This window comes from Muscardinus avellanarius (genome assembly GCF_963383645.1).
Source record: "Muscardinus avellanarius genome assembly, chromosome: X".
NCBI classification, from domain to species: domain Eukaryota; kingdom Metazoa; phylum Chordata; class Mammalia; order Rodentia; family Gliridae; genus Muscardinus; species Muscardinus avellanarius.
Genome location: NC_137792.1, coordinates 9,536,534 through 9,608,622, shown reverse-complemented (window position 1 = coordinate 9,608,622; position 72,089 = coordinate 9,536,534). Strand labels below are relative to the sequence as shown.

Below are 72,089 nucleotides of genomic sequence, written 5' to 3'. Positions count from 1 at the left end.
GCTGCTTCTGCCCAGCTCTCGCTCTGCTCAGCATCCTCTGAGGATCACTGATGAATCAAGAGATCTCTGAGGAGACAAGGATGCAAACAGCATGTCTTCTGCTTTGTGAGGCTATTGGGTACAGCTAAATTTTGGTTTCTTTTGCTATCAGAGAAAACATACTCCTTTAATTGCGTCTGTGGGCATCTTTCCACTGATCACATCACTGTCCTGCTGAGACAGCTGTACAATAAGATGTCCCAAGATGCTGCCAATAAATCCCTTTTTAACTTAACATCCTTTTTCCTTGCTTTGTCATCTGCTTTGAGAAATTCTAACTAATAGAGCGACCAGTGCTCAGAAATGTAATCATCATCCAGCTTATCGAAAGATAATGCGTTCATTATACTTTGGTGCAAAATATAACTGTGTATAATCATATCCACTTGGAAAATTCAAATTACAGGACACAGGGGGAAAAAACCAACTCAAACAGAATTGGATCACATAACTGATAAATTGGTAGTGGGGACCCTACCTCCATTTATTCGTGGCTCTTGCCTCTCTCTACCTTCCTAAATAATATGGTTACCCTTTTAGAATTATTGTTCTTTCCAATTTATATTTATTGCATATATTTAAGGTGCACAGCCTGATGTTTACACATATATGTATATATTTGTGCATACATTTGTATATATATGAAAACAACTTTATTTATACCTAACTTTATTTACATATTTATAAAAATAAAATGGTTACTTCTCTTTTTTCTTTCCTCCTTTATTGTTGTTGTTGTTATTATTATTATTATATTATGTTATTGTTGGTGGCAAGAATACCTAAAGTCTGCTCTCTTGGCAAATTTTCAGTATGTAATACAATATTATATCATTAACTAGAGTCATTATATCATTAACTAGAGACTAGAGTCTCTGGATTTAGTCATACTACATAAATACAAACATTGTATCATTTAACCTACATTTTTCAATTTACCTTGCCCCTGATAACCACCCTTCTATTCTCTCTTTGTACTTATTTATTTACTTTAGTACTGGATTTGAACCCAAGAACATTCTACCTCTGAGCTACACTCCCAGCCCTTTATTTATTTATTTATTTATTTATTTATTTATTTATTTTGAAACAGGGTCTCACTAAATTGTTGAGGGTCTCATTAAATTACTGAGGTTGGCCTCGAACCTGCAATCTTAGCCTCACAAATGCTGAGATTACACATGTGCACCACCACACCTGTCTTTCTGTTGTCTTCTCTATAAAAGCCACCCTAATGGGAATACTAGCATTCTTTATGAAAGCAAAACAGGTGTTGAATTCTGTCTCTCCTAACATTAGACACTAATTGGACAAACTCGGCATTCATGAAACAAAGAGAAAGGGATTAAAATGGCCACTTGTTGGCAGAGACCTCAAGGTATACCACAATGACCCAGTCTGTTTTGGCTTCTTTCATTTGATAATTGCTGGACCTTCTGTGTACCAGATATTGCTGATGAATGAACACAGTCCTGCCCAAAGGAAACCCACAGTCCTCCAGTCAATACCTAAATAGTTCCTGTGAACATATTGAATGCTATTCAAAAGGTGACCTGTGAAGCTGAAAGAAGGGTATTTAGCCTAACCTGCTGTGTTGTAAAGGCTACCTGATAAACCTTTGACGTGTATTTGAAGGTATTTATTTCCAACTGGGACTAAACTCCACATAAGTTCTCCACAAGGGTAAGGCCTGACCCTGCAGGTTCCATTTATCCTTGGCAAGGACTTGCTCATGTGCTATTCTAAATCCATTCCAGAAGAAGCCTTTATTTACATGCTTGTATTTTATCCAGTTAATGCTTTTTTGTTTCCATTTTTGGCCCTTTGTTGATTCTCTTGTTATATATTTTTCCATGAACTTATGACAGTATAACAATCCTATCCTGTCCTCCCCCGTTTGTTCTTGCAGCCCCGCCCTCTTCGCCCACACAGGAAAATTTAATGTTCGTTTTTCAGTGTATGGAGACACAGTAAGTAGCACTTTTCAGAGTAAGTTGGCCAGTGTTGGGAAGGTGAGAATTGACAATTATTAGGCTCCAACTATGTGTCTGGTGTGAAAGTAGACTTTTTTGGCATCCATTTAATTCTCAGAGAAGTCTGTGATATAGATATGGCATCCCTGTTTTAGCAATAAGGAAACTGAGTACCAGAGCCATGCTATATATAGAAAATTACACAGCTGTTCCAGGCATGGTGATGCATGCTTATAATCAGTCTTAGAAGTCTGAAGCAGGAATATTGAAGGTTCAAGGACAGCCTCAACAATTTAGTGACACTTGTGTCAAAATAAAATAGGGCTGGAGATATAGCTCAAAGGTAGAATGACTCTGGGTTCAATCCATAGTAGCAAGAGAAAGAATGAGAGAAAGAGAGAGAAAGAAAAGTATTTTAGTCAGTATTCTCACTGCTGTGACAAAAATACCTGACAACATAATTAGAGGAAGGAAGGCTTATTTGCTCACAGTTTTGAAGATTTCAAAGGTTTAGTTCATGTTAGGACAGGTTATATCAGTGAAGCTCAGGCCATGGAGACAGAGAAAGGGAGAGAGTAAGTCCTGTGTTCTCACATCATGGAGGCATGAAGCAAAGAAAAGAAGCAAGGGTATTCAAGGACAAAAGCACAGTCTCCAAAGTTATACCCCAGAGACCCACCTCCTCCAGACACACCCCACCTGCCTAGGTTGCCACCCAATAAATCCATTACAATGGATTTATCTATTGATGAGATTACAACCCTTGCGATTTAATTATATCAACTTGAAACATCAATACATGAGCTCTTTCAGGGGACATTCTATATTAAACCATAATGGAAAGTTGCATAGCTCCTTGGTGTAGTCACAGAAATCAATAGCCAAGGTCACCTGGCTTGAAAGTTTTTCTGAAGCTATATACTCTTCATTAACTAGTGATTTCAATTTTGCTATACATAAGAATCAACTGAATTCTCTCTCTCTCTCTCTCTCTCTCTCTCTCTCTCTCTCTCTCTCTCTCCAATTTCACTTGAATCCTAGAGATCCTTGGTTCCTTCCTCATGTACTACAGATTGAACCCAGAGCCTTGCTCATGCTAGGCAAATACTCAACCACTACGCTATATCCCCAGCCCTTTTATCTTTAGGCAGTGTCTCAATAAATTTCCTAGGCTGGCCTCAAATTCATGATCCTTCTGCCTCAGCCTCCCAAGTAGATGGTATTACTGGCATGTACCACACCCTTCAATCTAAAGATCTTATTTAAATAAGTGGGACCCAGAAATCAGTATTTTCCTTCAAAATATTCCAGAGTCAGCCATAGTGGTATATGCCTATAATTCTAGTACTTGGAAGGCTGAGGAAGAAGGACTGAAGGTTCAAGGCCAGCCTCAGCAACTTAGCAAGACCATTAGCAATTTAGTAAGACTATGTTTCAAATAAAAAAAATTAAAAAGTGCTGGGATGTGGTTCAGAGGTAGAATGCTTCTAGGTTCAATCCCAAGTACCATCCCCCAAAACAAAAAAACTAACAAAAAAACTCTTTCAGATGTTTCTAATGAAAACCCAGAGAACAAATTATGCAAGAATGTGCTGCCTCTTAAACCATTGAAATAAATTTTATAAAATAGCAGAGGCCGGACAGTATTTCAATCTTGACATCTAAAAATAGCTAATAGAGGCACCAATGCACAGTATTAAAGGAAACTCAGGGTAATTTCTCCTAGGATGCTTCATGCATACAAAGTGTTTATGATAGGCTTGGGCTAAGACAGCACAAATCAGATCCCAGAAGCCTGCTTTTGGCTTTGTTGACGAGCCTGTAGGTGACTGTTGACTTCCTAGCACACACCACAAATGCTGTGCCCCATATGCCCTTGATTCACCACTGGGGTCATTGTAGAAAAGACAATTCTGCACCTGCTGACATCACCCCACCTCCAGCCTCTCGCTGCATCTCTGCCAAGAACTTTCTCTAGCATCTTCATAGCTGTCTCAGCCTATGCATAAGCTGTCCAGGAAGTACCTAAGATTTATTACCTCCTGGGGCAGTGCTTAACCAATGAGAGATGGAAGTCAGTGGCTAAATGCCTCAGCTTCCTTGTCCTCAGTGGGACAATTTGGAAGCTGCTGAGTTGCCCCATGCTTCATTTGCCCAGGTTCATATTTACTCAGTAACTCATCCTTCTTGGTGAGTTCCTCTCTCCCTCATTTAATGTTCTCTACTCCCTCCCTTAGACTTTCTGGAATCACTTACCCAGTTAACTCTCTGTATCCAAATCCTAGTTTCAGGATCTACGTTGGAGCAATCAAGCTAGAACAACCCAGGTGACTCATTTTGACCTCACATATAAATAAGCATTAGGCTAACAATGACACTAATTTCTATATGAATAGCACATTATGGCTTACAAAGAGCTTGCACAGATACTATCATTTTGATCACCAAAGGAGAGTGACATTTTCTAACACCATCACAAGAGGGTTTTAGAATGGGTGCAATGGGCTTGAATTTCTTGAGGGAAATATATACTGTCATCATAACAAAGAGAGGCATAAATTAATTTTCCCTGTATGTGTGTACTCTGCCGACTGTGTCAGTGGATTCTTCACAAGAAAAATGGTCTATTCAAGGAAATATTAAAAATAATTCTATTGTTTATCCAGAGGATGCTCAAGCAATTAATGTAACAATATCAGGTGTTTTTTTTCAAGTTTTCTCATGAATAGCCATTCATGCTTTATTATGTAAAATTATATGTTAAAAATGTGTGTCATGGAAACATTTTTCACTGAGGAAAAAACAATTTAGCATGGGTCACAGACTAAGGATGACAGAGAAATTCAATTTTTTTTCTGTCCTGCTATAATTTAAATAAGAATGAAATAGACGGGGGGAGATCATTGGGGTTGCATCATAAAAAGTAATATACTTTGCCATTTCTTTGCAACATACAAAAGACTCTGCTGGGTATTATAGCTTATAGCAGTCTTAGCTAAAGAGAACCTTAAATAAAATTGGCTCAAAGAAAGGATATTATTATTTTGAGAATACGAATGAGCAAAAAATGCACAGTTCTCTCTGAGTTCAAATCCCTAATGAAATGGATAATCCGGCAGTAGAAGAATTTGATTTAAGCTATTATTCTCCCATCTGTGCCAAATCAGGGCCAGTCACTTGCATAGTTCTTCAAACAAAGTAGAGCTCCTTCTTAATAGAAATGCAATCTTTTCTCCACAATTTGGTCCTTTTGCTACTAGTTGGATTTCTAGTATTTGGGTTTTGAAGAATGTCCTTAAAAACAAGATAAAGTTTATAAGTTTATATCAGGGATACCATATTGACCATGTTGCTAAGGTTCTTTTAGTTTCATATTTACATTTACCTTTATATTTCTATTTAGTTTCCAACAAAATATAGATGAATTGTGTGTGTATGTGTGTGTGTGTGTGTGTGTGTGTGTGTGTGTGTGTGTGTCTGTGTGTATGACTGGACTGAACCCAGAGGCATTTTACCTCTGAGCTACATCACAAGCCCTATTTTTTTTTTTTTTTGAACAGGGTCTCACAAAGTTGCTGAAGGCCTCACTAAGTTGCGGGGGCTGTCCTCAAATCTTTCATCCTTCTGTCATAGCTCCCAAGTACTGGGATTATAGGCATGTGCCATTATGCTGGCTTAAATGATTTCTGAAAATGGCTGAAAAATAACATTTGCAAATGAAGTCTTGGTATCTCAGAATTCATTTTCTCATTTATTCTTTCTCTTTCTCTCTCCCTCCCTCTAATGTTCTTTGGTGCTGGGAATTTAACCCAGAGACAACCTACCTCCAAGCTATACTCCAGTCCTATTTTATTTTTTATTTTGAAACAGAGGGAACTTATGGTGACTGACGGTAGCAGCGCATACTAGTTCTGCTGACACTCGATCTCCATTGCCTTAAAAACAGCATTCTAAAAAGCCAAAAAATACTACCAGTAAAGAAATAGCATGATAGGTACAAGATGGCAGGGGAAAAAAGGTTAGAAGACCAATCAGAGAGCAAAAAAGAAACCCACACACCTAGCAGTGGCGGGTGCCACAGGGATACCATCTTGCCTCACTACACCCAACTCCAGAGACAAACAGAAAAACAACCAAGTACTTGAAGTGAGCAGCTGCAGATCATCAGAGTTGTAAGCCGTCAGTTCTTCCTGCACAAACACCAGCTACAACTACCAGCAGTGGTGGCCGAGCTCACCAAACCCTACAGGGATTGAGAGCAGCGCTCAACAACACCAGAAAAGAAACCTCCTCGCCTCATGGTCTCGGGCATCACAGCAACACCATCTTGCCTCACTGCACCTGACTCAAGAGTCAAACAGGAAAACAACCAAGGACCTAAAGTAAGCAATGGCAGATAATTGAAATTGTAAGTCATCTGTTCCTCCTGCGCAAACACTGGCTATAACTTGCAGCAGTGGCATCCAAGCCCACCACGCCCTCCAGAGATCCAGACCAGCACTCAACAATACCATAAGTGAACAATCTCCATGGGAGAATGCCCAGAGTTTCACTCCCCAAAACTTGCACAGCTGCAATAAATGCCCTGGGTCTGAGACATTGTGGTTCAACCCAGCAAAGGTGGGGATAGAGTCTAAAATTTGCAGCAGTGGTGGCTGAGCTCACCACACCTGCCAGAGATCCAGACCTGTGCACAGCAACACCGTAAGTGAGGCCGCCATCACCGTGAGAGAATGCCCAGCGTGGTGTCCCAAGGGATTCACGCAGCTGCAATAAACTCCCTGGGTCTGAGACTGCAGTTCAATATGGAGAAGGTGGGGTTGGAGTCTGCTGTTGGACATAGCAGAGGCTCAGACAGACTCAGGTTCTGCATTAGTGGAAAGTTTGGGGGTATACCTATGCTTGACACTTGACCCAACTAGTAGGATCTCCAGGATCCTCACACCACCCAAATTGTGGTGAATAGGGAAAAGTCAGACCAGACCAGCCCTAGCTGTGCAGAACAGAGACTCTTACTTTGAGTTTGGTCTCAGAGGCATCCGCCATCTATGGAGGCAGGAAGAGACCGAGATACCACATCAGTGAAAAGCATGGAGGGTGGCCTGAGCTTAACACTAGATCCAGCCCCATTGATACCAGCCATCTGCATAGACTGAGAAAGACTCAGAGAACAAGGTTTGCAGCAGGACAGGTGCTGATGGCACTCGGTGGCTGCACAGAGAGAGACTGCAGAGGTTCAGTCTGCTGAATATTGTATTTCTAGAGTAGTATTCATTTGTTGTTGGTATTGTTTTGGTTTTTTGTTTCCTTTTCTTGTGTGAGTGCATATGCCTGTTTGTGTACCCTCCTCCCAAACCCAAGCTTCTTCCCTTGTACATACCTACTCTCTTCTCTCCCTTTTCTTTCTTTTTTCTTTTTTCTCTCTTCTTCTCTCTTCCTTGTCTTGTATTAAATTCACTTTATATCGAGCCGAGTGAGTTGATGCATGCTTGTAATGCCTGCACTTGGGAGGCTGAGACAGGAGGATCACACAGGTTCGAAGCCAGCCTCAGCTACTTACTGAGGCTCTCAGCAACTTAGTGAGACCCTGTTCCCAAATAAAGTATAAACTAGGTCTGGGAGTATAGCCCAAAGGTAAAAAGCCCCTGGGTTCTACCCCCAATACCATAAAAACAATTCACTTGATATCACTATGTCAGAAACTCTACATTCATTACTAGAATACTACTACATATTCACTATCTCTAATCTCTAAATTATACTACCTTACCAAACTCATACTCTCATTCTATTCAATCCTATCTGCGGCTTTACCCTATTCTTGCATTTACGACTTTGCTTACTTCCTCACTCAAGCTTCACTGTTGAACACAATATAACTTGCCCTTGGATATACTAGCAAACACCTACAAACTGATAGATATCTACCAAAAGCAACAGGTACTAACTTCTGAAATCATGAGAAAGAGGAATAACAAGGAAGCAAAGAGCTCTCACAACACCACAGTAACAGAACCTGACAACACAGAATTGCAGAGATCTCCAGAAGGTCAAATCAGGAATGTAACTGTAGAGACAATACAGGACTTCGAGAAAGAATTTAGAGATAGTCTGAAGAAAATAAAGGATACATTCATCGAAGTGAAGGCATCAATTCAAACTATAAACAATCAATTAGACCACATAGAGAATGGAATCTTGCTCCTAGAAGATGATTACTCCAAAAACGAACGCATAGGATATAACTTAGAAAAAACAATTTAACAGCATGAATTGGACATTGAAGAAATATAGGCCCATTTTAAAAGATCTAACCTAAGAATAATTGGCATAGAAGAGGGAAAAGAAAGTGAAAACAAAGGATCGACAATATTTTCAAAAAAGTATTATCAGAAAATTTTCCAAACATAGAGCAAGAGGTCAATACACAGGTACAGGAAACTTATAGAACCCACTTTAGACAAGATGAGAGAAAAGTTCACCACACCACATAATAGTCAAACTGACCAATGTAGAAGCCAAGGAGAGAATCTTAAAAGCAACAAAAACAAAAGACCAAGTGACATTCAGAGGCAAACCAATTAGAATCACTCCAGACTTCCCAAACCAAGTCATGAGAGCCAGAAGGGCCTGGAGTACCATATTCCAGACACTGAAAGAAAACAACTTAGCCAGGCGTGGTGGTGCACGCTTGTAATCCCAGCATTCAGGAGGCTGAGACAGGAGGATCGCAGTTCGTGGACAGCACTCAGCTACTTAGTGAGGCCCTCTGCAAGTCAGTGAGACCCAGTTTCAATATAAAGAATAAAAAATAGGGCAGGGGGTGTAGCTCAGAGGTCAAATGCCCCTGGGTTTCATCCCCAGACCCGCCAAAAAAAAAAAAAAAAAACTTGCAGCCCCAAATTTCCTACCAAAACTATCTCTTGAATTACATGGGAAAATAAAAATTTTCCACAACAAACAGAAGCTGAAGGAATTTCTGTGTTCCAAACCAGCACTAGAGAAAATACTCAAAGAGATTAACTGCAAAGAAAAAATAAGTAATACACGCCGGAACCAGAGAAGCAAAAATTTCCATCAAGCAAACAACTAATCAAAGAAGGACAAACACTACCTCATACAGAAGTTAAATATCAATATGTTAGGAATTAAAAATCATCTCTCAATAATCACACTGACCATAAACAGCCACAACTCCACAAAAGACATAAAGTGGCAAAATGGATTAAAATTCAGAATCCATCTATCTGCTGCCTGCAAGAAACACACCTTATAAATAAAGGTAATAACAAATTTAAGGTAAAGGGCTGGAGCAAGGTATTCCATGCCAACAGAACTCGAAGACAAGCAGGAGTAACAACTATGATACTAGACAAGCCTCAAGCCCAAGCTTATTAGAAGGGACAAAGCAGGAGGACATTTTTTACTGGTAAAAGAAATAATATAGCAAAAGGAAATAAAGATAGTCAACATTTGTGCCCCAAACATATGTGCAGCTACTTTCATAAAACAAACTCTCTGTGACATTGTCACACATAAATCCCAATACAATAATACTGGGAGACTTCAACACCTCTCTCACATAATTAGACTGGTCTTCTAGACAAAAAATCAGTAAAAATTCCTCAGACCTAAAGAACACCATCAACCAAATGGACCTATTATACACATACACATATAGAATATTGCACCCAACTACAGCAGAGTTCACATTTTTCTCAGCTGCTCAGGGAACCTTCTCCAAAATAGATCACATCCTGGGCCACAAAGTGAGCACTATCAAATTCAAAAAAATGTGACATATTTTGAAATAGGGTTTTGCTAAGTTTCAGAGGCTGGCTTCAAACCTCTGATCCTCCTGTCTCAGGGTCCCACATACTGGGATTACATATTTTTCTCTTAATTGGCCCTGAATTTAATTTAAATACAGTTTCAGCCATCTCTTGGAGTCAGGATGGGTCACAGTAGTCTTGACAAAAGGGGATGCATAAGTGTTTTCTGATCAAGTATGCCAGTGAAAGGGGGCAAATTGTTTCTGAAGGGGAAAAAAATCTCAAAACAAAACAGGAAAAGTGCTGATACTAATGCATGACTGAGGAAGAAATTGGGTCAGATAAGTAAGCAACATCTGGAACATTTCTTATGACTACCCTTTCTACTCTAACTTAACAGAAGAACATGCAAACTGCAGAGATAGGCATTTGGAGACACTTAGAAAAATCTGAAGAGTAGGAAGCAGGTATATAGTAAAAAAGGCACTGAGAACCAGTGGCAGTCCCAGAGAGATACTGGCTTTGCTGGTGACAGAGTATAGATCTCTTCAGTTAGTTATCACTTCTAAAATAACACTAACAGTTCTTGTTTTAGCCATTAGTCCACTTAAACTGGAACATTTTACATAGAGATAGGGAGATCAGACAGTTGGGCTTGGTCTGTAGTCTAACATTTTCATTCCTGATGATAATAACAATTATATGGAGATGCTCACATATTAATTAAAAGTAGCAGTGTTCCAGAGTGTGATGCTAATTACTACTGCAGGCTTAAGGATAGATTGCAAAAGGGTAGAATGTAAATATAGATATACACACAAATGCATATTCATCTGTTTTCTGGTGCTAAATTCATGTGACATTTTATTAGTGAATCAGAAAGATAATGATCTTTCCCATATTTTTCTTTTGGTCTTTTCATCTTTGCTGTGTGTTTTTGGATTGTGGATGAAAATCAGTTTCATGGGGAAGCTTGAAATGAACTCATAGCTTCTTGGAACCAGATTTGTAACTAAAAAAGGTGGTAGTCATTCAGCACAACGAAAGTGTTAATTAAGATTATTGCCCTCATCTGTGCTTATATTCTTTCCAACTTAACAAATACCAACATTCTGTTCTACAAGCAACTTCAAGAGAAAAAATAAGATTTAAAGTGGGCAGTACTGAGATTAATAGGGCAATTTTGTTGTTTCCTACATTAGAAACCCTTGCTCTTTGAGACTCATGTTTGTTTGTTTGGGTACTGGGGATTAATCCCAGGGGCATGCTACCTCTAAGCCACATTCCCAGCCCTATTTTTTTATTTTTTCAGCAGGGTCTTGTTAAGTTGCTGAAGGTATCGCTAAGTTGCTGAGGCTGTCTTCAAACTCATGACCCTCCAGTCTCAGCCTTCCAAGCACTGGGATTACAGGTATGTGCCACCATGCCTGGCTTGTTTAATTATTTTATAATCACTGCAAAGCTCCATATTGACTTAATGTTTTTACGCTGCTCATGAAGATCTTTCTCCAGGAAGATCACTTAAATTTTACTCTGAAATTTTTGCAAGACTCCAGTTTTCCTATTTGTTGAAACATAAACATGGATTTGAAATATGATTTTGTGTTTTTTAAAAGTTTTAAATAATCAGCCAGGCGTGGTGGTGCAAGCTTGTAATCTCAGCACTTGGGAGGCTGAGACAGGAGGATCGCAGGTTCACAGCCAGCTTCAGCTACTTAATGAGGCCCTTTGCAACTTAGTGAGACCCTGTTTCAAAATAAAGAGTAAAACATAGAGCTGGGAGTGTAGTTTGGAGGTAGAATGTCTCTGGGTTAAATCCCCAGTAACACAAAAAATTTTTAAATAATCATTTAAGTTCAATCACTTCTATATTACACAGAATACTTGTGTTTGCTTTCTTTTCTTTTCTTTTCTTTTTTTTGTACTAATATTGAACCCAGAGGCATTCCACCTCTGAGCTTTACCCCTTTTTTATTTTTTCCTTTTGAAACAGGATTTCACTAAGTTGCCGAGGCTAGCCTTGAGTGTGTAATGCTCCTGTCTCAGCCTCCCACTTTTTGGGATTACATGTGTGCACCACCACATTCAGCTTGTTTTTGTTTTCAAACAGTAACAATTGCATGCTTTAAATCATGCCTGCTATAGTATTTAGATGAGTTTTCTTCCAACACTTGGGAAATACAATTGTCTTGTGTATTTACCAACTCCCTTTATTCTACTATTATTTGCATGTTGAAGGAACAGTATAAGTAAAAAAATAAGTTAAAGTATATGTCCATAGCATAATGGTAGATATCATAATTGGACAATGTAAGCAGGGTATAATGGTGCATACCTATAATCCCAGTGACTTGGGAGGCTGAGGCAGGAGGATCACAAGCTTGAGGACAGTCTGAGCAACATAATGAGACCCTATCTCAAAATATAAAGGACTGGGGATGTAGCTAAGTGGTAAACGGCCCCTCAGTTTAATCTCCAGTACAGAAAAAAAAATTGGACAGACTGTACAGATAGTCCTAGGTTGCTTCAAACACATTTTTCTCTTTGTCTAAAAGTCAGATTACTGGATTTCTGCTAACATTGTCAAAATTAAAGTCAGTTGTGAAAATGTAATCCTTAGGAGGCATTCTTTATCTGAAAGTCTGTATGTGTGATGCTAACAATCCAAGCCCCAAGGAAAAACTGTAGTGAACCAGACTTTGCAAAAGCAGATTCCCAGTTGGAAACAAATCACTTTTATTACCTTTTTCATATTTTTCATTTGCAATTTGCAAACTCATAAATATCATACATAGTTAAAAGTTGAATAGAATTCTATGATTTACTTTTTCATAAATTTTTAAGAGAGTAATTGGCTTGCTCTCTGGTACTCTCGTGATATTGAAGATGAAAAATATTGTATAAGCACTTTGATGGATTTTGAAGTTTTAAAAAATTTGTGGTGTGGAAGTTGACTCTGGAATAATATGGTTTCTGACTTGGTGGCTAAATTGTACTTTTTCTGCCCGCATTTCTGCTCATACACTCCATTCATTAATTGAATGACACGTGGCACTGAAGTGGGAGAGTGCTGAGCGAAGCCTGCTCCAAAGAGTGGAGAGGATCAAGTACTATACTGAGCTAAATGTGTGATAACTAATGGCTTTGGAGTTTGCTGATTTAGAAGACACACTGCTGAGATTTTAGCTTTCAAGGCGAGGATGGTGGTACATCTGGGTAATCCCAGTACTTGTGAAGCCAAGACAGGAGCAACTCAGGTTCAAGGATAGCCTCAGCAACTTAGTGAAACACTCAGCAACTTAGCGAGACCCCTTTCCAAACCAAAATTAAAAAGGGCTGGGGTGTAGTTCGGAGGTAGAATGCTCCTGGATTCAAGCTCCAATGTTCCTACACATACACACAAATAGCATTCATCTGTTATGGAAGGTTGTAGAAAAAAATCTAAGTACCTTTAGTGCATTCATTGTTCTTTTACTGCTTGGGTAGACTCTAGGCTCTTAAGATTACCAGTAGCAAGGGCTCAGTGTAGCTCACTGGTGGAACACTTGCCTAACATTCAGAAGGCCCTGGTCCCTTAGCACCACAAAAAGGGACCAGTATTTTTTTTCACATTGATTTTTTTCTTAAGTAAGCATTTATTCCTCATAGATCTTTATTACTCTTTGAAGGAAAAACTAAGTCCTCAAAATTAATCCCTGATTAATGCATATATTAATATATTAACTGGCCTAGAAAATGTTTCACAAGTTACTCATCTCATGCACTTACTACCAAATATCCAGAATTAGTGGCTGTTGGAAACTGGAGGGAAGGGGGAAATGGAATGGGAAGTGACTGCTAACAGGGTGATGTACAGTTCTGGAACTAGATAATGGTAATAGTTGCACACCACTGTGAATGTACTTACTACCACCGAGTTGTACACTGTAATTTTAATATATATTTTTTTGCGGTACAGGGGATTGAACCCAAGCCTTCAAGCATATTTGTGTGAGGCAAGTGTTCTACCTGTGAACTACATTACTAGTTTTGTTTTTGTTTTTGTTGTTGTTGTTGTTTGTGTGTGTGTGTGTGTGTGTGTGTGTGTGTGTGTGTGTGTACTGGGAATTGAACCCAGGGGCATCCTACCTCTGACCTATATCCCCAACCCTTTTATTTATATCTTGAAAAAGGGTCTTGCTAAGTTGCTGAGGGTCTCACAAAGTTGCCGAGGCTAGCCTCAAACCTTCAATCCTCCTGTTTCAGCTTTCCAAGAAACGGGATTACAGGGTGTGCCACCATGCTTGGCCTCCTCCTGTGTCTTCTTTTGAGGTGTCTATTTGTCTGCCCCGTATATATTAGTATTCCTCATTTTTATCCTGGGAATCTATATAAATAATCTATTAAATAATCAACAGAAACAGCCATTTAAAATAATGTCCTCCTGTCTCTTCCTCTCAAGTACTGGGATTACAGGCATGCACCACCACACCTAGCTCATTTCTAGTCCTTGAATTATACACATTCAAATTATTAAAATGGCAAATTCTGTGTTGTGTGTTTGATGTATATGACCACAATAAAATGAATGGGGAAAAAACAAAGTCATCTTTATGCAGAGCATATTTGTCTGTCCTCTCCCTGAGGATACCAAGACCTTGCTGAATGCTTGGCAGGAATCTCTGAATACAATTTGTACTACTTTGATTAACCAGCCTAAAACCATTAGTGAAGAACAAGTAAAAGAAAACCTAATGAGATGACTCAATGTTCTCTGTGACCCTACTGTCCCACCCCTACAGCTCACTCATTTCCTGAGGGGGTATTTACTAAATCATTCCCTGAAGACCAGAATCTACTACCTGGGATCATCCACATATATTAGACTATTTTGGGTACTGTCTACTTTTCTGGAACTAAAACTCCCCTCTTTCCTTCCCATAGCATTTCTCCCACTCCCATCCATAGACATTTGGGATCTCCTTGTAAGTTTTCACTGATGCCTGCCATACTTACCTGGGCCCAAATCCACACTAATAGCCAATAGGTGCTGTGTCTTTTGTCTTCCTCCTCCTCCTCTCCCTCCTTCTCCTTCTTCATTTCTGATCTCACCTCCCACCACTCTTCTTTTAGCTCACTCTAATATAGCCACACTACCTTCCTTCCAATTCCATATTTCAAAAATGGCGTGCTATACTGGGCATGGTGGCTCACGCCTATACTCACAATACTAGGGAGGCTGAGACAGGAAGATCGCAGGTTCAAGGCCAGTCTTGGTAACTTAGTGAGGCCCTTCCAAACTTAGACCCTGATTCAAAATAAATAATAAAACAGGGCTGGAAGTGTAGCTCACAGATAGAACATCTCTGGGTAAGTAATATGAGTAACGATGATGATGATGATGATGATATGATGATGATGATGCTTCCTCCCTCCAAGCTCTAGAACTTAGTACTCTGTGTCCCTATGTCCAAAATATTATGGCTCTTACTTTAGTCCTCAGTGTTTGTGGGTCTCTGATCGTCACAAATATCACATTGCCAGGGGAGCCTTCCCTGACCACTCTCTTCAAAATAGCAACACTCATGGTCCCTTTGTGACACTGTTCTACCTGGCCACCTATTACCTCCTGACCTATTTGTTTACAGAGATTTGTTTATATCTATGTTGTATGTCTCCCATTGTCAGCACCCTCCTCTCACCTCTTGGCACTTCTCACTACCTGACATATATTTATGTTTTTTATTTTTTGATCGTCTGGCTCCTCTGAGTAGTCTGTGTTTATTTTTGTAGTAAATCAAGGTTGGGCTTCAACTCTCTAACCCTTACCCATTCAGTCAATCAATCAAGTATTATTGAGCAGTCTTTATCTTCTAGGCACTGTGTTAGGTCTCTGAGGTTAAGGAAATAAGAAGACATCGTCTCTGCTTGGAAAGATTCTTTCAACTATTAGGAGTGGATAGATAACAATTTGCCCCTGGTGTGGTGGCGCATACCTATAATCCCAGTACTTGGGAGGCGAAGGCAGGAGGATTTCAAACTGGAGAAAAGCCTGGGAAACTAAAACCTGTATGTATATTTTTCCTCTTTCTGTCTCTCTCTCTCTTTGTCTCTCTCACACTTTATCTCTCTCTCTCTCTCTCTCTCTCTCTCTCTCTCTCTCTCTCATACACATGCACACACACACACACACACACACACACACACACACACCACAAAGGACCATGATCCATGCATGATATGGGGACTATCAAAGAGACTTCACTGACTTTTTGAAAAGGGCTGAGATTTTTCTGAAGGCCAAGGAAGGTTTCTAACAAGGTTTTCAAACTCACCGAGGTGTGAGAGAATGTAGCACATTCTGAGAGCCCCAATATTATTTTTGTGTGTGTGTGGTACTGGGGGTGGAACCCAGAGGCTTTCTACTTCCGGGCTATACTCCCAGACCGCTTTTATATTTTATTTGGAAACAGGGTCTCACTGAGTTGCTGAGAGCCTCACTAAGTAGCTGAGGCTGGCTTCGAACCTGCGCGATCCTCCTGTCTCAACCTCCCAAGCGCGGGGATTACAAGCGTGCGCCACCATGCCTGGCAGAGCCCCAATATTCTAAGACCGAAACTCTGGATGCCCAGGGGAACAGGGTAGCATTTACCATCACCTGAGTATCTGTTTATCTTTTTATCTGTCCCCCACTCTCTTTCCTTTCACCTTCTGAGTTTATCACCTGGGCAAGGCCCAGGAGCCTGATCCTGTAGGGCCACTCCTTGGAGTTTGACACCTGTGAGAGATGGGGCAAATGATAAAAAAAAAAAACAGAGGGGGGAAATGAAGGCAGGAAGCCCAGCAGCTAAGCTATTTGAACAAAGCCCCATTATTCCTGCTTGCAGATGGCTCTGTACTTAAGAAAGCTGCCAAGTCAGATTAAAATCAATCAAGAATGTAGAATATGGGTCTTCGGTTCAACAGACAGAACTACTGATGAGGGAGTAGTTGCCGTACAAAAGCCTCCCTGTTTCCGCGTAGGTTGGAGTGGGGCAATGTTCAGGGAAAGGCTGGCTAACCAACCCAGCATGTAATTGAGTCTGTTCTTTTCTCTGTTCTACTAATGATTCATTAAGCAGAGTGTACCACTCACTGTGATCCAGACTCGCGACTTCAAATCAAACAGAGGGGGCCAATTTCTGCAAAGTGTAGGAAGGAAACAGTCAGTGCCTTCGGCTTGGTTAGGACAGGCTACAGAGAAAGGAACCCTGCCATTGCTTTCCTCCAGGCAAAGTATTTTTTGAAAACTATAGCTTCAGTCCTAGAGAGAGGACAGGGAGTAAAAAATAGGCTACTGATAAAAACATGTTTTAGACTTGGCTACCATCATGACAATTTTTCTCTTTAAAAAAATTTTAAAACTTTCTTATTGGTATGTTACAAATATACATAATAGATTCACTATTACATATGCCAACATATAAACCTACAAGTAATTATGACATTAAGATTTTTTTAGCTATAGTTACATGGTTAGGTTAGAGAAATAAATGGATGCTGGGCATGGTGGTGCATGCCTGTATTCCCAATATTTGAGAGGCTGAAACAGGAGGATTGTGGGTTTGAGGAGAGCCTCAGAAATGTAGTGAAACTCTCACCAATCTAGTAAGACCCTGTTTCAAAACAACCAAAAGAGTGTTAGGGGTTAGCTCAGGAGTAGGATGCCCGTGGGTTCAAACCACATTCCAGAGAGGAGAGAGACTGAGAGAGAGAGAGAGAGAGAGAGAGAGAGAGAGATGATAGGCATCAAAAATTAAATATAAATACTATAGTGTTAAGAAATTAAATGTGAACTATAACCCTACTTTAAGGACAGTTGAGAATTGTTCCAAAGTTACAGTGTAGGAAATTAATAATAGGAGTCACATTCTACCATATGCCAACTACACACTAAGCATTATAATATCCCCACAGCATAATTTTATTTCATCTACAAAATAACTTTCTGAGCTCGGCGCAGTGGTGCACACCTATAATCCAATATTTAGGAGGCTGAGACAGGAGGATCACAGGTTCAAGGACAGCCTCAGCAACTTAGCCAGATTCTGTTTCAAAATAAAAAGGTCTGGGGGTCTAACTCAGAGGTAGCATGTCTCTGGGTTCAATTCTCAGTACAAAATAAAAGGAAAGGAAGAAAGGAAGGAAGGGAGGGAGAGAGGAAGGAAGGAAGGAAGAAAACAAAACAAAATAACTTTCTGAAATATATATTAACCTAATTTAACAGACAAGTAAATTGAGATCCTAAGAAGTTAAGCAAGCTGAGGAAGGTATATGGAAAAGCCAAGAAGCCAAGATTTTAAAGCCCAGGTCTTGATTTGGATGGTGCACCATTTTGAACAATGTCCCCCAAAAACTCATTCAAGCTTTTGTGACAAACACCAACTACCTTTGCGAACATAAACCTGGACTGAGGATGTAGCTCAGTGGTAGAGTGTATGCCTTGCACATACGAGGCCCTTTACCACCAAAGTTCTGCCAGAGAAAAAATGAATGAGGGAAATATTTTTACTTGCCTCAAATTTTCAGTGATGGAAATTGGAGTAAGAAGTTATAGCTTCATTAGTACTTCTAAAAAAATTATTTTCTACTTTTCTGTGCTGAAAATTGGGCCCAGGGGCATTCTACCTCTGAGTTACGCCTCCAGCCCTTTTTATTTTTATTTTTAAAATTTTGAACCAGGGTTTTATTAAGTTGCTGGAGCTGTCCTCAAACCTGTGATCTTTCTGTCTCAGCTTCCCATGATTCTCTACTCTTAAATCAGGAGCTCCCCAAACACTGAGAAAGCCATTGAAAGAGGAGTTTTATTTTAAGAGAAAGAAAACCATTTCAATCTGAGGTTAAATCATCAATATAAATGAGGTAAAAAACAAGGAGACATTTTTCATCTTCAAAGTAACTTCCTGAAGCCTCAGGAAAGAGAGTCCCTTCTCTGAAAATGTGTATGTTAGGAGTTATAGGGGGCAGTCCTAAGGCGATGCTAAGCCTAAGCCTCCTAGCCCATTGTTTCTATTTCTAGTCTTCTGACATTTAAATCATGAAACACTTAATTTCTGTTTAGCAGCACACACACACACACACACACACACACACACACACACTTGAAGTGGCCCCTAAAGATTTAACTGGTGAGCCCTTCCTTGAACATGTCTGTCAAATGAGAGCCTGCCTACTATGAATCCAGACTCCTAATTATCACACAGTGCTTGTTTATATTTTATTGGAAATATTCCATCCTATGACTTTTATCCATAGATCATTGTTTTCTTTTTGGAATTAGACAAAATCCTAACTTCTGTCCTATTTTATTTTGTTTATCTTTTATGGTACTGGGAATTGAATCTAGGGGCATTTTACCTCTGAGCTTCACCTCCAACCCTTTTTATTTTTTATTTTGAAACAGAGCCTCTCCAAGTTGTTCAGGGTCTTGCTCAGTTTCTGAGGCTGGTCTCAAACCTGCAATTCTCCTGTCTCAGCCTCCCAAGTAGCGGGATTACTGGCATTACTCCACCAGGCCTGGCTCTATCCTATGTCTTTAAGTGTGTAAAAGCATCAGCCTTTTGCCCCAAAATATTGCATTTCCTGAGCAAATTATCCTCACTCATTTTGGCTGTCGCTTGGATGTTATGATTTATAAGACTTTATGAAATCACTCTTATGAAGTAGTTGAAGTTGGTCTATGTCCTCATGAAATATGTTACCCAGAATTGAACATAATAAATCAAAGTATGGTAAAATTCATTATCAAACCACGGAACAGTCAGACTACTATATTTCTATTGAAATAGCCTAGGAATCCTGTGGGTTTGCTTTTATTCCCCTTTTGTCTTACAACATCATCATGTTCTTGGTTGTCACTGAATTCAGGCCACTAATGTCCCTCAAATTGTTTTGCCCACTTGCTGACAGTTAGCAAGCTCTCCCTACATCTTTAACTTTGGTTCCAAGGAGATAATGCTATATAATTTGTTCTATTTGAAAATCATCTAATAGACACAGCCATGTATGCATTTATCCTCCCTTATTCCAAAAAAATACTTAAGTGGCCAGTATATCACCTCTGGGCCAATGCCAGTTTGGGTCCTGCCTTGTTAATTAATTCATTCATACTGTCTCCCAGCTTCTTCTCCATAGTTAGCCAGGTCCACTCAGTCAGGTTACACGAGGAGGTGCTGAAAAAGATCATGCTAAGAGAACAGCCCTGTTTCATAGAGATTGTTGACAGTATTTGCCACATTTGATGACACCCATTAATCAGAATTCTAAGGATAGAGTGGTTATTCTGCTGAATTATCTTATCATCCACTTTCTCTGCCTTTTCCATAAGGATGTTATAAAATATTTTGAAAAATTCCTCGTGAAAAATACGGAAACTCTATGACAGTGGTATCCCTTTGGTGTACTAGCATAATAAACATATCACAAAAGAGACCAAGACCTATTTGTCATGCTGTCTTTTCTTAGTAAATTCATGCTGGTTTTTGTTTTGTTTTGTTTTGTTTTTTTAAGGATCACTTCTCCCTCTGGAAGTTCACATACTTCTTAATATTCTTTTTTTTTTTTTTTTGGTACTGGGGATGAAACCCAGGGACATTCTACCTCCGAGCTACACCCCCAGCCCTATATTTTATTCTTTATTTTGAAACAGGGTCTCACTAAGTTGCAAAAGACCTCACTAGTAGCTGAGGCTGGCTGCGAACCTAGATCCTTTTGTTTCAGCCTCCCAGGTGCTGGAATTACAAGCGTGCACCCCATGCCCAGCTCCTTTTAATATTCTTAATAGTCTTTTTTGAGGGGAGGTGCTGAGGATTGAACCCAGGGGCCTTTTACCTCTAAGCTACCCAGCTACATCCAGCCTTTTATTTTTTATTGTGAAACAGGGTCTTTCTAAGTTGCTGAGGGTTTTATTAATTTTGCTGCAGCTGGCTTTGAACCTGTGATCCTCCTGTCTCAGTCTCCCAAATACTGGAATTACAGGCCTGAGCCACCACACCCGGCTCCATTTGATATTCTTTACAGAGAATTAACATTGAAATTCCTGCCTAGCATTTACATCATCTCCTTCTCCCTCTTTCTTCTTTGTGGTATTGGGACACTCTACCGCTATATCTCCAGCCCTATTTGAATCTTTTATTTTGAAACAGGGTCTCTCTAAGTTACTACATACTGTCCGCAAACCGTAAGCCTCCTGTCTCCACCTCATAAATATTGGGATTACAGGCATGTCCCATAGTGCCCAATTTACCTTCTTCCCATTTTTAAAAACCAAAACATTTACCCATTTCCTGTCTTCAGGAAACGCTTCTATTTCCCATAGATTGCAGATGTTATTGTATGGATCTCCTTTGCTTTTGTTTCATTTTGCAGTGCTGGGCCTTGAACCTAGGCAAGCACACATCCACTGAGCTACACCCCGAGCCCATGGTTGTAGTTTTCATCATTGAAATGGGAGTAATGGTGGTAGGAAGAAGGCAGTTTGTACAAAGAATAAGAGTACTGTTTTCAAAAGAAGGAAGGGATACTGGGTAAACAAAGCAGATTCCATCCCAGCAGTGAACCTGCAAATCCAAATACCCTTCATGAAGACTGAGTTCTTTCCAGCTAGTCTTTTTTGCACTACCATGATAGATATGATGATTCTTGTTGCTTGAATCTTTTATTGCTATCTCCCTGTTCCCAGGCTCTTGTATCTTGTACAATCTGAGCTACTTAGCCTCAGCCTCGCTCACCAGCAAAGTTGGTCTCTTGCATAACTTTCTCCATGCTATGGACTTAATGTTCGTGTCCACTCAAAATTCATATATTGAAACCTTAATTCTCAATGTGATATTTAGATATGGGGCCTTTGGGATGTAATTAGGTTCTTGCAGTGGATGAAATTAATGTCTTAAAAGAGAATACTCAAGGGATTCTCATATTCTCTCTCTCTCTCTCTCTCTCTCTCCCTCCCTCCCTCCTTCCCTCCCTCCCCTCCCTTCCCTTCCTCTTCTCCCTCCTCTCTTTCCTCTCCCTCCTCTCCCTCTCTCGTTTTTGGTGCTAGAAATTGAACTCAGGGGCATTCTACCTCCAAGTTATCCCCTCAGCCCTTTTTATTTTAAATTTGAAACAGGGTCTCACTAACTTCCTAAGAATCTTGCTAAGTTGCCAAAGCTGGTCTCAAACTTGCAACACTCCTGTCTCAGCCTCTCAAGTACTGGGATTCCAGACATGCACACCTGCACATGGCTTGCTTCCCATTGGCTTGCTTCCCATTTCCTTCTCTCTTGACTTTGTGAGGATACAGTGACAAAATGGCTGTCTACAAAACAAAAAGAGAGTTCTCACTGGACAATGGATCTACTAACACCTTGATCTTGAAGTTCCCAGCCCCCAGAATTGTGAGAAACAAATATTTGTTTCATTTGCTATGATTTGGGGAAGTTGTATGGTGCTGAGGAAGTGAACCTAGGGCTTTCTTCATGCTGAGCACACACTCTGTCACTGAGGTACACCCCAGCCTGATGTTTGTTTAAACCATCCAATCTGTTGTGTTCTGTAATATCTACCCAAACTAAAATACTCTACTATTACTAAGTGGCTCTAGTCCCTCAAACAGACAAGTCCCTTATGATTGCTTGTAATAGATTTTTCCTGAAAGGAATAATATTCATTCTGTTTATTGCTTTTTGTATGTGCCAATCCTATTTCCACGGTTTCTCTTTCCAACATAGTTGCATATGTTGAAAATTAGCCAGAAACTGGGAAGACGAAGCCATTGTGAGGGCTTCTAGGGTCAATAGACTAGGAAAGAAATTATTCCATTTATCAGGATGGAAACTGAAGCTTCACATTAACCTTTCTAATTGCTTGCTTACCTTGTTTTTATACTTTCTAACTGAATGGGAACAAAGCCACTTGCTGCTGTTCTCATTAACACTAATGATCAATAAGTAGAAAAAAATTTTCGCTGATTCTTAGATTTTGTTCGACATTATGTATGCTTAATTTAGAGCTTATTAGGACATTGCCACTTTTGCTCATTATCTCCTCCACAAGATGAATGCGTTTCTTAGGCAAGTAGTTTACATGAAGCAACAATGACTGACTCGGGTTTAGAAATCAAGCAAGGCATTCAGTTACATTTACTACTGGGAGTGGGGAGGGAAGAAGCAAGCATTAGCAGTTAAAATTGATGGAGTTTTAGGTACTCCCAAGAGAATGAGGTACTTATAACAATTTAGCTAAATATTAATGACCACAGCTGAGTTGGGGTCCAAGAGAAGTGTTTGGCCTTGCTTCCTCCCCTAAGCTCCTTTGAGGTTCTGTCCATCCATTAAAATCATGCTCTGCAATGAAATAGGGGTGTAGCCTACCACATGGATGGACTTTGAAAGCATTGTTTTTATTAGATAAGAAGTCAAAGAAACCAATCACAAAGGACCACATGTGGTTTGATTGCATTTATATGGAATCACCAGAAGAGACAAATCTATAGACAGGAAGCAGATTAGAGGTTTCCAGGGATTGGGGAGATGGGGAGATTGCAGAACCATAGCTAATGGATATGGGGTTTCTTTGGGAAGTGAAAGAAATGTTCTGCCATTTATTGTGCTGATGTATATGCATAACTCTGTTAATATCCTAAAAGTCACTGAATGGTACACAATAAATAGGTAAATTGTGTGGTAAGTTAATTCTATCTCAATAAATCTACTTTAAAAATATCATACTCTAGCTGGAGGTGGTGGCACAGGCTTGTAATCCCAGTACTTGAGAGGCTGAGACAGGAGGATCGAGGTTCTAAGACAGCCTCAGCTACTTACCAATGCCTTTTGCAACTCAGTGAGACTTTGTTTCAAAAAATAAAAATAAATAAATAGGGTTAGGGGTATAGCTCAGAGGCACAATGCCTCTGGCTTCCATCCTCAGTACCACAAAAAGAAAAGAAAAGAAAAGAAAAGAAAAGAAAGGAAAAGAAAAGAATAGGGCTGGGGGTATCGTTCGAAGGTAGAATGCTCCTCCTCCAGTACTGCAAAAAAAAAAAAAATCACACTCTAGCCAGGCATGGCAGCACATGCCTACATGCCTGTAATTCCAGTACTTGGGAGGCTGAGACAGGAGGATCTAAAGCTGAAGATTAGCCTGAGCAAGTAAGACCCTCAACAACTTAGTGGAACCCTATTCCAAAAATAAAAATAATAAAATAGGACTGGAGGTGTAGCTCAGAGGCAGAATACTACTGAATTCAATCCCTAGTGTTGGGGGAATGGGACACGGAGTACACGGCTCGACAGCAGGAACAGATTTTATTCTTGGATAAAACCTGGGAGGAAGCAACTGATGGGAAGAGAGAGTCCATAAGAGTCAGGAGCCTCTTCCTTACAGAGGAGAGGCCTTTTCTGGGGCAGTAGGAGAGAGGGAGAGCAAAGGAATCGTGTATCCCTCCTATTGGTTGGCTTGACAGCTGGCTAGATCAGGTGAATTTATGGCACTAGGGGCAGGGAAATGGTTAGAGGCTCCTTTGCTGCCGTTTCAGAAGTTTTGTTCATAACTTCCTCTGGCCAGACCTCATGATGCTCACACCCAGTACCACACAAAAAAATATTACATTCCCCTCTTCCTGTCGCCATTATACCACTCCCTCTCTTTCCTTGGAATCTTTAGCAACTAGATCATTGTCACCTTTTTTCTCACGTCCTGCCACCACCTATAGATGATTCTGATGTGGCCTTGGATAACCACTATTCAGTGTGCCACCGGGGCCCTTCCATGCCCTTCCCTCCTTCAGTGACCTTCACTGCTTTCCACAGCCACCAGCCACCCACTCTCCCCTTGGTTGGTGCTCACATGCCTCACCTGACCCTCTCTCCCTCCCTCCCTCTGAAACATTACATTCACACCTCTCACAATACAAATGGATACACCCAGATGTCTCTCTCCCAAGGTTACTTTACTTATGACCTAGACTTCAAAGGCATGGGGTCTTCCCCTTTCTTGACCCCCGTGAATCTTTCTGCTCTGTTAGCATCCACACCCTTGCTCCCTGCCCCTGCAGCTCCTTGATTGCATTTGTATTCCCTCGTTCCCTTCCTCCCTACCTTTCTCTTGGTACTTGGGATTGAACCCATGGGATTCTACCTCCAAACTACACCAAAGTCATTTTTTGTTGTTGTTGTTTTGAAACAGGGTCTCACTAGGTTGCTGAGTGTTGAGCTATTTGCTGAGGCTAGTCTCAAACCTGCGATCCTCCTGTTTCAGCCTCCCAAGTACTGGAATTATAGGTGTGTGCTCCATGCACTGCTTCCTTTGTCTTGCTTCAATCTTGTGCTTCATCCTTTCGGTCTCTCCTCCTTCCCTTTTGATCATTTTGCCCATCTCAACTCTTCAGCAATGCAACCAATTATACAGTGACCCTTTAGAGACCTCATCTCAACTGTACGCTTGGTGCCTTCAGTTGGTTCGCTTCCCTATTGCTCCAGAAGCCCCTCTCCAGTTCTCCAAGGTCTCTGGTAGAAACCCGCTTCACACCTCTCAACCTCTCTCCCTCTTCTCACCCAGCAGGTAATCTCACATGCTCCTCTATGTCCTTTCCTACCACCAAACCCTATGAGTAGCCCACGACCTTCCTTTCTTCCTCCATTGTTCCGGGCAAAACAGAAGCAATGTCCTTTCTCTTACTCAGCATTTGGTTTGCATCATCTGCTCACCACTCAGTGTCTTGGTGGTGTTGAGCTGTTGTTCTTTTTCCCCCAAGTCTTGAACTCTCCTTTGCCTAAGGACTCCTTCCCTTCAGCTTATCTCTCTTTTCCTTAGGCAACAATGGCACCTCGAACTTCATGTCACATTCCCCTCTCTAGCTCCCTCTGTTTGTTTTTTTTTTTTTTTCCTCCTCTGTAAATCTAAAAGAGCTGTCTCCACTTCTCCCTTTCCACTTTTTCCTCCATATGCTGCAGTGGGGATTTTACACATCACTTCACGCAAATGGCTTTTTAAAAATCCAGTGAGCCTTTTCTTTTCCTACTTGAATTCTCAGCATTATTTGGCACATTTGACAACTTTCTCTTGCTTATTAAGATCTCCTTCTTTAGCTTTCTGGCTCCATAGACTTTTGGATCTTCTTCTGTGTTTATCTTTAGGTTTTATTGGTACTGGAGATTGAACTCAGGGGTATTCTACTTCGGGGCTACACCCCCAGCCTTTTTAATTTTGAAACAGGATCTGGTTAAGTTGCCGAGGCTGGCCTTGAACCCATGATCATCATACAGGCATGCATCAGCACATCTAACCTCCTCCTGTGTCTTCTTTTGAGGTGCCTCTCTGTCTGCCTCCTTTAAATTGGTATTCCCAATTTATAACCCAGGCATCTGTACAAGTGATCTATGCATGTGTAACAAATCAACCAAACACAGCCATTTAAAATAATGTCAAGAAAAAAAATAAAAATAAAAATAACATCAATTGAAGATCTCTATTCTCCTGGAGTGAGCACATCCTCCTACTCAGCTTTACTTACCACCTCTATCCTGATGACTCACAACTCTCTAGCTCCAGCTCCACCTCACTCTGGAGCCTTTCACCCTGTATCAACAATTTCCACCGTCCACTTGGAGGCCCACACAGGCCCAATTTGGAGGCTGCAAGATGACTTCATCATCATACCACCAGTCTGCCTTCTTCCCAGGTTCCCGCCCTCAGGAAATCATCCCCCAGTATCACCCTGCTGCCATATCAAAGCAACATACACCAATCAACCCTACCTAAACGCTCCAATCTACAGCCTTCTCTTTATTTCCTGTTTAAGCTACCTTCACCTCTCATGTGACTTCTTCAACAACCTTACAATGGCTCTCTGGGCCACTCATCCTGATCTCTGCAGTGGACATCCTAGATCTCCATTCCAACCTCCTTGTACTGCTCCTTTCTTTTGCAGTACTAGGGGGTGGAACCCAGGGGTACTCTACCTCCGAGCTACATCCCCAGCCCTATTTTTTTATTCCTTATTTTGAAACAGGGTCCCGCTGAGTTGCAAAGGACCTCACTAAGTAGCTGAGGCTGTCCATGAACCGCATTCCTCCTGTCTCAGCCTCCCAAATGCTGGGATTGTAAGTGTGTGCCACCACGCCCAGCTTCTTTTCAAGAAACTAAAATCCACATTCCTTGGTTCGTCCTGGTTGTTTGGTAAATTTCAGTAATCAGGAGTAGCCATGCAAGAATTGGAAGGTAAGGTACTACACCATGAAGAGGGGAGCCTTGCTTCTGCTATTTCTGTTGGCAAGCAGAGTTATGGAGGCATTTGGCTTTCAGTGGCAGTTTTAGAGGGAGTCCAGTGTCCAGTGTCCAGCTACAGGAGTGCAAGGAACAGCCACTTTGCTGGCAGAAGTTCCTTGCTTTCTAGATCACAGCAGAGGACTAACCCTGGAGCCAGCAGTTACACAGAAACAGAATCTTAATATTCCAGCTCACTGATCACAGCAGAGGCAACAGCTCTTTGGCAGTCAAGTTCTGCAGTGTTATTCTGGAAGGTTTTCCTGGAAGTTCAGTCTAGATTTTGTTCCTCCAGCAATTCTCATTTTTATACTGTTTCTGTTTGTATCAGAATGGTGTATTTTATCTGTGACTAAATTCTGACTACACTGTATTTGGCAATTAATGGAAACTCAAAACTGATAATGGCACTGTGCTTGCTTCAAGTCTTTTGATGGCCCAATATTCTTATATCAAGTCCAAACATTTTAATCTTGTTTGAAAGGCCTCACACAATCTGGTCTCCCTTGTCCTCTGGACACTCAGCTTTACCCACATACCCTCAAGCTATGTTAACTTTTCATTCTGGTCCCTAAAGCAGTCATGCACCTATCCACTTGTCCTGACATATGCTAGACTCCCTACTTGGAACTCACTTGCTCTGTAGTCTCTTGGCTAACTCCCATTTGTTTCAATCTTGGCCTGAAGGCTGTGTCTCCAAAGAAATCTTCTCTGATCTCACCACCCACCATTACCAGTTCTGGGTTAGGAACTCTGTGTGTTCCCACAGCACTGGGGTGTTCCCATTTTGAAATGCTCCGCTGAAATGGCCTGAAAATTGCAGACTGTTCCCTCCCCCATACCACATAAGCCTGCTGGAAGGTTCCATGTTTGAGTTGCTATCTATTTTATCCCTGGCACTCAGCAAGTGCCGGGTGTGGACTTGAGTATATAAATTGAATGAAATAATAAAGAAACAAGCATTTTAAACAGAGAGTTTACTCTACACTGGATTCATGTTTTAGAAAAACACTCATGTGGCCATGTGCAGAAGGAACTGTAATGGGATCAAGTAGAGGAAAGGAGCTGACATAGAAAGCTCAATTTGTTCATCTGACAGAGTACAATATCAATAGTGATAGAATATTTCAGAAAAATAGGCAACACTCAAAAAGTAATATGACAGGACATTATTATGCTTTCTTTTGGCATTTCAAGTCAATTTAATTAATACTTTTTAGTACCTACACCATACAAAGATATACCAATTATTAAGATATCCCAATTTTATAGATTACAAGGGTGTCGGGTGGCTAGTAGAGATACAAATACTTTCAAACCGGGCAGAGAGGTTTGAAATTCTGCAGGAGGCAGAATTGAAGAGTTAATGTTTTGAGGGTAAGTGTGGTTTCTTGGCTTTTGTTTTTACTTAAAGATAAAGGGCTAGCATATTGTAGTGGAAGGAACATTGCCTAGAAGGATTTTAGTTTCTTGCCTGCCACTAACTGGTAATATGATCTTGACCAATTTTCCTAACTGGGGTTTAATTTTCTCATTTGTAAAATGAAGGTTTTTTAATGAAATGACTCTCAAAATACAATTTTATGTACTTGTTATATTTAAAATATGTGCAGTGTTTCTAAAACTTTTCAGTCCAATAAAAATGTCCATATTTTCTAAATAGTGCTAACAGTACTTTAGGATAAATGTTTCTACTTCTCCTGCAGTATTTCTAAGAAGATAGGGATATCATATATATGGTCACAAATATATCACAAGCTTTAGTTTTTATATTCTAAGAGAATGACAACAGTATCTACTTTTGTCCATTACGGACTGTTTACCCCAGCCCCTTCCACTTTCTCAGCCCTTTAAGCCTTAGGATTTTGTTTTTATTTTAACTATTGCCAATGGTGAATGCTAGGCTTTATCAGAGAAATGTAAAGAACGGTTTCAAATAAGTCCTTTTTGCCTCTTTGATAGATGAGCAGTTTTAAATTCTGGGTTGAGACTGTGTGACTATTGTCTTCAAATATCAAAGGAAGAGAGACACATGAAGGAACACAGAAATCAGGATTAGAATCAAGAAAAAGGTGAAAATTCACCTGCTCTTATCACTGTGGCTCTCTTTCTTTGTAACCAAGCAAATAGCAGCTTGCAAAAATGGCCATTAGTAGCCAAGTACAGTGGTATAAGCCTATAATCCCAGTATTTGGGAGGTTGAGCTAGGAAGATCACAGGTTTAAGGCTAGCCTCATCAACTTATCAAGACCTCATTTCAAAATAAAAAATAAAAAGGACTGGGAGTATAGCTCAAGGTAGAATGCCCCTGGAATCCATTTCCAGTATCCCCAACCCCAAACACACATATACTCAAAGAATAACCAGTAGTGCTAGCAACCGTTAACAGATGAACCTAGAAAAATCATTGGTTTAATACCAAATGATTTCTTGTTTACCTAAAGTCCCACTAATAATAGACAAGATGATGGTGATGCTAGTGGTAGTGGTGTGTGTATGTTCTGTGCAGCCATTCGGGAACCCAGAGAACAGAGACTCAGCCATGTTCAATACAGGACTTACAAGGATACCCTGCGTGTTAACACCCAGGTGGCAAAAGCAGGGGTGGGGAGCATGGAGGGAAAAGGCTTTCTGTGGGAAGCTGTTATGGCCAGGCCTGAAATCACTTCCATCTAAATTTCATTGGTCTGATCTCATCTTCATGGGCACATCTAAATGCAAAGGAAGCTGGGAAACACATTTTAGCTTTATGTTATGGAAGAAAAAGAGCAGATTTTGACTACTACATACTGGTCTCTGGGCTCTGCCTTACCCACTGATACTAATTCTCTCTAGCTATTCCCTCTCAGCTTCCTCCTTTCAGCCCCATGTCTGTAGATGCTTACAAAATATTCCAGAGGAGATTCCTACTTCCATGAATGATTGAAAAATAGTTTTAGAGTAGTGGTATTCATCAAGTAAGCATATGATTTTTATGGTGAAAACGTCAGATTTCTCTAAGCACTAAGATTCTGCCTTAGAATCTTATAGTACATTAATTTATATAGGGTATATGATTACCATATGTCCTTCTTTGTAGTACATAGAGATTTAGCTTTAGGTACATAGAAGCAGGAATATTATTCTCCTAATGTGATCAGGTTTAATGAAGTCAGCAATTAAAAAGTCAGATCTCAATTTTCCTTTAGAGCATTTTTGTGGAGAATTATATTACAACTGCTGGCTTTAACAACTTTCCAGTTGGATATTATAGCTTTTGTTTTGCTGTGGAGTAGTCATTCTTAAAGTGTGGCCCCTAGAGCAGCAGCACCAGTACCATTTGGTAAGTTACCAGAAATATAATTTTTAGGTCTTGCCTCAGTCCTACTGAATCAGAGACTCTAGGAATGAGGTCCAACAATCTTTTCACAAGCTCCCTAAGAGATTATTCTAGAACTACTGATCCACAACTTATTTGCACTAGACTATCACTGAAGCATTTTATTCCAAGAAGCAAATTGCCTAAAACATAGACTCATTCTTATATTGCTATGAATTAAAAATGAGGTAGAAAATACACAAAATGAAAAGATTGCTACTAAGAACCTGGGAGAGATCATGAAAACAAATACCTTTTAAAGGTGTCAGCCATGGGAATCTAAAGTTCTATGAGGCATCTCCAGGAGGTTCCTAAAAGAAAATGTATTTTGTATGTGTGACTGGTGACTGCTCCTTTGACCATCCAGGGTTCATCTCCAGAAGACTTGAAATTCTTTTTTTTTTTTTTTTTTTTGGTGGTACTATTTGGAAACAGGGTCTCTTAAGCCAGCACTGCGGGCTTCAAACCTGTGTGATCCTCTTGTCTCCGCCTCCCAAGCGCGGGGACTACAAGCGTGTGCCACCACGCCAGGCTCCAGAAGACTTGAAATTCTGGATCAGGAGAAATTCTTTATTTGGAACTTTATAACTGAGTCACTATCTTATTTGTTTTTGTATCCCCATTGTCTTCAAACACAGGTACAGAGCAAGCATTTATGATAAATGAATGGATGGATGGATGGAATAATCCTCATGGATTCACATTATTATTATTATTATTATTATTATTATTAATTATTTTTTTTTGGTGGTACTGGGGTTCCTGGAAGCCCTTCTACCTCTGGGCTACACTCCCAGACTTATTTTTACATTTTTATTTGGAAACAGGGTCTCCTAAGCCAGCACACATGGCTGGCTTCGAATCTGCGTGATCCTCCTGTCTCTGCCTCCCAAGCACGGGGATTACAAGCGTGTACCACCACGCCAGGCTCACATTCTTAAGTAACTGACTAACGGTCTGGTGTTACTTTTTTAAAATCCTCACTTGGATAATTTATTCTGGTTACTATAAAACAATACTAACTGCCTTAAATATGTGGCCAGCCACTTTAGAAGATTATGGCTTCATCTACTAAATATGAAGAGTAATGCCTCCGACTCCACCTCCTCCAAGAGAAAAGGGAGCTAGTTCTTTGTTTCATTTCTTGAAATGTTTGTAAAAGGTTTGTTACTGCATGTTAACCTTGCAGTGACTTTACCCAGTGTGTTTTGCTGTTAGCACCACTGACATTTGGGGCTGGATCATTCTTCATTGTGGGAGCAATAGGATGTGAAACGGCATCCCTGGACTCTACCCACTAGATGCCAGTAACATCACCTACTCCCAGGTGTGACATGAAAAATGTCTCCAGACACTGCCAAGTGTCTCCTGGGAAAAAAAATTCCCAGGTGGAGAATAACTGCTCTAACCTAATTAATAAAATAGTAATTTTCCTGCATTTTACTCGAAGCTATGGAAACAACCTTCAAGAAAGAGCATATGTTCTACATCTCTCTTTAACTCATTGTTGAGGCCTTTGGCAGTGACAGCTCTATTTGGAAATGATCTGCTTCACAAATCCTCATTATTTTGGGCGTTTTCTCCTTGGAACAACTTTATCTTTGGGGATGCAAATTCATACACTCTAAGCATCGTTTTTACGCATAACTTGTATAATGATTCAGTGCTGAATTCTATTACTAGGCATTTTCATTTAATAGTTTCTAAATAATCTATAGACTAGCTAAAGAGACTCTGTAGGGGCCCATAATATAACGTTAGCTACTGACTGAATGCTTTTAATCTGCTTCATCACGATATTTTTTAAAATTATTTAAGTAAAAAAAAGAAATAAAATATAAAGATTGCCTTTATTATATCCTACCTCAAGATTCTGTCCCATCCCTGGAAAGAAATTCATCATTGCTTCTGAAATTTATTCCCTGGCATCTAAGAAATTTGTTAATAATTCTATTCTTGGATTCATTTCAGATATTATCCATTTTAGCATTATTTCAACCTCTTCTCATTTCTGCTCATCTATATTCTCAATAAAATGACAATTTTTATTTAAATAATCAGGGCTTAAATAATAAGTCAATAATGGACCTTGACATCTTTATTGACATTCTCATTTTTAAGTCCCCTCTCTTATTGCCCATGTGGGTATATGTTTTAAACATTCCATCCTCTTTCTGTCATTTCATGGTCTTTTGAGGAGAGGGAATAAAAGCATGTATCCATCACACATTTAACAGGAAAACTAAAATTATTTTTAAAAACTTTGAATGATTACATAAAAAGTCCACTGTTAAAATTAGAAACCCTATTTAACCCTCACCTTTTGCACTTAGCATAAATGAAAGCAAGGCACATTATTTTTAAATTTAAGAAACAAGTATAAAATCTGATTTTTAACTTTTCATAAAAACAATTTTATATTTTAATTTCTGTATCAACACCAAGAAGCAAGATTATCCAGAAGGCAATAACAGAGGATTAAAAAAGAAACCCTATTGACGTGACAGACAAAGATACTGGGTGAGAAGAAACATGTATATAACAAAGCCTACAATTTGGAAATCGTGGGAATCAAAGTCAAGCAGTTAATTACTAACAAAGATGGCAACCATGTTTTTTTTTTGTCTTTCACAGTGAATGTACAATTAGCACTTAATACTAAGACTGGGGAATAAACCATCTATAATCTACTGAAAAAGACCATCTGCTTCTATAAATTTTGTTCTCATACACTTGCCAAAAGAAGAGAACATATTAACAAAATAATGGGCCCTGCACTGTTAATTGCTAGGTTGTTTGCAGTTGTGCTGTTGCTATTAGAATTTAATAAGCCATTCTTTCTGCTAAATTAATAAGCAGCCAAGATTATGTAATAGCTGCTTTCAGCTGCTAATTATTTTTCCCATAATTCCTTCCCCTCCCTGCCCCCACCCTCACCCCCACCTTTTATTTTGGCCAGGAACACAGAGATGAGATGGCCAATATGGCATCAGCAAATCTCCGGTTCTCATTTTCATAGCCACAGACCAACATTAGGAGCATAACCAATGAGTTTAAACTCGGAGGTGGCTATCTCAGGAACCTTGAGGGCATAAGTGTTTTGTACAGAAAAAGAAAAGGGCAGCATTTGGAACCAGGACGAATTTTCATTGCATAGTATCAGAGCTATCTTTGAGCTGGATGCCATCTATTTCAGTGAAGTAAGGGAGAAATAGGGCACCTTTGGGGCATGTTTGAGCAGGGAACTGGGAGAAATTTGAGTAGGGGGCATCCAAAACTACAGAGACCCAGCTCTGTGCTTTCTGTGGACTGTTTAATATTCCAGGATGCATTAAGCATACCTGTTAGTAGGAAACTTTCCAAGCAACCTAACAGGGCTAAAAAAGGAAGGCATTACACATTTTTATTTTACTAAACAAGGGCATATTAAAAGGCTGCCCCAAAACATCTTAGTTTTATAGGCATTGCAATACAGAAAATGAATATAATCTCTAGTAAAGGAAGTCTGTAAATAGATTAAATTTAGCTTCGTGGAAATTTAGCATTTGTTTTATACTTTGGGGCCATTAAAAAATTCTGGCGACTATGTTTAGTAACCTCTGAAAAAGAGGGCAAAGCCCAACAAAAGCAATTTGCTAGCTTCCTTTGTAAGAACCTAGGTGAGTGGGGTAAAGAATAGCATCTGACATGGGAAATCCGTAACTGTTCAGGCAAGGTCATCTAATCCCCTGGGGCTCCCCTTCCTTTATCTATAAAAGATGACTTGAACTAGATGATTCATCCATTGTACCATTACAAAAATACATATATGAACACTTATTATGTGCCCGGTACTAGCTCAGCATTACGGCTCTTAACAAATCTATCATTTTAAAGTCTTGGTAAGTCAACTCACATTTAACAGTTGTCACACACCAAACAGTGAATTAGAATAGGATGCAAAATGAGTAAAATCTCAGGAGAGCTAGATACAGGCTGATGGGCATGTAGGTGAAAGAGGGATGCGTTCTTACAGGGTTTTTAGCGTGAAGCTTCAGAGATGTGACATTTGAGAGGAAGGACAGGACAGGCAGGGCAAGTCGTCGGCCAGGCTAAACTGGAACCCAGGCGGCTGGTGGAGCTACCCCGTGTGAAGGAAGCGGGATCTCGAAGATGAAGTCCTGTCTAGACTTTTCAGGCGAGAACGGACAGTAACTCATCCGGTCCGCAGCACTGAAGAGGGGCGAGGCAAGCCCAGGTTAGAGACTCTTGCGAAGCGTGGGGGACAGGTGTAAGGCTAGGACTGTAGCAGTCCGCCTGCAAGGGCGGGGGTCGCACTGTGAACGCGTGCACGAGCTCCACGAAAGAGCTGACTTGTTTTCCCCAGAGTTGCAGCACTCCCTTCTTTCCCCCCCGCCTCCATTCCCACCTGCCCGTCCCACCCTCTTCAGGACACAGAGCGTCAGCGGAGTTCGAACTTGGCTCGTTGCAGTCCGAACCTTCCCTACCCTGCACCACCGGGTCAACTAAGGGCGCCGCGGAACCCCATCCTCCAGTCACTATAGAGCCCGGGCAACCGCCCGCACTCGTCCTGGCGCTCAGGGCACAAGTACGCAGGCGCGCCGAGAGCAGCGGAAGCCGCTTCCGGGTCACGTGGCCAGGCTTCCGGTTTGCACCCCGCCTCGTGGAGTCGGGGCCAATCATCTTCTTCTATTTGTTCGGCCCTCCCCCGGCCCCGCCTCCAAGCCGTTGGCTGCCGCGGAGTATTTCCCCCCGCGTCGAGCGGCCCGCCCCTCTTCTCGCCGCAGCCTCGACTCCTCCCTGGTCCAGCCTCTGGGGCGGGGTCTGCCGGCTCGCCCTCCCCTCGCCGCCTAAGCCAGCCCTCCTCCAGACGGGTCCCCTCCCCACAGCAACACGGCTTCTCTTCCTCAGCCCGGCGACAGGGGCTTCCCCTCAGCCTCCGCCGCCGCCGACCGAGATCCGCCGCGTCCGCGGCCCGCGGCCGCCGTAAGTCCCCGGGGACGACCGAAGGGGCCGGGGAGGAGGAGAGGGAGGGATGGCCGGGCGCGCCCCCCCGCCGCCCCGACGACCCCACCCCGCGCCCGCCCGGCCCGCCACCCGGGCGCCGCGCCCCGCAACTCACTTCGCTCCGCGTCCGCGCCCCGCGCAACACTCTGCGCCGCGCCGGGGGCTGCGGGGGCCGGTCTCGGGCTGCGCCGGGGCCCCGCGGCACCTGTGGTTCGGGAATCGCCTTAAGTTTTGCGGGGCATTTTGGGGAGGGGCCGGCGGCCGGGGGCGGCGGCGGGCCGGGTGGGGGGGACTCTTGGCGTCCCCTTCGTGGCAGCGGATGCCATTGTCTGCTCCGCTCCCTAGCCTGTCACCTCGCCCGGGTTGGGTCAGTGATGGAGTGTGGCCCCGAGAGTCCGGGGAGGCGTCGGATGCGGCGGGACCCTAGGAACGCTGGCCCCGAGCCCACTCCGACGCTCAGCCCATTGTTTTTAATAGAAATCTCGAGGAACTGTGGTGCCCGGTGATTTGCGGCAAAATCAGAGCGTTGGGTTTTAAGAGAGTGAATGAATACTTGTGTCTGGCAACTGGATTTCGTCCTATGTTAGCACAAATTTATTTTAAGGCGATCTCATTGGGTTTTTTTTTTTTTTTTTCGTCCCACAAAGTGGTTGGGCGGATACAGGACCCTTCTGTAGACAGCCTTGAGCCCGTACTCTTTTCGCAAGTCACCTTACCTCCCCCCCCTTTTCTGGTTACTAAGATCTAGGAATAAGGGTGCATTCTTTTCCAAGTTCTGGTAACGGCTTTGCATTAAATGCCCAGTTGATGCTTCGCTTGCTGTCCCCTCCAAATCAATAAAATCTTTTTATAGGAGGCACTTTGATATCACTGGATAATATCCGTGTATCTTGTGTTACCGAAGCATGTTAAGTGGAGGTAATAAGCCAATTTTAACTTTAATAAAGTTCAATTATTTGCCACGTCATAAATTTTCAGATACCGTGTGGATGCCTTTTTGGGTCATTGCAGAAAGCGACAATATTTTCTTAGCAAAATTGAGATCCCATTTTTTTAATCTACATTGGTTGTGTAAATTTCCCCTCCCCAGGTTCAAATTCAAGATGGTGTGGTGAATATTAAGAATCAGGCTTGAATCTCACTTGTGGTAACAGTGTTAAAGGAACTTACAAAGGTTAAAAGAAAAACTGATGTTTTGTAGTTGTAAAAAGATCTGTTTCTAACTGAGATGATCAATTGAATTAAAAAATGCTTGCTTTAAAAACCATGTAGTCAACAGTCTTGCAGATTCCAAATACATTCATACAAATTAGTTTAAGTATAAAATACACTAGAATTTGGCATCTACTCTGTCTTTAAATGCTATTTTTTATTGTTTTAAGTGAAGTATTCTATATAATGTCTGAATATGTGAAACTCTTATTTTGGCCTTTTGAAGGTTTGCATTGACTTTCATAATATTACATTAATTCAGTTTTAATTGTGTGTATATTTATGTTGGGTTAAAAAAAAGTGGTATGTGAACATATGCTTAAAAACCAGGCTTTTATGAGGAAAAACATTTAGGAGATCATTTTTACTTAATATTTGAGATCATTCTGTTTTGCTTAGAATATGCTAGCATAAATGGAAGGGAGCATTCTATATGATAAGCAGTCTGTCTGCAAGTGGCTGAGCCTGGAAGTGGACCAGCTTCAGGTTGATCTTTTTCTTCCCAATGTACCTAAACCAAGTGATGTCTGCAATTCTCTTTTGATGCATGTAGGGAGTGTGGAATATCCAGCACAGATAGAAAATAGTGTCTTAAATTACCAGAGTTCTCTTTTTGTTCAAAAATTTCACTCCAACTTATTACCTGTTTTTCTCACACACTCCCCTTCAAACATAAGTGTGTGGAGTGGGGGAAGGTTTGTATCTAGTAGGGAGATGTTTCTAAAAGAATTTCCTGCTATTTTTGCTGGCATAGAAATACTACTGATGGCTACTAATAATTTGTCAGTTAGACACCCTACCCCTAAAGCTTCTCTGAGAAACGTACAATCTTAATCTAAACTGTTGATGCAAAGTACTACATGTAATCTTCATTTTATTTATCTTAACAGATGCAGTTTATGTTGCTTTTTAGTCGTCAGGGAAAGCTTCGGCTGCAAAAATGGTATGTCCCACTGTCAGACAAAGAGAAGAAAAAGATCACAAGAGAACTTGTTCAAACCGTTTTAGCACGGAAACCTAAAATGTGCAGTTTCCTTGAGTGGAGAGATCTGAAGATTGTTTACAAAAGGTATAATTTTTATTAGCAGAATTCAATATACATATGGGGGGAATTGCAGATTTTTGAGTAATGGCATTTATAACTAATGATTAATAACTATTTAAATGAAGTAGGTTTAAAGGAAAGATCTGTATTTTAAAATAACTGCTGTTTTGATTGATTTCCCAGGCTAAAATAAGTAGAGAAATTGTGTTTAAACTAATTATATAATTAAAGACATAACTGATTATTCATGCTTAATAGTCTTTTAAGAAAAATTCAATGAAGTAATTTAATTGTTGGGGCAAAAAAGGTCAGAATTTTTAATTATGTGAGTAATTCTCTGAATTTAGAGAAGCATAGATAAGTCTAATTCTTTTTCCCTATAGATCTATAAAATAATGCCTGGTATTCCACATGCCTTTTATCAGACACTTAGAATCTTATACAACATCTTAGGTACATAGACCATTTTAATCATACTATTATTAAATGCATACAATATGTTTGTTTGTAGTATTTATTAACTTGAAATACACTTGTTGCTGTGGTGAAGTGTGCTTAGATATAATAGACAATTTTGCCAAGGATAGATTTTTTTTTTAAAAAACCTGATGTAGCTAGGCATAGTGGTACATGCCTGTAATCCCAATACTTGGGACACTAAAATGGGAGGATGTTAGGTTCAAGGACAGCCTCAGCAACTTAGCAAATTTCATTTTCAAAATAAAGAAACGAAAAGGACTGTAGCATAGAGGTAGAGTGGCCCTGGGTTCAATTCCCAGTACCTAAATAAATAAATATATAGATACATAAGTACAAAAATAAATTCTTGATATTGTAAAATGATTCAGAGATTGGCTTTTTACATTGAGATTTTTTTAAATGTTGTATATCTTTATTGGTGTCTGAAAAAACTCTTTGTACACTTTAAAATAAATTTCTCAAGATTGTTCTAAGGTTAAGTGAAATATAATTTCTTTTACAGAGCATATTTTGAAAGGACATTTACTTTGTTTCTTCTCCACTTCTGTTCCTTTTGAATAATTTACTGAATTTAAGATAAAAGCATTTCTGCATATGAAAAATTCTCTTGTTTGGAGAGTATGCAGTGAACTACCAATATGTAATGGCACTAGGGTGGGAGAAAATTCAGGTTTTCTTCTGCTTATTACACTCAGAATATGGATAGAGTTATTTGTGGAGGAGGTGGCAGAAAGAAATTGAGATTGTAGGACATTAAGAATTTTTTAAATATTGTAGACTCCTCATTATTACAGAATGAATTTAAACATGATTGGATGATTTTGTATCTAGTCTGTGGTTTAGTACTTGTTGAAAAAGATAATAGAAAAAGGACACTATTTGAGAGCCGGGAGATGTCTTAGGTACTTTTTTTGAAAAGCTTTTTGTCCCATGGGTAGAACCTTAAAACAAGGAGAAGTGGAGCTACTCTTGTAAAATCAGAAACAGAGATCCTGTCTCCCTGCTCACTTGGCCTCTACGCTCTACATATGAAAACTACTGTTGTTGATCAAATTTACATTTTATAAAAAATCAGAACTGGGGAAAACAACTGTCCAAGGTTACATGCTAGTGACAAATGCGGTGTTGCAACTTAAATATGGAGGCAAAGGTTCTTTTTTATGGGGGTTACTGGGGATTGAACCTAAAAGTGTCTACCACCGAGCCACACCCCAGCCTATTTTATTTTTAAATTTTGAAACAGGGTCTCACTGAGTTGTTAAGGCTGACCACAAACCTGCCCTCCTTGTCTCAGCTTCTCAAGTACTGGCATTGCAGGTGTGCACCAGCATGCCTGTATGGCAGAGGTTTTAAGTAAGGGCGAAAAGCAAGTTTGAGGTGGGCCTCAGCAACTTAAATAGGGGTGGAAGAAGATTAGATTAGATTTCCATTTCTTAAAGGATTGACATAAGACAATGGAAGGGGGAAAGGAGGGGCTGAGACTGGCACCTACAGGATCTGTAGGAGAATGCATGATAATGCCCTGAACTGGGAGGCTGGAAAGAAGAGCTGTTATCTCTGAGGTTTGATCAGACTTGGCCACTCCTAGAAGTGGGGGCGGGGGTAGGCCAAGGAAAAGAAGGAGTGGGGTGATCTTCACACTTCTGGTTTAGCTGGTGGGGTGAATGATAAGCTAGACAATTCTGCTTATGTGGGGGAAAGTTGACATTGGAATGCCTATGTGATTTCCATTAAAAGATTTTGACTTTCTGATGGGGAGTGGTAGCCATAGGCATGGGATTCTGGGGGAAATTAGGCATAAAATTAGACATCTTTGTTAGATAATCAGACTTCAGGTGGCGGGCATTAAGGATAAAGAAGAGACCTGCAGAGTGGAATGAGAACCAAAGAGTCAGTAAAGTCAAGAACGCAGAGAGAGTTTGAGGGTAAGATCACTAATGCCACATATCACATAAAGTTCAAAGAAAATGAAGAAACACTATTAGATTTTGTAGTGAGCATTTTTTTGTATGTGTGTGGTACTGGGGTTCCTGGAAGCCCTTCTACCTTCTACCTCTGGGCTACACTCCCAGACCTATTTTTATACTTTTTTTTTGTTGTTTGGAAACAGGGTCTCTTAAGCCCTGTTTCCAATTTAAACAGCATGTGTAGAATATTTAAACAGCATGTGTAGAATATTTTGGGGAGCTCTGCTGTGAGAGACAGAAGAGGTGGTAACCAGCGATAGTCATAGAAATTGGGAACCTGGTTAAAAAAGGTGTGAAAAGCTTAAGCTTATTTCTAGATAGGGGAAGGAGTCCCCCGTGTGGAGGAGGAAAATACCAGCAAGGGAATCAAGCCCATGAATGGGCTATTAAAGCAAAGGAAGGAAGGGGAGAGTTGGTGTTCCTTCCCATGCCATTCAGCCTGTCCCTTTTAGGCCACTGCTTTTTTTTTTTTTAAGATTATAAAGGGAGATCTAACTTGACTCTGATATTTAGATTAGAGGCCTTAGCACAAAAATAACAGCTTTATTGATGCATGTGTATATAAAAGATGGAATTTGTAATCTTTTTTTCTATATCCTCTCCCTCTATTTCATAACTGGAAAATTTGTCTGCCTACCACTTAATGACATATTTTTATTGACATTAGCAGGTGATTTGTTTTCTCCGCTCCAGCTGGAAGAAAATACCTTTTTAATTTAAGCCAGAGAATTAATGCTGAACTCCTGAGACATTCTGAGCTAGTGCTGTTTCTATCTTTTGTAACCCAGGCTTCATGCATGTGAAACAGACTACTGAGCCACGCCCACAGCCCTTTTTTAAAAATAATTTTTATCTTGAAACAGGGTCTTGCTAGGTTGCCCAGTCTGGCCTCAAACTTGCCATCCTCCTGTTTTTGCCTCCCAGGGCATGGATATTATAGGCATGTGTCACCTGTCACCTTGGCCAGCTGAAGTAGCACTTTTGCTATACATATCAGCAAGTGTTTTATTTTTAATATCTTAATTGTCAACTTGTCTCATCTACATTCTTCATTCTAAGTATTTCACATGCAGATTTCCTCTTTGGAGGAAGGAGAAGGAGAATATAGCTGAAAAGGCAGACTAACAATCTGAGGACCTGAGTTCTGTTCATTTGTACCATTAGCTAGTTTTGTGACTTTGTACAAGTCACTTTGCCTTTTTTCCTCATTCCTAAAATCATTGCTTTTGAAGATCCCTTGAAGACAGAATGTTGTATACTTTTCTTTTTTTTTTTTCCGCAGGTCTGGGGATGGAACCCAGGGGCATTCGACCTCCGAGCACACCCCCTGCCCTATTTTTTTTTATTCTTTATTTTGAAACCTGGTCTCACTGAGTTGCAAAGGGCCTCACTAAGTAGCTGAGGCTGTCCGCGAACCGTGATCCTCTAGTCTCAGCCTCCCAAATGCTGGGATTATAAGCGTGCGCCACCACACCCAGCTTGTATACTTTTCTGTTCCTTTTTTTTTTTTTGCAGCACTTCATGGAAGAAGTATTGGGTTAAAGTCTTCTAAAATTAATTTAAAATACATACATCCCCACATTACTGGTTTGAGGATTTGTTAAAGGATACTTATGATTTTTTAACTACCAAAATAATTTTTAATGACATGCCAGTTGGTATAGGGAATAGTTTAGCTACATTCACCCACAGTCAGCTGATATTTAGCTGACTGCAGAGAAGTCATGTGTTTTGAATATAAGAATAGGCACTTTCAGATGTTCTCTGAGTGCCAGTAATTAGAGTAAGCCTTAATCCACAGGGCTAAAAATAACCAAACATACCTTTCTTCTTACTAGTCTATTATTAATTTTACTTCAGATTTAGACTTACAAATATGCACTAAGAGAACAAAATGAGCTCATTATTGAATTTTTAAAAACCATTTGATCCTAAAAATAGGGAGTACACCTCAGGTTCTTTTGGTAATCTTTTACTCAGTATGACATTTTTTATTTCTCTCTTCAAAGCTCTTAAAATATTGCTTTGAGCATATTTTAATTTTTTCCAGAAGCAAGAGTATTTTAATACAGTTGCCATCTCTGGTTTTTAATATAAAACTTAAGCTCTGGGGTCAAATTGCTGTTCTGGGCAGGTTACTCAAGCCTGGGTCTCCAAAATGCCAGTACTAATGGTATTTCTGGTTAAGTTGTTGTGGAGATTAAAATGGTAAAATATGCAAAAGCCTTAGCTAACATTTAGTACTTCACTTAGAGTGAGGACTCAGTCAATGGTACCTATTATTATGCTTGTTTCTTCTTTCCCTAAGCTTTCTGAACAGAGGTGCTCTTATCATTCTGATAGCTATCTATTCACCTGAAAGGAAGAATTCATTAATTTGATGGCTCTTTTTCTGTTCTTAGTCAAAGTAAACATTTAGAGAGCCAGGGATTTAGCTCAGTGGTTGAACATTTATTTGCCTTAGCATGCAGAAGGCCCTCAGTTAACTCCCCAGTTCCAACTGGGGAGTGTTCTTTTTAAAATTTTTATTTTTGGTATATAGCCACATCAGTCCTGATTTTAAATGCACACTTCTGAATAATTCATACAATTTGGGACCTTTGACTTGTATTTAACTACTGTTTATTTGTAAGCAAAGAGGCAATTCTGTGCTAAGGAGCAAGGTGCAAGCATTAGATAGTTTAACTGTAGCATTGAGGAAATCTTGAAACTAAGGAATTACTTGAAGCTATTAGTAAACTGGGCAATGGAATTCTCTGGCATTCTTACATATAAAGCAGTCATATCCGATTTTTAGTCTACCATTTTTCTGTCAGTTTCTTTAATCGTAAGTTTCCTTAAATCAAAAAAACTTATGTATCATTTCTGTCAATTTCTCCCAAACCAAAATTCTACTGAAGAGCGTGGATTAGGTAGGATGGAGAGTTGGAATATCCCATTGCCTTTTAAACAGATAAATGGAACGAGAGTAGTTAGTGTTACAGTTTGGAGGTGGTGCCCTATTATGTCTTCCATGATTTATTCCCCTCACAATGATAAAAGAACACATTCAAATGGCGGCTTTTAAGGAGACACCCATGATTTTAAGTAGTGAATGTGGAAATTAGGTAGAATGGAATTAAAAAAGTCATAATATGTCTGACAAAGGAATTGGTATGGTAGAATGGTAAAGGGCCTGGATTTAAGGTGTGAAATCAGGTTTCTTGTCCCATAGCACTCTGGGCTTCATTGATTTTTGTTTTCATTAAATCTGTAGTCAAAGACAGTAGTACCTGCTGTTAAAAAGATCAAATAAGATAAAATGCTTTTATAATATTGAAATTAGTAGTGTTGTTTAAATACTAGTTTGTTTTCATGCCAAGGAGTAGGGATTCATTGAATCTCAAAACTGAAGTTGTATGTGTTTTTCTGTGTATGGTATTTTACGTTACTACTATGAGCATTAATTGCCCATTGTATTTTCTAAAAATAATTTAAGTACTCAGTGAAAATTATGTCAACTGAGACTACTCTAATATATCTTAGGTTTTTATTTTCTTTCTTTTCAAACGCCTTAAATATACTTAAACCATTTAAAATGTTCTTTTAAGCCGGGTGTGGTTGTGCATGCTTGTAATCCCTGCGCTTGGGAGGCGGAGACAGGAGGATAGCGAAGGTTCAAAGCCAGCGCCCCTGGCTTAAGAGACCCTGTTTCCAAATATAAAAAAGTATAAAATAGGTCTGGGTGTGTAGCCCAGAGGTAGAAGGGCTTCCAGGAACCCCAGTACTACAAAAAAAAAAAGTTCTTTTAATCTTCCCCAAAGGACTTGTTATACCTCAAGGTTGTTCGTTAATGTTTGGTTTTCTTGGGTGAAGCAGAACCCAGTCCCATGTGCTAGGATCCTAACTTTGAGGCAAATAAGGGTTTCTGACATATCTTCTTCTAGGGTAAAGAACCTCTTCTTGAGTTCAGATCTTAGAATGTGGAAATTTTGAGGGCAAATCTCATTTCCCTAGTGATAGGAACTTCCTGTTCTTCTTTCTCTAACTTCTCTAATAATTTGGAGCTGTCGTTCTTTTCTTGGGGCTTATTCCACAATCCTATAAATCTCCTTTTAAAAAAACTTTTATGTTATTAGAAGCGAAGGTAAGCCAGGTGTAGTGGTGCATGCTTGTAATCCCAGTACTTGGGAGGCTGAGACAGGAGGATCCTGGTCTGCAGTCAGCCTCAGCTACTTAGTGAGACCCTGTTTTAAAATAAAAAGAATAAAAATAGGGCTGGGGATGTAGCTCAAAGGTAGGATGCCCCTGGGTTCAATACCCAGTACAACACCCCCCCCCCCCAAAAAAAAAGCGAAGATAGTGCTTACTCATAGTGAGGAGAGGCGATGACTAGGAGCAGGTTGGAGAGAGGCTTCAAGGTTCTGTAGTGTTCTGCAATCTGGGTGCCATTACTCAGGTGGGTTCACATTGAAAATGTGCTGCACTTCTTTGACTTGAGATCTCTTCTATGTATGTTTCCAAAAATGTTCCAAAATATTGACCTCACTTAAGCCCTTTAGTTGGAAAGTTTATTTTCTTCCTTATTTACTTGTAGTTTGAATTAATCACAATATATATTTTGTTCTAATTAAGTAAACTAAAGAAAACCTGGATCAGCTATATTTTCAAATATTCATCAAAGAAACCTGAAAGGAAGAAGAGTAAAATGAGTTACTCTGTCTAGATTGTATAATTGAATGGATTTTTTCCCCTCTTTGTGCTTTTAAAAATTCTCATATGCATTTATTTCTTTGTGTGTGGGGTGATATGTGTAGGGGATTGAACCCTGGGGAATTCTACCTCTAAGATACACCCCAGCTCTTTTTGTTTTTTATTTTGAAACAGGGTCTTGCCAAGTTGCTGAGTCCAACCTTGAACCTGCAATCTTCTTATCTTAGCCTCCCAAATACTAGAATTATAGGTATATGCCACTATGCCCTGCTTGCATTTATTACTTTTATAGTCTAGGAAAAAATAATCTATACTGTTGTAAAAGAAGAAATAAACATGCTTATAGTGTGAGACCTTTCACAATAGGATTAGGGGTAATGTTTTTTTCCACATTTGTTTTTTGTTACAGATATGCTAGTCTGTATTTTTGCTGTGCTATTGAGGATCAGGACAATGAACTAATTACCCTGGAAATAATTCATCGTTACGTGGAATTACTTGACAAGTATTTTGGCAGTGTAAGTAGTATTTTATTTTAGGAAATTGAATGCTATGTTATTTCATATATTTTGCTTAAGAAGTTTATTATTTGGTTATCTTGGGGATTCTAACTGCAGGTAGAAGGCAAAAATAACTATTTCTTGTTGGTGTATCTACTCAGTTAACTTCTAGATTCACTGGCTCTACAGACCTACTCATTTAATTATGATGGTGAGAATTAGTTTTAAAATAGTAAAATAGAAAGGAGTTCTACTGCAAACATTAATATTCTAGAAGTTCCTAGTATAAAATTCAGATTTAGTTAGCAATTTAATCACATTACCCAGGATATAAGTGTTTAAAGATCAGTTTTTGTAAATAGGAAATTACTAAGTTGCCCACCTTGGGAGCATGCAGTTCTTATTTATCCTGTGAGCATTATGTTTTCAAGTACTTGGATTTGAAAATTAAGTTTATGTAAATCAATGATGCTTAGTCAATGTGATTGTCATTTTCAGAAAGGATTAAGATTGATTCATTCTGGTTGGGTTTTTTATTTATTACCTGATAATGAATAAGCATCTTTGGTTTTAACAATTTAGCGGAGGGTTGTTTTTGCTTTTCAGGTGTGTGAACTTGATATCATCTTTAATTTTGAGAAGGCTTATTTTATTTTGGATGAGTTTCTTTTGGGAGGGGAAGTTCAGGAAACTTCCAAGAAAAATGTCCTTAAAGCAATTGAGCAGGCCGATCTACTACAGGAGGTAAGCTACTTGTTCTCTTGACTAGGTACCAGCATGTTTTGCTCTTGCTAGGGAAATCTCAGTCATCATTCTTAGAGTTTCAGAAATTATCCAAAGCATGTTCGGCATGTGTTGTCCATGTGCAATTGATTGATTGGAATATGTGTCAGTCACATCAACTCAGTTATCTCTGGTTGGATGGTTCTCCTTGGAGATGGTCTTTTGGTCAAGCCTATTCTTGATGGCCTGGTTTGGAACCGTAACTAGGGTCTAAACCTTTAGAGGACAGATTACTTTAAGAAGGGAAAGATTGGCCAGAAGCAACAATAAGTTGAGAACTCTCCATCCAGTGTTTTAAATAACTGAAGCCCCTTTTTCATTCATGTGGATAATTAGGAGCTGACTGTGAGATCATGGCATTTTTATTCCAAGTGAATTCATATTTTCACCTCATGTCCATTAAGTGCAAATGTATCCAAACAAATGTTAGTATTTTCTAATTACACTTTTTGTATAACCCTCAGATTTTCTGCTAACAAAACTAACTAAAAGTATCATTTCTTTGCTCTTAAGTACCAAACCATGTTCTTTCAAAACTACTGTATTCTTGTCTTACCTCCATAACCCAGGGCCATAGTAACCTCCTTCCCTTTCTAATTATCACAGCCATCCTAAGCTAACAGTCCTGTATTTGATGCTTATGTACTTTCTGTTTCCAAGTTTAAAATTTCATAGATGAGGATGTGTTTTTCTAAAATTGATGGATGCCTTAATTCAGGAACTACAACTAATTATGCTATAGAGTCAGTTGTGGTTTTTATCCTATATAAAGTTTATAGTATGCGAAGGAATGAATAAGTATAAAAATGCAGTGTGTTTTCACTGTAAGGTAGTTAAGTGTGTGTGTGTTTGTGTGTGTGTGTGTGTGTGTGTGTGTGTGTGTGTATACATAGAGTCTCAAATATTTTTGACCCACAGGTTCCAAAGAATTGAAATTATGGTTTTAAATTTCTAGCCTAAAGTTCCTTCTTGTGCATTGCATATTTATCAGTTTCTTCTTCTCTCTCTCTTTTTTAGTTTTTGAGAGCTTAAATTTTTTAGTATTTCCATTACAGAAACAGCATGCTTTAAGGGAATGAAATGAGGGGAAGAGTAACTATCTTTTGGCCTGGGGGGGACTACTAGGGCCTTCCCCTCCCTGCCTCAGTCAGTTGTGGGGATTGCTGGAAGCTGAGATGACATCTGGAGTATACAGCTATTAAACGTGAGTCGCTGCCTTGTACACTGAATGATCCGGTAGTTACTGAAAGCGTGGTCAGGGTGCCTGCGAACGTGGAGTGTTTCATCAGCAGCGCTCACCAGCTGTGCCGTGCTGAAATGAACACGGGCCCTTTCCCCCTGTGTACAGTTTGCCACAGTGGTTTATTAATTGATCACAAACGTCATTTTAAAGATTTTTATTTTTACCTTGTAAAATTGGTTTTAAAGTTAGTACCTCCCTATTTTTATTTATTTATTTATTTATTTATTTATAATTTTTCGGTGGTACTGGGGTTCCTGGAAGCCCTTCTACCTCCGGGCTACACTCCCAGACCTATTTTTACATTTTTATTTGGAAACAGGGTCTCCTAAGCCAGCGTGTGTGGCTGGCTTCGAACTTGCGCGATCCTCCTGTCTCCGCCTCCCAAGCGCGGGGATGACAAGTGTGCGCCACCACGCCCGGCTAGTACCTCCTTATTTTGCTGTTCACTGATCGATCTTTTAAAAATTTAGGTTAAAAACCAGGATTAGAAATTGAGAATTTTTTCTCTTGATCATTTTTGTATTTCATTATTACGGCACTATGTTGTTTCATCTTAGTATTTCTTCCATGCCTTTTAAAAAATTATTTTCTGATTAATTACATTTGCTGTAAAACATTTTGAAAATTTCTGAAGTTTACCTTTTACTTTTAATTTTATTTTTAGTATTTGGGATTAAATCCAGGGACATTCTACCTCCAAGCTAAACCCCCAGCCCTATTTTAGTTTTTAGTTTGAAACAGTCTTGATAAGTTGCTGAGGGTTTTACTAAATTACTGAGTCTGCCCTCCAACCTGCAATCCTCCTGTTTCAGCCTCCCCAGTACTGGGATTATAGGCATTCACCATCACTCCCGCTCAGCCTTTACTTTTAATGTTTTCCTTAGAGAGTAATGTTTAGGGCACTGATAGCTCTTGTGCATAGATTAGTTTTTAAATGCTACTGGGAAATTGCTGTATATTTTGTGACAGTAATGCTTTGCTTTCCTTATAGCACATACTGAGTATTTAATGGAGTAGGAGTATATTTCCTAAGACAGATGCTATCTTTGACTTCTTAGATTTGAGATTTCCATCATCCACATTATCAGGAGTTAGAATTTTTGTGAGATATATAGATGTGAATATTACTTTTCCAATTATTTCTTTTTTATTTCATTAGAACACCTAGGTTTGTAATGGCCTTTTTGGCCTTATAATTTGAGGTAGTATTCACTAAGTGGATGCTGTGAAGTGATTTTGCTTTCAAAATTGTAAATATAGTTGTTTTATAAATTTAGGTAAATGCAGTCTTAAGTTTATAGTAAAAGCACTAATTTAATTTTTCATGTATTGTGATTTTTCTTTTTAGTGTCAGGTCTTTCATTTGTATTGATTATTTCTATGTGCTAAAGATGACTTGAACTTAGAATGAACTTATATCTGCTAGCTAAAAAATATATGCAAATCACAAAATGATTTTGGTTTTAATTTGTGAAATATACATTTTTACCCTTAAGAATGCTTATTCAGAAAAAAATGCTTAAGTTTTCCCTCTTAATTTATGTAGTCTTTCATTTTATAGGAAAACAGGGCTGATGGTCAGCGGTTAAAGTAGATTGTCAGCACATTACAGTTAGTAATAAGAATATAAGATAAATGAATATTGAATAAGAATTGCTAAAATGTCTACAGACATTGCAATAACATAATGACACCTTTTTGTTGTGCTTAATTACTTGGTAAACGAGGAATAATTTGTGGCATTTGTAGACTGAACTCTATTGTTTTTGGTATTTGGTCGTATGAACACATAATTAGATTTTGGGGGAAAGCCTGTAAATTGGCCCATTAACCGATTTTTTAATGTTTGACTGTTGGAATTTAAAATATTTCATCTTAACATTCCACTAGTACTGAAGTTGATTCTTAAATTATTAAGGTATAAACATGCTGATATTTTTAAATTGATATTCTTTGTAATTCTTAGAGCATTCCCACACATACCCATTTTAAGCTAGATTTTCTGAGGGGTAAGACTGGGGGTGACGATGCTGTTGGATTAATTTTATAAACACACACACACGTGTATGACAAAGGAAATAATAGCATGGCATTTTTTTTTCTACAAAGTCATGCACTTACCAGTTTTTCTCTGCTCCTTAATTTTATAGAGCCAGAATGAAGAATGGGGAGGTTTGTCTGAGGATATCTTATGATAAAGAGCAGTCTAAGACTTTAGTCCCTTTGACCCCCAACTTATTTATTGGTAACTACTAAATTTAGCATTTTGTGGCATGGAGAAAATGGGGTGCTATGCAAAGATTGTTGCACGTGAGATGATTTCAAGTCCTTGCTTGATCTGTGAAGATCAAATTAGTTAAATACTGGGCATTGGGCTTTAACCCTCAGTGGAAGATGCATGATGGTGTTGATCAGCGCTTTGAGATGTGAACTTTCTTTTTTATACTAACAGCATCATTCTGAAATTTGTGGTGGTTTTTTTTTTTTCTTTTGAGCTTTGTTTGCTGTTGGTATTGTTTCTCACTAAAGTAATTTGTGAATGGAAAATAAGTGAGGTACCAAAAGCAAGCATTATACTCATGAATTTGCTTCTACTTCAAAGATGATCCACTTTATGGATAGATTTACTGGATTTGCAGATGTTTATCTGCTCGTCTAGAAAGTGGTGCTCTATGGAGAATTATTGCTGCTAAAATTTTTTTTAGTGCTGGGGGCTGCATGATATATCTTAGTACCATGCTATATCTTTGGAAAGTAGTAATTAATAAATCTGTGGGAGTGCATAAAATGGAAAGGTAAGAATCTTAGGAGAAAAGGTGATTTATTTTTTAAAAGGAAGCTTTTGTAATGTAAAAATTTATTTTAAATATTTGAAGTACTTAATAACATTATGCCTCTTAATATGAAGGTTTAAGTTTTCTTAAAAAAAAACCTTGATAATTAATATTTGGGCATGATAGTCAAACTCAAGAATATCTTAAATTGTTTTAAAACGGTTAGATGCTTTCAAATATGTGTGTGTGTGTGTGTATATATATATATATGTATATATTATATGCCATTTACTAGCAAAAAGCTTTTAGATATGAATCCTCTTTGGATTTGCTCTAATAAGAAAAGCTCCTATAATTTCTTTGTAATTACCACTGTTTATGTTAAAACTGTTAAGACTAAACCTCTTTCTTTTGAATTGGATTGAAAGTTAATAAATCTATAGTCATATACCAGCAAATATTAATTTTTTATAGGGAAACTTAATTGGGGTCTACTGGGACATATTCTGGGGGCTGATACAGAAGGCAGAATAAATTCTTTTTTTACTTTCAGTAAGAAACAATTTGACCAGTGTCCTTGGACACTGGTTTCCAGGTTGTAAACATTTTATTCCATGTGTGCGTTTTTAGTCCTTTGTCTCATTTTCAGAAATTTGAGAATTTCCCCAATTTCCCCCCTTGCTGTTTCTTTGCCAGCTCATTGTGAACCAGGTCTTCCTACTTTGGGCTATTCCTAATTATGAAAAGTTGGAATAACTAAAAGTACCCAGTAACTGTAAATGTGAGCTTTGAAGGTTTTTGTTAGAATCCACAGTAATATATTTTTATATCACAATAGTATACAAACTGAAAAAATATTGGCTAATACTCTCATTTCTTGTTTTATAAACTCATATTTTCTATTCTATTTTGTTAGTCTTTTCTTTTTTTTTAATGTTGATCTTTTCTTTCTTTTTTTTTTTAAATGTTGATCCTGAGGTACTAAATTGATTTCATGAGCCATAGGGATGATATGTGTGAAAAGAATACTCCAAGGTGTCAGTAGTGGTGTTTTTGTTTTATTAAACAGTGCTTTCTGAATAAAATTCAGGTTTTTTTAAACCCTATTGACATTTTTTTTGTTTATTCTGTTGCCTTTTTTAAAATTTAAGTTCCCATTACAGAAAACAACATGCTCTCCTAGGAGAGAGGGGCAGTTGTGCCTTCCCAGGGTACCTTGGGCTATGTCTCGACATATTTTTGGTTGTCACAACTGGGAATGCATTGCTACTTAAGCATCTAATAGGTAAAGACCAAAGACACCGGTAAATATACTACAGTGCAAAGCCCTGTACCCTCTAAAACAAGGAATTATCCAATCCCAAATGCCAGTTCCGTCCAAGCTGAAAAAACCCTAGTTGAATTTAATACCATGGAATAAAAATTCCACTTACATTTATAGGCTGCTAAATCATTTTAGTATTATACATAGTCCACAGTATAAATAACTGAAAATTAATAAAAAATGCAAAAGGAAGAAGGTGAAGAAAACCTCTAAAATTGTGAAAGAAGGACGTATGTGCTAAAGAACACATAAAGGTCTATAAACATCACCATTTGATTCACCTAAATTATCTTTACTTGATAACCAGTGACTGGGAGATAATTTGTGGTTGACTTTAGAAACTCCCACAGCAAAACTTGTGGGATGTCACTACATAATCCAATTTTCTCAACAACAACCAGATCTGTTCACTTCTATTAAGGTAATTGAATTTTTATGTGAAAACAGAATTGAATCTACCACGCCGGCAAGGAAAACACTTTTGCATTTTTCTCCAATTTCCCGATCCACCTTAGGGATTTGATCATTTCTTAAAGGAAGAAGAGATTAAATGACCAGAATTTATACATCCAGACTTTTCTTTTGTTGCATAGACTTTTTGTACTGTACTATTGTTAAAGAAGAATTTATTTACTAAAGATAGGGTTTGAGTCTTTAAAAATCTGTGATTTCAATAACTATTTTTATGTTGTTGTTTTTTGGGGGTGGTACTGGGGTTCCTGGAAGCCCTTCTACCTCCAGGCTACACTCCCAGACCTATTTTATACTTTTTTATTTTTGGAAACAGGGTCTCTTAAGCCAGCGCAGCTAGCTTCGAACCTGCGCGATCCTCCTGTCTCTGCCTCCCAAACGCGGGGATTACAAGCATGCGCTACCACGCCCGGCATTTCTATGTTTTGAAAAGCCTGATTAAATGTAGGACATTTCAGCTGGTCATGGTGGCAAACGTTTGTAATCCCAGTACTTGGGAGGCTAAGACAGGAGGATATCAGGTTTGAGGCCAGCCTCAGCAACTCAGCAAGGCCCCCAGCAACTCCCTAGTCAACACACGTGCGTGCGTGCGTGCGCATGTACGCGCGCGCACACACACACACACACAATATTTCAAGGCAAATGCAATAAGCTAAAAATATTTCTTTACTATCTAAAATTGCATTTTGCTAAGTAATATTTCTACTTTTTTATTTAAAAAGTACAACTGACAGAAAATAATTTGTCCTTAGTATTTTTATCAAGTTTTAGAGTATCATTTATAAGATATATTAAAGTGACTCCTATCATTATTTTCAAAACAAATATTAATAGAAAGAGATCAACAGGACTGGGGATGTAGCTCAGTGGTAGAGCATTTGTCTGGCATTTGCAAGGCCTTGATTTTGATCCTCAGCACTGGAAAAAGAAGAGAAATAGAACAACCCCTAATAGAAAAAGAGCAGAGAACACGAACATGTAATTTACAGATGAACTTATATTTTGTTTGGAGAACTGGTTTGGTGGTATCTGTTAGTGATTAAATGTGCACTCTACCTTTTGACCCATTACTTAACTCTCCTAAGAATTTGATTCAACAGAAACACAGACGTGCAACAGGACATGCTCAGTATAATACCAGATGATTGGAACTTCCCCAAATATCCACCAGTGGGAAATTTCTTAAGAAAAATCACAACATAGTATACATGCTACTGTTAACATATCTGTAAAAGAAATTAGATTGATTTTGTGTAATGATAGAGAAAGATACTCAAGGTATATCTAGTGAGAAACAAAATCTAGTAGCAGGATATTAACTAAGTGTTACCTCTGATAGTGTTTAATGTCCCCACCTTTTGTAGAAGTGTAAAATAAGTATGTATTTAATGTTACAATTTATTTTAAATGGAAAAGTACAGAGTAAAGTATTTGCTCTTGGCCATTTTGGACACTAATCATTTGGGGCAATCATATAACTCTTGTCACTCATTGCTAACATAATGTAAAAAAAAAACACCGGATTTACAAATGCCCATAAAATAAGACTGACTCATGCCAAGCATAGTGGTGCATGCTTATAATCCTGCCTACGTAGGAGACGGAGGCATTAGGTAGGATCACAAGTTTGAGGCCAGCCTGGACAACTTGACAAGTCCCTGTCTCAAAATAAAATTTTAAAAAGGGATGTCGTTCGGTGATAGAATAAGCCTGGGTTCAATCCCCAATACTGCAAAAACAAAGCAAAATGAAAAGAAAAACAACAATCACCAAAAAAAAATCCTTTAAGCCCTATCATGTAAAAGGTACCTTATCTTTTATAAATTAATTGCTCAAATAGATCTGGCCCTTTTAGGCATTAATACAAATAATATGGTTCCAGAATTGAATATAAGTACTTTGAATGCTTTGCTACATAATTCAATTAGGGGCATTGCAAAGGACCATTGTGCTCATAGAACATGAAGATCAAAGGATATAACTTTTTTGTGCAAGTGAAAAAGCCCCTTTACCAAAAAAACTGCAGTTAAGCAGTAACTTGAAATTACACTTACTTATGTCTACTTTTCATTATAAATTATAATTATTTCTCCTTTACCAACATCGTGTACTAGAATGAGAAGACTAAATGTTCAGTCTTGAATATCCAGTAAGTAGTTTACTGAGGCACTTCTCATCTCAACAAGACTTAAGCCTACATATAATTGCTAGCTTACTAGTGTTTGTTCCAGCTTCCCAGTTGGTTTTACTTGTGAGTCACGAGCCCAGCATGATGGTGATTAACATCTAGGAAATATTATGGTAATGGGTTGGTCTTTTCTTAGGAAGGTAGGTGGTTTTGAGAACAGGTATAACTTGATTCTTCTCTGCTGTGTTTGTCATCCCACACTTCCCACCATGTCTGGTCCTTTTTGTAGGGCATGGAGAACAAAATTGTTCTGAGTGCAGAAGAAAGTTGAAGTTGCATGTATAAACAGAAGTAGCTGAATGGAGAGAATGATGAGAAACAGCTAGAAAGGGGAAAGGGTATAGAAAGGGAGAATGAGAGTGAAATCGAAAGTGTTGATCATGGGCAAGAAGGGTCTTTTTCCTTTGTTTTGAGGTAATAATGAGGTAAAGCTATAGATTTTTTTTCTCATGAGTTGGATGAGCAAAATTGAAAAGGTTGTTTTGTTGGCCTTGAGAAATGACATCATCTACAAAGAAGAGGGTAGAGGATAAATAACTCCAGGTCAGGGTGCAGAGTGGGCAATAGACTTAGTAGGAATCAAATTCATGATGGGCAAAAGATTGCCTAGCATTGAAGGTCCATTTCAGGTTGAACATAATACATTTGTAATCTTTAATCAAAAAATAGGTCTGTAAAGAATCTGTATTAAGGGCAACTTGTGGCCTATGTTTGTGCAATATAACTGGATTTGATTTTTTTCCTTTGTACCATTCTGACCTTTACTTCTATGTTATTATTTATTTATTTAACGTGGTACAGAGGATTGAGCCCCAGGGCATTCTACCTCCAAGCTACACCTCCAGCCCTATTTTCTATTTCTATTTTGAAACAAGGTCTCACTAGGCTGATGAGAGTCTCACTACTTGTTGAGACTGTCCTTGAACCTGCCTCAATCCTCCTGTATCAGCCTCCCAAGTACTAAGATTGCAGGTGTGCATACCACACCCAGTAGTTCCCATGTAATTAAAATCACTGGTATTTTAATGTATTTATTAAGAAACTCACCTGAATTGTATATGTGACTATTTCCAAAGGTACTGTTGGAAAGAGCCTAGTCCTGCCATGTATACAGTGACATACTTTTTTGTTACCCTCCCTAATTCTTAATTAATATAATTTTTCTGTCACTCACTCAAAAGATGTACTAATAGTATGAGGGTGCAGATTACTGGAGTTTATGTTGAATATACTATATTTTTGTTGTTAAGAGAGAAAAAAATTATTGGTTAATTATAGGTACTTCTATATCATTTAGTTAAAAAGTGAACCTTAAGTGTTAAGTGGTTATTAAGGCATTTATTTATAGCAGAACTTTTTTAGACCCTAGTTCTCCAAACTAGGAAATTAGTTAAGATATATAGTTATTTAAAAAATAGTAAAAGAATACTATTTATTATACACCATTTATTTTTGTTCATTTTAGGGTTTTTTTCCTTCTTGAAGGATATTTTTCTAATGAAGAGGGGTTTCTTCCAATGAAGAATATTCTTCACAACTGATGGATGATGCTAGTTTCTTGCTTAATTACAGTAATGTGGGTCTTTGGCTATAAAAATCAGTTTGGTTCTTATCATTTCTTTTCATAAATGTAGCAAAAGATCAAATGTGATTAGCAGTCACATTTCAGAATTGTTTATGTAGAAATTTTGTTTTCATTCCCAAGTGTACTCTAAGAAGGAATGACTGCATACTTAGCCCTATTTGGAAAAGCGCCTTTCTCTTTTTATATGATTGTATTAGTTCATTGTAGTTGTATACCATACTGAGGTAGAGAGTGGTGGGAATATACATGTATACAACACTCAATGTATTTTCCTCGAGATCTCACCCCACTCTCTTTTAATGAACATAAAACTCTCCAAAGTTGGTTTTTACATGATGTAAAAAGTTACATGATAGAAAATAAAGAGAAAACGATTTAAAAACTATAATATAAAGGCAAAGAACTGATATTTAAGTGAAAGGTGTTTTGATAGACTTAAACTTTTCTTGTTCTCTCTCCAGAAAGCAGAGACTTTGTATCACAGCAAGAGTTTCATTGGGTGTAAGAAAGCGTATGTACTAGAATACTGCTGGAGTGCAGACATGCATCAAAATGTAGTAGGAGATATTAATTCAGTTTGTAATTATAATTTTGCTTAGTTTGTTATTTATATTTTAGCATTAGTTAGAAAGTCTTATATTTAACCCCAAGGGGCAGTCCCAGTTATTTCACTAAACTTATGTTTTTGCAGGGAATTTTGCATCATTGGGTGGCTTATGATTAAATTTTACACAGAATATTGAAATAGGTTGAGAGGTTCATTGACAAAAAAGTATCCATTAAATACTGAGAATCTAATGCCACTAGTATACAAGTAGAGTTTCCCTATGAAAATAAAAGCTTCTGTAAGGAAATGAAGCATTTGGGGCTTAATTTATTATTAACACTATTGTTTTAATGGATTGCTGTTTTATTCCACTATATTCTGAGTGGAAGAGAGGGGGGCAGCTATCTCTTTAAAATGTTTAGAAATAATCTAAGCATTAAAATATAACTTGCTTTTTTTCTCAGATACGTTTGTATTTAATGGTTATAAAAGTTTAGGAATCTATTACTTTTTTGGAGAAGGGACAGTTTACATGCTTTTGTAGCCTAATATTTCAGAGTTCTAACTTGAAAAAATATTAAAACGAGGATACTTTCAAAACACTCAAATAAGCAGTTTTAACCTCTTTCAAGTCATAGCCTTATGGTGGAGGTATAATCAATCAACTTGCAAGTCAAGGCTGATGGACCCTCTCCCTGGAAAAATATGTACAGAATTTTGCTTCTACTTTAGGGAATTTTGGAGGCCCAAGAAATTCACCTGGGACACTCTAGGGTCAGTCCAAGACCTTACCTCAGGTTACCTTTTTTTCCCTTATTGTTACATAAGTTTGTAGGCATAGACATAAAACAAATATTTCTGGAGAGTTTTTAAAAATCTATTTTGAGAGATTTTTATAATTAATATCCTCAGTCTCAAAGATTTGAGATTTTGGATTTTTGGATTTTCTGGGTTTTGTAGCTAAGTTAAAAGCTTTTCTTACTACTTGAAGAAACCATAAGGGTGACTGATTTTCCCTTTTTCTTGGGGAAGATTTTCCTCTGGGATCTCTACTTTGTATAACAAAATCCTGATGCACTTAAGACACTGATGGAAGGAAGGATTCGAATTGAATTTTCAGTTAACTCAGCATTGACCAAGTGACTAACACCAAAAACCTTTTCAGAGTATTAGTAAATGCAGTGCTTTATGATTTTGTAGGATGTCAGTCATCATTTTGTTTACAATTGTATACTGTAAAGTCATAAAAGATGAGTCAGAACACCTGGGCATTGTTTAAAAAGTTAAATGTTCAGGGATAAACCAAAGAACAAAAGCAAACAAAATCTTGTTTTAGTCAACTTAACTGCCAACTAAACATTCTAGAAATCTGCTTTGTGTCTCTATCAGTTTTTATACTGTGTGTAAGAATATATGCATTTCTTTTATAGCCACGTCATGAATATTTTAATGTCCCTGTGTACTAAATGACTGCTCATCGAATATGCAGAATTTCACAGAGGAATAGAGAGCTGATATACTTATGAAAGAAAATATCCTCAGCTTGCTGACTGATTATCTTGTAAATAATAGAACATCAGAACCAGTACCTTTACAATTGTATTTTTCCTGTTTATATTCCTCTTTCCTGTTTTATTTCATTTTATATATGACCTTGATATGACTTATTTCTGTTCACAACTGATTTAATTTCTTTTGACAAAATATGGCCTGTGAATGTTTTGAGAGTATTTCATCTTAAACAATTGTGTAAGCATGAATGAGCCATCTTCAGTTAATCTTAGGAGAGGAAAGCATGGCAATCAATATTGTTTACCAAAGGAAATATACCTGAAGTGCTCTATCAGAATAAGTAGTGCCACTCTATTGAGTATGTTTTGGTCTTCAATTTTTAAAAGATAAAAAAACTTGTAGTATGATTATATTATAGTCTATATGAATTTTAATACGTTCTAATGTATCACATAAAAGTATATGGGAATAATATCCAAAAGTAAAATTAATCTGCACTATTAAGATATTTAAAGTTAAAACATTCACTTTTTGAGAAACTTTATAGTGCCATTTTATTGAATCGCATTTGTGCTATATCATATTGAACAGTCCTTTTAAGGATTATTAAAACACTATGCCAGAAGTCTCTTCTACAATATCCGTTGCTCAGTAATAGCCTTTTCTAAGTATTGATACTGAGTTGATTTATATAGTTCAAAAACCATAAATTCTAAGCTTCAAATCTAAATGTTTATATTTTACTAAAGTTTTCTAATAGAGTCTTCATTTAAATAGTGTTTTGTTAACTGACTATATACTTCTGAATACTAAAACCTTTAACATTTATCACTACTGTATATGTTTTAATAACACTTGTAGCACATTTTATTATAAAAGGAAAGGCGCCAAGTAATTAATTCTTTATATCTAGAGAGTTTAAAGCTTTAGTTAAGTAAGTTGTCATTAAACAGGAACTTGAGAAGATACTCTAACTGGTTTACCCTGAAAGAAGACCTAAGGAAATGTATTTGGAGCAGACATAATATTAGGCAGCTATACAGTTTGGTTCCTTCCATTCTTACCATTCTTGCTGTAATGTACATTTGAAGCATTGGGAAACATTGGTCTTTCATTTCCATTTTCCCCTCCATCCTCCCCCTGCCCTGCAATATGTTGTTCATCTGGTTTTAATGCTGCATAAATATGCATTGTCTCCTGCCTATTTGCTTTGGATGCTGTGTGCTGAGCTGTAACAAAATGTCGCTTCTTTTGTTATCTGTATACAGCTGCTTGCTTTAAATTAGTAGACTCTGAAATAACTTTTCTTGCATGTCTAAAATAAAAGTATTGCATGTACTTTGTCTCATGTGAATGACTTTTTTCTTCTCCACCGCTTTTGATAAAATAACATTTTCGTTTTTCAGGTAACTTTTAAAACCTGTGGTAAACACATAGCATAGAATTCACCATTTTAACCATTTCTAAGCATACAGTTTGGAAATGTTAAGTATATTGACATTATTGTACAACAGATATCCAGAACATTTTCATCTTGTGAAACTGAAACTCTGCGCCTGTCCTTCAGCCACTCCCCATTTCTTTTCCCTGGGACCCTGGCAACCACCATTCCAATTTCTGTGTCTATGAATTTGACTACCTAATAGCTTTTCTAGGTAGTTTTGAGCTATAATTTCAACGTGGGCATGTGAAAATTACATTTTATATTATAAACATAATTAATAAGATATTCTGCTCATGCAGTTCAGAGGAATAAAATGTATAAATAAAATTAAGCCTTTTAGAAAGGCCAAATAAATAATGTGTGATGAAAAAGCAACTTGATGCTCTTCAGGACATGTTTTATAAGACTGCAGGCAGCTGGATATGATGGCACATATCCATAGTCCTAGCGATTTGGGAGGCTGAGGTAGGACCACAAGTTGGAGGTCAGCCTATGCAACTTAGTAAGATCCTGTCTCAAAGATCACTGCCCGGCGTGGTGGCACAGCTTGTAATCCCCGCGCTTGGGAGGCGGAGACAGGAGGATCGCACAGGTTGGAGGCCAGCCTCTCTGGCTTAAGAGACCCTGTTTCCAAATAAAAATATAAAATAGGTCTGGGAGTGTAAAAAGAAACAGAAAGAAGGAAAGAAAGAAGGAAAGAAAGAGAAAAAGAATCAGAGGGGCTGGGGGTGTGGCTCAGGGGTACATTTTCCTGATCAGTCCCTAGCACTGGGGTAGGGGAAAAAAAAGAGAAGGGGGAGAGGTAGAAAAAAGCAAGCAAACAGGCAGGTAATGGGCACATAGGCCAAGTCTGATCAGCCCCAGGGAAAGCTGTGGCCAGATTTTCATGAATAAGTTGAGAAGTCAAACTGTATAGAATCCAGTGTGGGCATCCATTAGTTAACATAAAAAGTTCCAAATGATATTTAACATTAAATGGAAAAATTAAAATTGTTTTCTGTAATAGTGATTCAGACATCATTCTGTCCGTGTTCAATGGCTTAAGAAGGCTCAACCTTATAAATGTAAGAGATAGGCTTATATCACTGTGGGGGAACAGTGCATCATTTCCATTACATTTTCTGTAAAAATTTCATGATGACATCAAGACACCTAAATACAGAGACTATAAGGAACTTTCATATATATATATATATATATATATATATATATATATATATATATATATATAATTTCAGCTTTACTATTCTTTCCTCAGTCACGCCCCTTCATTTTTACTTCAGTATCTTAGAGCAAACCCTGCACATCCTGTCATTTCATCTTTAATGTTTCAGACAGAATGTATCCCCAAGTAGCACACCCAATAAAATTAATGGTAATTAATTCTAATATCTTGTGCCTGGCTCTGTTTTTCCCAATTGTCTGAAAAATGCTTTTTTTTTTATAACTGGTTTGTTAGAGCCAGATTTCAGACAAGGCTCACATAATATATGGTTAATGTGTCTTAAGTCTGTTTTAATTTTTAACAAGGCTTTTCTGATTTTCCTCCCTCTGCCATCTTTTTTTAAACAAAAAACAAGGCCATTTATTTCATAGAATTTTTTACATTCCATATTTGTCTTAACTGTATTCTCATGGCACTATTTGCTTGTTCTTTTATCCCCCATTTATATTTATTTAGCTCTGAGCCTTGTTCAATTGAAGTTCAGTTTTAGGGGGACAAGTATACTTCATAGATTAGACTGCCTTTAAAATTAAATTTTTCCTAAAGCTGATTTTTACCCAGTTTCCATTACTACACAAACAGGTCATCATATGATCTTCATATATAGAGTTGGTTTATACTACTATAAGTATTAAATGCAAAATGACTTCCTTTACATCACAATTGTGCAACTATATATATAGCTAACATTTTTTGAGTACTTTATATAAATCAGGCACTGAGCCTTAATCTCAACATGTGAAGGTAAGTACTCTTATTCTTGTTTTCCAAATATGAGACAGATCAAAGAGTTATTAGTTATTACACCATCTAATGTTCCAAGGATTTATTGTTTAATATTTTTTTCTTTCCCTTCTTTTGTGCTGTCCCACGATTAGGATGCAAAAGTAAGTTTATTTTTGGACTACAAAAATTTATTGTTTTCCTCCACTAAAAGTGTTGCCCCCCCTTTTTGTGGTACTGGGGATGGAACCCAGGGGCATTCTACCTCCGAGCTACACCCCCAGTCCTATCTTTTAGTCTTTTTTTATTTTCTGAAACAGGGTCTCACTGGGTTGTGAAGGGCCTAAGTAACAGGCTATCCATGAACCGCTATTCTCTGGTCTCCGCCTCCCGAATGTGGGGACTACAAATGCGCCACCACACTCGGCTTAAAAGGGTTGCCTTTTAATTACAGTATTGTTAATTTTATGTGAGTTATCATATTTTCTTTTTTATGCCACTTTAGAAAAATTTTAAAAGATGTTTCTATATGGCTACCTTGTTTTGTCATCCTTTGATATTTAAAAACAAGTATCACCCTGCACGTGGTGGCGCATGCTTATAATCCCAGTACTTTGGGAGTCTGAGACAAGAGGATCACAGGTTTTCAGCCAGCCTCAGCACCTTAGTAAGGTCTTCCACAACATAGTGAGACCCAATTTCAAAATAAATAGGTATTTAATACATGCGGAGAACATTCTAACATTCTGTGGTCTCCAATGTTTTGGGCAGACAACCAGTGGCTATCACTAAAATAATGCTCTTACGACACTGAATGTCTTCTCTAAAATGGGCATGTCCTTCATGTCACTTTTTCACATTTTTAACTCCCTCCGTGGATCTGCTTACCAGAGTCTCACATTTTCCCTTCACAGGAAGCTGAAACCCCACGTAGTGTTCTTGAAGAAATTGGACTGACATAACTCTCCTCCCTTGTTGATGACTTCTTGTGGCATTTCACACACTGTAGATGGTCACTGCCTTCATATCCATGTTAGCTTATGGTGTAAGATAATGTCCTGTCAGTATTACCGTTTTGCTAAGCTGCTTTATTCAGGCCTACGCATTTTTTTTTTTAAAGGGAACTTTGGTTAATTGAATGATAAGGGACTTACGTATGAATTAGAAAGATGCCGGAAGATATTTCTGGATATTTTAAAGCTTATAGGTCAGTTTCTCATAATTATGTGCATATATGGAAAGGATACATCTGTGTACATGAATACCAATTTGGCAATATATATTTATTAATTAATTTGACAAAGGAAAGTTGAATTATGTGAAATCTGGTTTTCAGGAACCAAAGATGAACGCAGCATTTCAATATATATAACAAGAATAAAGGGAATTGACATGTCATATCAAATGGATGACAATTTAAAACTTTACACAAGAAAACAAATTTATACCAAAGACCCCTATTGGACTCTATATACCTTAAAACAAAGGGAATACAGATTATCTAGATGACTAAATTGGAATGATGCTGCTTTCCATTAAAATTTATATCTAAGCATTTTGAATAAATGGGACAAGGAACAAAGATTGTTTCATAATAGTGAGCACATGATTTCTAAGGCCAAGGCACATTTGACTCCTGAGATGATATTTTTGTGGTAATCATGTATTTACTTAGATGGATTGTTTGGGGTACCCCGAAATAAAGTGGGAATGTTAATCTTCCAGGAAGTCTTCATAACAGTATCTTACAGAAGCATCTTGCTCTCTTCAGTGTTACATGAGATCATTGTTAAAAGCACGAATGTTCCTTCTGGGTGCTTGTTTAAAGCCAAATTTATTTTGCTTCCCTATTGCTCCCTTCCAGTTAGAAGTGCTGCAAACTTTACAGCAGCTTCCTTTCCTCTCACGGCACTGCCTAGTTATCAGAAGTCTTATAAAAATCTTAAAAGATACCTTTCATATAACCAAGTGAGAGCTGAATGAAGTAAAATGGCATTAGGTGGCCCTTTAATTTTCAAAGCTTATATAATTGTTCAGCATCACATTTATACATATACATATCTGAACACGTCTTCATGGTTTACACTTTCACTTGTAATATGCTGGGCTGGATTGAGCTTTACTGTAATTGTGATCAACCTGTAGGCCACGTGAGCACTGTCTAATCACATCACCAATTAGCTGTAATAAATGTTCAACGTGCAAACACCGTAGTGTGTTTTTCTCTCTTTCCAAAAGTTTGTCAAACTGCTGAGCTGCTACTGAAGGAAGAATTTTTGTAAAATGTTGAAAATTCCCCTCCATCTGACCCCCCACCCTCCATTTGAATGTGGTGGTGGGTATAAGCACACCAAGAAAAAGAACAGACGATCAAGGAGTCCTCATGTACTTCAATTCATTGAAAAACAACGTAATTTCATGCTACCAAGAGCTTATCAACACATTTATTTTCAATCAATAAATGGCGCTTTTAAAACCTTGACACAGTTGACTTTTCTACTCTTTCTAAATGAACAACCCAAATTGCTCCAAGTCACCAAAAGGTATTCCAACTTATCTGATTCCTCTCACCTCCCATGTACTGGAGGTACTAGCACATACAACACAAACAGATGGATATTTCTAGACTAATCTAAGCAACAAATAAAAACTTCGGTGATTATAATAGATAAGGGGCCTCCTGGGCTGGGGGTATGGCTCAGTGCTAGAGCACATTCCTAGCATGTGTGAGGCCCTGGGTTCAATCGCCAGCACCACCAAGGGAAAAAAAATTAGGGGCCTCTTATTGCAGATAGAAAATGTTACATTCTAAAACTAGGGTTATTTAAGAATGGGGAAAGGACTATCATCAAATTAAGTTGCTAGTGTACAAAATATTCATAGTTCTAAAGCACCTCAGTGCAGCTGTTCACTGGCCTGTGAGCTTCTGCCAACATTATAGAGTAGGAATTTTTGAGTCATAAATAGTAATCAGGTTATGTGTATAAACAATAATATATTTAAGTTCAGGATGGACATTTATCAGGACAATAAGTCAGAAGTCATAAGCTTCTTTTTCTCCCTGTCTCCTATGTTGCCCATTAACATTCAAGGAAAAAGGCATCAATATCTCAAGTGTCTTAAGCTCAAGAAGGTGATTTCCCCACCTATGATCACTTAATATGTTGGGGTTTGGGGTAGCTCAGTGGTAGAACACTTATTTCCCTAGCATGCAGGAGGCCCTGAGTTCCAACCTTAGTATCACACACACACACACACACACACACACACACACACACACAAATCAACTTTGCATACATTAATTGTGTGATCTTGGCTATAGTTACAACAATACTAAAACTTACTGATATTATTCAGCATTAGTGAACCTTGCAAACCTAGAAATTTTCAATCATGGCGCTTTTAAAACCTTGACACAGGTTTTAAAACCTTTTCTAGGGTGAAGCAATTAGGAGTTTGGGACAAATTGGATTCTTTGAACTAAAATTATTCTGGATCACATACTTATGTCTTTTAATAACTACAGATAAAGAACTCTCATACTTTCATATCATGCAGAAATCCCAATCTTTAAGCATTTCTGATTCCAGCCAGGCTTGGTGGCACATGCCTATAATCCCAATACCTGGAAGGCTGAGACAGGACAATGACAGGTTCATCAATAAATGTCTCAACAACTTAGACCATTTCAAAATAAAATGGCTGGGGGGATGCCTAGGAGGTAGACTGCCTCTGGGTTCAATCCCAAGTACCATAAGAAAAAAAAATTGGTCCTTATTTCATTTTTAAATTTTCTATATGTTCTTCATCTTTATGTTCTTACTCCCAAATCTCAAATTGCCAAATGCTACACTCACTGAAATTCAAGATCCAGAGTATGCCAATGGAAAGAAAATTATAAAAAATTTATAGGAGGGCATGAGAGCATCTTTTCTTATTTATGATTTCAAATCTAAGGATAATATGCCTGAAGCATTTTATACATTAGGTTCTCTGATCACTCCTCTATGATTTTTCTTCTAAAATTGCTTTGACACTAGCCATGTTCATTAGCAATGACTCTAAGCTTTATCCCTATATAAAGAGCTTTCCAAAATACTTCTAAAATATACACAGTTGAAAGCCCCCAGTTGAAGTAGGACTGCAGAAATGGCATGGTAGGGGGTGGGAAATGGACTCTATCCGTTAGTACTTTATTTTTTAAAATTAATGGTATTAAGTAAATCGAGGCCTATTAACTATTTAAAAGAATTCTTTTTTTCCTTCCAGTACTTTCAAACTGAGAAAACAAACTGTAAAGCAAAAAAAGCTGTTCATCTTTTACCTATAGAAAAATCCAAAAGGTTACTTAAAAAGGGCAAACAACAAATCAATGGCCATTAAATACAGAAAAAAAGTATTCCATTTAGCCAATATTTACAGAAGTGAACATACATAAAGCTCAACAAATTGGCAAAGATTAAAATAATGGTGTTGTGGGAGCGGCAAAGCTTATTGCTGGTAGAGTAATGTTTTTGTAGTCTTGCTGGAAGGCAGTTCGCAAATATAATACTCATATTCCTTAATGTAACTGATCCTAAGGACATGAATGGAAATATGTGGGAATAGTTAAGGAAATTCATCACAGCCTGTTTTCAGCACAAGACTCTTGAAAATTAAAAATGTAACAATAGGGATATGGCTGAATAAACTAGTAGATGCACACAGTTCAGTGAGTAAAAATGGAAATGGGACTTGATGAAATATGGTAATGTTTCTTGTGAAAAACATTCAACTAGAGCCATATATAATCTTTATAAAAAGAATGTAGACACCCATAAGAAGAAAAATAAGACTAAAGCGATGCTCTAGTGTTAAATGTTTCTCTGGGTTAAGATTATGAGCAGTTTCATACTGTGCTAGACACACTTTGTGATTATCAGAGTAAAAGTATTTTTAAGTAGGATTCTAGGTCATACAGGGTTTGGCCTGACTCGAGAACCCATCTTATCTCATAGTTCTCTATCCAGGTAGCAGCCAGAAGTAAGGTATGCTATCAATTAAGAGTGAAACAGCTTTATTTGGATTTGGGACTCTGAAGAGTTCTTTCCCTGCTACCTGACCTCCTCCCTCCACGACTCCTGGACCTAGACGAACTCTGGCTCCGGCTCTGGCTCTGGCTCTGGCTCCGGCTCCGGCTCCGGCTTCGGCTCCGGCTCCGGCTTCGGCTTCGGCTCCGGCTCCGGCTCCGGCTCCGGCTCCTGCGGCGGCTCCGGTGGCTCCGACTTGAGCTGCCCCGGTCCCGGCTTCGATCCCTTTTTCTTCCTCTACTCCGTGAACTGTGCCTCTCCCGACTCCTTGTCTCATGTTTATGAGATTTCTTCCCCCGGTGGCCACTTCTCTTCCTCTCAGACTCCCCATTTCTCTTGTACAAGTGGTCTGAACTAGGGCTTCTTCGTCTCCTTGGCCTGCTGTAGAATTCATCATAGTAGCCCATCCTCTCCCTCCTCTCTGAGTTCTTACCAAAGGAGGAGCCAATCCGATCTGGAGACAGGTAGATGTCTCTGTTAGCTTCCCAAAACTCATTGTTGGGATTTCTGAACACATGGAGAAAGTTGCAGTGCTTTCCTCTTGGACACTGTTGCATTTCAAATAAGCCTGCAATGGCACAGTGGTGGAACAGCAGTTACTCCTGGGCATTCTGTTCAGGTGCGTTTATTATTTATTGAGAGGCCTACATAAACTGGTATCATGATGTGGTTCCCAGAAGTTCAAAAATATTCAAGTGCTCTAACATGACACTCTGAGAGATGACAAATCAGAAATTTTACTTAACCATAATATCTCATGCCCGTATTGTATCATCAGAGTACAACTAAATAAGTGAGGACCTGTCTCTTCTAGGGTTTCACCACCCACTCATTGGCAATTTAGATCCCTAATTACTATTGAAGAACCAGGCCTTGGGGGGGTCCCTGTGGTTGTGTGGTTTGAGGACACAGTGATAGTAGGGCAGAACTACTTGTCAAAACTAAAGGCCTTAGCCAGGCGTGGTGGCGCACTCTTGTAATCCCCGCACTTGGGAGGCGGAGACAGGAGGATCACGCAGGTTCGAAGCCAGCCGCGCTGGTGTAAGAGACCCTGTTTCAAAAATATAAAATAGGTCTGGGAGTGTAGCCCCGAGGTAGAAGGGCTTCCAGGAACCCCAGTATCACAAAAAAAGGCCTTTACAGGCAGACACTGTGTGTGTGTGTGTGTGTGTGTGTGTGTGTGTGTGTGTGTATGTATTTACTGAGGATTTAATGTAAGGGTGCTGTACCACTGAGCTACACCTCCAGCCCTTTTTACTTTTTATTTTGAAACAGACCCTTACTAAATTGCTTAGGCTGGCCTAGAACTTATAATTTTCCTGTCCCACCCTCCCAAATAGTAGCATGTGACAACATGTCTGCCTAGACACTATTTCCCTTATACTTTAAGAATAAGATAACTGCACATGGTGATGATTTCCGATAATTCCAGCTACTCAGGACGCTGAGGCAGGAGGACTGCAAGTTTCAGGTCAACCTAGACAACTTAGGGAAAGGCTGTCACAAAATAAAAAGTGCACTCAGTAGTACAGCACCCCTGGGTTCAATCCCCAGTACTGCAAAAACACAAAAAATAAAATAAATAAACAAATAAACAAACTCTTCAAATATGTAAAACAGCTAAAAGTAAAATACTTACATACCACAAATGGTGTACAAAAACTAACTCAAATTGAGTCAGAGACTTTAATTAAACTGTAATGCCGACAAAAACATACAAGTAAATATTCATGACCCTGGGTTAAGTAACAAGAGTCCTAGATATGCTATACAAGGCAACTGAGCATGGTAGTGTGCACCTGTAATCCCAGTACTTAGGAGGCTGACACAGGAGGATTATAGGTTCAAGGACTACTTCAGCAATGTAGTGAGCCTCTCGGCAACCTACCAAGACTCTGTTTCAAAACAAAACATTAAAAAAATGTCTGGGTGTACAGCTCGGAGGTAGAATGCCCCTGAGTTCAATCTCTAGTACCATAAACACAAAGAGGCATAAAAAAGTTCATTAAGAAAAAACAACCAAATATGCACTGGTAATGTATCATTATCAATCTCACTAATATATACTGAGAAAGGTAGGTGGTGGGGTGGGATCCAGAGAGAGATACCAGTGCTATGGGCATATATGACTGTATCACTTTAAACCTCACTATGATACATAATGACAATGTACCAATAAAAGTATTAAAAAAAACCTTTTGTGCTACAAAAACTACAAAGTAAAAAGATAACCCACAGAATGGGAGAAAATATGTACAGATATCTGTGACCAAGTACTTAGATATATATCAAGAACTATACAAATTTAATAAAAAGACAAACCACCTAATTAAAAACGAACCAAGATTCTGAATAGACATCTCTCCAAAGACAATATATAAATGGCCAATAAAAACACAAAAACATTCAATGTCATTAGTCACTGAGAAAACTAACGAAGCTATTATTATTTTTTTAAGTCTCCTGCTCTGAGAAAGTGAAAGCCATACTTAGAAGCACCTCGCTGGAATCACACGAGACTCAAATAAACAGGCAAAAATTATAATAATAATTCAGAGACAACAATGCAATTTCTTTCATCCCCAGGGCCTTCAAACTTAAGGCATAATGGTTTTTCTGGTTTTCCTAAGCAAGGAATTCTAAATATTTTTCCCCCTTCATAAATGGCTTTAAAATGACAGTATCCATTAAGGCAAGACTACTAAAGTTTTCAATTTTATATATGTTTTACTAAGAGATTTTTTTTTGTTTTTTGTTTTTTGTTTTTTTTTGTTTTTTTTTTTTTTTGGTGGTACTGGGGATGGAACCCTTCTACCTCCGGGCTACACTTCCAGACCTAATTTTTAATATTTTATTTGGAAACAGGGTCTCTTAAGCCGGAGAGGCTGGCTTTGAACCTGCACAATCCTACTGTCTCAGCCTCCCAAGCGTGGGGATTGCAAGTGTGCGCCACCATGCCTGGCTGCTGTTTTAAGCAGGTGAGAGCATGGAGCAAAGAAACACAAGTAAAAAAATGCATTCCAGAGGTATCACAGCATCATCTCTTTTTACCTGGGGAACTTCCACACTGATCTGGCTAGGTTGTGTGTGTGTGGGGGGGGGGTCTCCCTCTCTTTCTCTCTCTAGGGATTGGGCGCAGGGGTGCTTTACCTACCTCTGAACCACACTCCCAGCCTATTTTTTATTTTTTATTTTGAAATAGGGTCTCACTAAGTTGCCCTGGCTGGCCTCAAATCGGTGACCCTCCTGTCTCAGCCTCCCAAGTACTCAGATTACAGGCATGTGCCACTGCACCTGGCTAAATCCACTTTCGGAAAACAGGAAAGGACTTGGCAGCTGCTGGCTGTGCTCTCCACAGTGCTGAATCACTTCCTGGTTCAGCTGCCACGGTCCCATGAGTCAGTCTAACTGAAGGCTCTGGATGCACACTTCACTAATCCTGCATCTGCCATCAGTCTCTAATGCGCAAGAGCATCATTTCAAAAGATGGGGAATACTAGCCATGGGTAATGTTCGTGGTAGCAGTGATGACGGAAGATTCCTTTGGGATAAAGATGGAAACAAACGGCTCAAGTGAAGGAAGCCAGTGAATAGGAAACACCTTTGAAGCTGCAACAAAGGGAAGGTGGCTGCCTCCAGATACTGCTCAGTCTTCCTGAGGCATCAGACGAGAGCCCGGGACTGAGGATCAGAAGACAGAGATTCTACCCCAACTCCGTCACTGATACATCGTGACCTAAGTCACTTCATCTATAAAATGACCCACAAGGTCTGTTGCAGGTTTCAATTGCGGTATCCCATAGATGACATCTGTGCTCATCTACTGAGTGAGGCAAAGGCTATATACCTCATCCCTTTAAAAGACTGCCCTCCCCCCGAGAATATCCTTTTATATAGTGAGATGATTGGGGTGGAAATCATCACATTGGGTTTTACCACAAATTGCCATTTTCCACCGGGTCACCGGGCAGAATTCGCACTGAAGCTGTCGTCCTGCGTACCATCGTCCATTAAACACAGAAAGGGCTGCTTGGCACTCTTCTTCCCTTCGAACCAAAAATCAAAGGATGTGCTTTATAGCACCTCTAGTAGGTAGATTGACCCCGTCATTAATTAACCCCTTTATTCATTTACTGTAGGCCCACCGAGGTCACTGCTTCTGTATTGCCTAGGGAGCCTTCATTAGCGTATACGGGCTCCTGCAGCTCACAATTTATTCAGGAACCTTCTTTTTTTTTTTTTTTCAACTAAACCTCTGAGAGGTTTTGATGCATGGAAATTGGCTTGAGTCAAAGCTTCTTAATCCAAAAGACGGGACCATTAAAACTGCAGTAGTGCTTGCCTTTGTTAGAGCCTATGCTTTCTCAGCTACCACGGCTGTACTCCTCATTACAATGGTTAATTGAACCCATTAGGCACGGTGCGGCCTAGGCAAACAGCAAGACAAGCAGAAATGATATAGTAACTGTTCTCCTCGCTGGTCAAATGCACACGAGCATTATTTGGGGCTTCAATCTCTGGCTCTTTAGATTTATATTCTCTATTCTAGTTATCCCTTTCTAGTTTGTATTTTAATTATTAAAGTTACATAGTAATATAAACGTATTATAAAAACATCCCAAACTACATTAGTATACAAAGAATGAAATACAGATGTATTCTTTTTGAAACCCTTCTATGCTTCTCTATTAGCTCCTCATATTTACATGTTGAAAAATAACATACATACGAAAGCTGTGTTAGCCAGTGGAAAAGTCCCAGAAGTCAAGAGAAGCAAAATACCATACTCTGACCAAACATGAAGGTATTTCTTAAGTACTTACGACTGGTATTGAACGTACACATTGCCCCTCAGATGAGGTTCCAAGTTGCAGCTGACCTATGAAACAAGGAAGATGCTATCATGAAACATGAAAGAAACCATCCAGTGTTTAAATGCTCTTTGTCCAGGCAAGCATTTCCCAAGGTAATTACTAATCAGATTCTAAAAATAAAGATACCACCCCACTCTTATGTCTATTGAAGATATATTCTTACACAGAGCAGCACAGCAGGTCCCAATTATCTGATGCCCACCTGCTTTTCTTTTTTCCATAAATGCGAAATGTTCACACGTGCATAAAAAACAAAGAATGTAAAGCAGCCCATAGATACACTACTCAGATTTAACACCATCATTTTCCATTTTTGACTAAATATTTAAATAAGCAAAACATTAAAAACCCAGTTGAAGTCCTTCTGTCCTAGTCTTCCTCTTCCATTACATAAGTGGGCACTATCCAGGAGGCTGGTGTAGCCTGCATATTCTAAACACAAGCATACCTACATGTATACATATGTGGATCTAAACAAAGACATTCACACATACCAGATGTGTGCCAGAAAACTTGTAACATGCATATAAGTGTCTATCAATTACATGAAATGAGAATATATATATATGCATATAAACATGCATATGCATTGACAATGTATGTTACTGCTTTGTATGTTTTAAAGTTTGATATAATCGTATTCTTCCATATGCTTTATATAAATGGTATTTAGTCCCCTGTTTTTTGTTTGTGGTGGTGTTAGGAAATAAACCAAGAGCATTCTGCCTCCAAGCTACACCCCCAACCCTATTTTATTTTTCATTCTTAAAACAGGAGCTCACTAAGTTGCTGAGGGTCTTGCTAAATTGCCGAGGCTGGCTTTGAACCTGTGATCCTCCTGTCTTGGCTTTCTGAATACTAGGATGACAGGTGTGCATCAACACACCCAGATCCCATGTTCTTTCAAGGTGCAATAATGTAAACTTAATGACTCAACTAGTGTGTACTGGATACCTCAAATTAGCAAATTTATTTACCCACTCCTCTAAGATTCGCTATCCCAAGTGCTTCCAATTTTCC

General features: G+C 38.7%; 2 protein-coding genes across 4 annotated transcripts in view; one reads left to right on the top strand and one right to left on the bottom strand.

Moving 5' to 3' along the window:
* Nucleotides 1-37,513: 37,513 nt before the first annotated feature.
* On the top strand, nt 37,514-62,088 carry AP1S2 (adaptor related protein complex 1 subunit sigma 2; the record flags this gene model as incomplete). Of its 3 annotated transcripts, XM_080718460.1 has the most annotated exons (5): nt 37,514-37,692; nt 45,217-45,325; nt 45,914-46,051; nt 61,282-61,290; nt 62,041-62,088. In XM_080718460.1, the coding sequence occupies 5 exons, from the start codon at nt 37,514-37,516 to the stop codon at nt 62,086-62,088; spliced, it is 483 nt and encodes a 160-aa protein (XP_080574586.1). The 3 variants fall into 3 exon arrangements, with proteins under 3 accessions (XP_080574586.1, XP_080574587.1, XP_080574588.1); XM_080718461.1 differs by lacking the exon at nt 61,282-61,290; XM_080718462.1 differs by lacking the exons at nt 61,282-61,290; nt 62,041-62,088 and adding an exon at nt 57,653-57,688.
* Nucleotides 62,089-66,182: 4,094 nt separating this feature from the next.
* ZRSR2 (zinc finger CCCH-type, RNA binding motif and serine/arginine rich 2) overlaps nt 66,183-72,089 on the bottom strand; it is a gene marked incomplete at both ends in the record, with an annotated part of 26,171 nt that continues 20,264 nt past the window's right edge. The window contains 3 exons of the mRNA XM_080719551.1: nt 66,183-66,763; nt 70,132-70,241; nt 71,019-71,074. Of these exons, the coding sequence (XP_080575677.1) occupies nt 66,183-66,763; nt 70,132-70,241; nt 71,019-71,074 (747 nt within the window). The remainder of the gene's footprint in view (nt 66,764-70,131; nt 70,242-71,018; nt 71,075-72,089) is intronic.